Genomic DNA, 72,089 nt, shown 5'->3' with positions numbered 1-72,089 from the left:
CACAAAGTGAGCTTCTTGAAGATATAGTTTAGATGCTTTGGAGACAAAGATCTTGCTATAAAGCTCTGATCTCATCCCTACTGAACACCTTTGGGATGAATTGGAATGCTGACTGCACCCCAAGTCTCCTCACCTACATTAGTACCTGCCTTTTGTAATATCCTTGTGGTTGATACACACAATATACACAATATATACACTGAACACAAATATCCATAAACATAATCTAAAATCTAGTGGAACATCTTCCCAGAAGAGTGGAGGGAATTATGGGAGCAAATTGGGACTAAATGTGGAATGCAATGCTCAAAAATCACATACCGTACTTATGACCATGTGACCCAATACTTTTATAGTGTGTAGGAAATATAGTGTGTAAATATATATATATATATATATATATATATATATATATATATATATATATATATATATATATATATATATATATATATATATATATACACACATATTCGTACAGGGCTTTTAGAATGAATAAAGGATGGACGGAATAAAAACGAAAGTATTCTGAAGTAAGTAAAACAGTTATGTAGATCATATGTTTAGAAAATTATATATTGAATGTAAAACACACACACACACACACACACACACACACACACACACACACACACACACACACACACACACACACACACACACACACACACACACACACACACACACACAATTGCATACACATCTGTATTACCAAAACAGGGTCCAACAAATGTAGACTATTTAATAAATGTTTTCTATTCATTTTATTTTATTTAATCAATTCAATTTGTGCTAATTTAAATGATTACTAAAATTACAAATGAAATATTCACATTTGATCTTTTAAATTGTTAATGATCACAAATGTTACTAATAATAAACTGCGTTAATAAAAAAAAATGCATTTCTTTGCTTTTTATTGCCCTAACTGTAACGAAGTAAACAGTTACGTACCGGATCGTGAATTTTGTGTACCATTATACCCCTAATATATACAGTATATATAGCTCAACACAAATGGAAGAACGAGAAATCAATTGGAGATACTGAAATCTGTGTCCACTGTGTGAAGGATAAACTGGTCAAGCGCACATCTGCTCTAAGGTTAAACATAGTTTAAGTACATGCAGTTATAATTATATATGGCTCTGAGGCACTAAATAATATATATATTCTCACTAAATAATATATTTTCTCCTAAACTGTCTTCAGGGTCTCTGCTTTCAGCAACACTACTGCACGTATGTGACTTTCATGCATATAACTGTCTCAACTGTCTGCTTGAGATCAATATGTAGTCATGATTTAATACACATTTGTGAAACACCACTGCTATTAGGGAATACTGTTGCCCTGAAAGGGTGAACTTTGTGTGCTTGCGCATCACTTGCCCATATTATTATAAAATAATGTTATTCACTTCAGCTCTAAGGTTTGGCTGATCAATATATATATATATATATATATATATATATATATATATATATATATATATATATATATATATATATATATATATATATATATAGCAGTTGGAAGGAGTTTAACCATCTCTTATGTACTGTATATGAAAAAAAGGTTTCTTTAGAGATCCAGACAAATGTACCTCATTGCTGGGAATTCCATTCCTCGATTTTATGTCACGGCAATTTTTTTCTAACTGCAAAGCAACCTTCAGCCAAGTGAGAGTTAAAAGCAATTAAAGAATATTTTCTTCACCACTCGGCAAACTTTGCTTTAAAATGTCTTAAACCTGTGGTTGCCATTAAAACATTGCAAATGAAGTCTGAATGTGTTAGCAATAAACTCTGGTTATAATCCCTTGGTAATACAACTCATTTACACTGAAACCTGCACAAAAAAATGAAGCCCAGGATGAAAAGAAAGCGATAAACCAGAAGGTCACCATGATAAGATTTTCCCCATGTGCTAAGGGGTACTTAACATAACATAACATGCAGCCAAAGAAACACTGGCAACGTTTCTTTCTATTTTATAGCATTAGAGCATAAAAAAAATTATTTGAAATGGATAGTATGCTTAAAATGATTAGGTGGACAAAATCAAGTGAAAGCCTTTATAGTCGTTTAAAATGAGGGGAGGGTCGAAGCAGCCAGCTGCAGAACGAGTACTGAGGCTTTTATGCGAGGGGAATAATGTTCACTGCTCCATTTACATCATCTTCAATCCTGCCGATTACTTTGTGTTGCTGTGGCACTAATCCTGTCCCTCCACCTTTTTTTTTTTTTAAATCTTACAACAACATGGCCTTTGCAAAATAATAAATATGAGGGCCTGACTTCCTCCTGCTACACCAAAGACCACAGGCTCATTTCTAAAAGCACAGGGGTGAATAGAGGGTGCTGTTTGTGTTGAAGGCGTTCCCCTTATTGATTTTATATATCGTTCCGGTTTCAGCACAGCCAAGCAGGGTGGGGAAACCATAACAGATAAGTAGCGGCGGGTAAATATCATAGCAAGAGATCACATCAAAGTCCCGGTGTTTCTCCTCCACAACTTTAGGTGGACCAAGAAAAGGATAAACCAGGCACCAAGATCGAAGGGACTGAGGAAAAAAGTGCTGGGAAAGAAACGCTTGCCGTCTTCTGTTTCAACTGTCCACACAAACAGAGATGCCATCTCCCAGCCAGGAACTGTTTGGATAGCTTTTACATAATGCTTCAAAGCAGCCTCCTGCTTAAGATCAACTGTGAGAAAGGCATACTCAGATGAGCCTGATTAAAAGCAGGGACACATCACACTGCCCATTACTTCATCTGAAGATTTAGGCCTGTGAGGCAATAGATGTGTTTGCTGATAAGTGGAGTTTCAGCCAAGAGTGTGGTTTAAGTTAGCGAGACAAAACCAGACTGTCAGCAAGGCTGTCCCACATACACATACATCTAAAATACAAAGGCTGGAAAAAGAGAGAAATAAGGAGAACAGCTTAAAGCAGTGCTAAAACTTTCCTGAGGATTAAACCAGGACTGTAAGTCAAGAGTATGGAGACTTGGCAACTCATCAAGATTTAAAGATTTAAACCTTTGCAACAAACAAAGCCATTATGTTAACATAAAGATTATTAATTATATTTCAACATTCCTAATGACATGACAACATTCATACTAGCAACCTGCAGATCACATTGTGTATTGTTGCCTATTTTGGCCTAAGTTTTCCCTTGTACATCTTACACAAATTTGTATTTTATAACCTCCCGGTATAATTCCAAACACATTCTGTGGGCTATGAATAAAAGTTTCTGTCTGAAATTTTAAATACCCCTTTACAAGGCCAGTGGTGGTTCAGAAGGTTGGAGTTTCAAACTCCGGTGCTTTCACCATTAGACCTTTACCAAGGGCCGATCTAAAAAATGATTTAGGGGTGGCTGGGGGGGTGGCAATACTGTGGAATGATATACATATTATACAACTGGGTGCACATTTTTGCACAATTGGCCTATGAAAATTAAATAAAGACTGTTGTGCTGTTATTGACTGAACCTAAACCTGATAGCTGGATTGGAAAGAAATGTATTAAATGAGATAGTAAAGTATGCTTAACTTGCTTTGAAAATGCTTTGATTCATTAAAAGAGTTTTTCATTTGTTTGAGATCAGTGAACAGACTGGTTGCATTAAATGTGTTTGATTCACTAAAATAAAGCAGTTCATAAGAGTTGTTAGTTCAGACTACCCTTCAATAGAAAGACAAAAATGCTTGCCATTATTTACAGCTATATATTTTTTATGTCATTGCATTGAAGTGATGCTGCTGTAAATAGAGTAAACTAATTAGATTTATATTTTATAAAATTTTGATACCCAATTTTTCTTTAGGGTGGCAGTTGCTCAACCTTTTCTAATCACAGAGTTCAAACCTTCTTATTTTTAACTACTTGACAAAATGCTTGGAAGTCTCTATCAATAAATGCACCCTAATACTGGATCTCTAGGTCATGGACTAATGCTGGGCGAAAAATTGCAGCTCCAGTTGTGTCCCACCACATGAAAATCATGGACCTTCAAAGAAGCAGATGCCGACTCCACAAACCTCCCAAACCATCTAGAGACGTACCAGCGCCATTTGGATTTCACTTCATGTGGAGTTTGGACCTCTTCAAATTTTTAAAGGCATGGATAGGCTCCTGGTTCCACAAAGTCATCTGACTGTATAAGACTGCAGAAAGGAAATTACTCAATCTTACACACTCCAATGCTCATTTTAGTTCTTACTATCCAGTGTTCTGTATTGTTTTAAGATTTATAATTACACTTTTTATATCCCTTAAATGAGGATGGGTTCCCCTTTTTAGTCTGGTCCTCTCAAGGTTTCTGCCTCATTCATCTAAGGAAGTTTTTCCTTGCCACAGTCACCCCAGGCTGCTCATCAGAGATAAATACACATAATTCAATTTAATTCTTAAGTTCTGTAAAGCTGCTTTGAATGAATATTTTTAAATAAACTGAGAAAACACGCGCAGCCCCGCCCCACCTCAGCTACTCATTCCACATCTCTGTTATGCTGATCCCAGCATGCAGATCGCTCAACAGGAGTTCAAGACCAGCTTAAAAGCAGGTGAGAACTTGGCCAGCAGGATCCATGTCTGCTCTCTAGGACTGCTTTGTATGCACTGACTAGGACATGTTCAGGGAAGCTGCAACCAACGGCGATTTCATCAACTTGGAGGAGTATACGTCAACAGTGACCAGCTACATCGGCAAGTGCTTTGATGACGTGACCATCTCCAAGATCATCACCACACGCTCCAACCAGGAGCCGTGGATGACCGCTAAGGTGTGTGAGCTGCTAAAATCCAGAGATTCCAGAGCAGGGGACAAGACGGCAAACTGCGCACACGCCAAGAGAATCCACGGCCACTTCCAGGACAGCGGAGACACCCAGCGCATGTGGCAGGGCATGCAGGCGATCACAAACTACAAAACAACTTCACCTGCTTGTGACCATGCTTGTAACAGCGCATCTCCCTCCCAGATGCACTGAATGACCTCTACGCCTGGTTCAAGGAGCAGAACAAGATGGCATCGAGGAAGACCACCCCTCTTCCCAGTGACCAGGTGCTCTGTCTAACCACATCTAAAGTGAGGAAAACTCTATGCAGAGTTAACCCACGGAAGTCTGCTGGACCAGAGAACATTCCTGGCAGAGTGCTTAGGGAATGTGCAGAACAGCTAGCAGATGTCTTCACTGACATCTTCAACATCTCCCTGAGCAGCGCCGTTGTTCCTACTTGCCTCAAGACGACGACCATCGTCCCTGTGCCGAAGAAGTCTACAATCTTCTGCCTCAATGACTATCGTCCTGTCGCGCTCAACGGTTAACAGCATGGTGTGGAGCCAACAACCTGTCTCTGAACATTGACAAAACAAAAGAGATGGTTGTTGACTTTAGGAGAGCACAGAGTGACCGTTCTCCACTGATCGTTGATGAATCCTCCATGGAGATCGTCAAGATCACCAAATTCCTTGGTGTTCATCTGGCAGAGAACTTCACTTGGTCACTCAACACCAGCTCCATCACCAAGAAAGCCCAGCAGCGTCTCTACTTCCTGAGAAGGCTGAGGAATGGCCATTTTCCTCCCCCCATCCTGACCACGTTCTACAGAGGGACCATTGAGAGCATCTTGAGCAGCTGCATCACTGCCTGGTTTGGGAACTGCACCGTCTCAGATCGCAAGACCCTACAGAGGATAGTGAGGACAGCTGAGAAGATCATCGGAGTCTCTCTTCCCTCTATCACGGACATTTACACCGCACCCTGCATCTGCAAAGCCAACATCATTGTGGACGACCACACACACCCCTCACACACACCTTTCACCGTGTAAACAGTGTACATGCTGTTTTTTGCACATCTTTTTTACTGCTGCTATTGTTTTTTTTTGCACAAACCATTTTGTTTACATTTTGTTTATTACATGTAAACTCCTGTACTCAATTCTCTTTTACACACCGCACTTTGTAATAAACAGTAGCTTTACTATTTTCTGTTTTGTGTATTTGTCTTACACTGTCTTGTGTTGTCTTGCACTGTCTGTCTTGCACTGTTTGGACCAGGTTGCACATGATGCACTTTGTGGCAAGGACACTTACTAGTCCTTAGCTCTGTGTTTCCTGTTATGTAGTTTTATGTTGTAAATGTAGCACCAGGGTTCCTAGAGGAACGTTGTTTCATTGACTGTGTACTGCATCAGCTATATATAGTTAAAATGACAATTAATTCAATTCAATTCAATTCATTTTTATTTGTATTGCGCTTTTAACAATGAACATTGTCTCAAAGCAGCTTTACACAGATAATGCGGTGATTAAAAATGAATATGTTCTTTATGAGTAAGTTTGTCCCTGATGAGTGAGCCGGTGGCGACTGGCGACTGTGGCAAGGAAAAACTCCCCGAGATGGCATAAGGAAGAAACCTTGAGAGAAACCAGACTCAAGAGGGAACCCATCCTCATCTGGGTTACACCGAATGTCCATTTGTGGCGGGTATACAATGTTGCGGGGTACAGTGATGATGATCAAAAGCGAAGTGTATTTCTGAGTCAGTGTAGGAGACTGTTGACATCAACTACAGTCCAATCCAGGCAGGCCTGGATGAAGTGGGAAGATCCACGGGGGGGAGAGGGGCAGGAACAGTGGTCACTGGAGCCTCAGGAGCATGTTTAACTCGACCGAGAGAGAGAGAGAGAGAGAGAGAGAGAGAGAGAGAGAGAGAGAGAGAGAGAGAGAGAGAAGAGGGTGACAGGAAGAGAAGGATATGGATTATTAAGTGTACCTATTGTTGCATGAGAGTTAAAGTCACTGTGCAGTTTGGACTCCGGCAAGACTCGCTATGGCAGCATAACTAAAAGGGAGAACCAGAAGGCAACACAGACATGAGGGATCTCTGGGATAAGAGACGGCCCACCACACCACCATCAACAAACCTGAGTGAACACGTGAATGTGAGGGGACGACAGCGTACAAATTAAGGCTTCTTGAACTTAAAATGTGCGAATTTTGCACACAAGAAAAAGACTCGTCCAAAGTTTTACGTCATCAATTCATGAGCCGTTAAACCCACATTCTCTCACGAATGGTAGCTAACAGCAAACAAAAACAATCTTTAGCATTCATTTTGTTCCTAACACCTTGATAAAAAAGTTATACAAAATCTCCTTTTCCATCCATAAATTAAAACTCATTTCAACATTTTCCCCAAAGTAGTTTGAAGTTACGCTAATTGTGTCATCGGGTTCGGCACTACTAATGGTTCTTGGTTTGATGGTCATCGTAGGAGAGGTCACACTGCGAGAAAGTGTCGGAAATATTCGGAAACTGCCAGAATTATATTGGTTTTTATAAAAAATTATTGGAATGGCTGTCGGTGAACACGTCAAACCAGTGATCAAAGACTACAGATTTTAGCCAGATTATAGGAATCTATTTTGGAATTCCAAAATTTGCCTCAGACGAACAAATCATGGGCAAAATCACACAGTGTGCACCTGGTTTGAGAATACAATCAGTGTAGGTAATATAATTTGAAAAACACACAAAAAAATGCAAATTTAAGGAAATGGGAGGTCATTAGAAGATATCCTTTCGAGACTGATAGTGAATAGGCTCATAAGACTTTTAAGACATTAGTTTGTTTCACCACCATTGTGCCAGAACAGGAAAAAGTCACGATGCCTGGCCTTCTTGTGTCCTGAGAAACAAATAGTCAGTGTCACAATCCAGTGTACTGGATTTCTCTTTGTGCACTTCAAACTTTTGAAGTAAAAAGCCATTGAATCGAAATGCCGTTGAATAAAATTGTTGTGCAATGCGTGCGCTCACTGTCTGATGACTGTGTCTGTTGTGTTTTTTTTTCATTATAATAAATGACAATAAAAGAGAAGAGAGTTTTTTGCTGCGAAAGTGATTAATATTAGAGTCAAGTCATGGAATGTAGTATTTATTTATTTATTTATTTTTTCGTTATTGCTCTTTAATTTTAAATGTGTTCCTTCAAATTAAAACAATGACTTTGAGATTTATTTATATTATTAATTTATTTGAAATACATTTTCACTTTTACTTGAATAGATTTTTAGACTGCTAACTTTAGTTGTACTTAAGTAAGCTTCAATTAAAGTAACAGTACATTTACTTGAGTAAAATATTTTATTTATTTTTTTCCACCTCAAGCAAGGGCTAGCTGTACGTTCATCAAGATAGTAGGGCTGCTCATTAATGCTATTCAGGTTTTCATTGTTTCACATGATCATGATCGAGTTTGAATCCAACAAAAACAAGTCTGTCAATGCAATACAATGTCCAGTTGTTTCTGAAGAAAGAAACCTCCATTGTGTTCTTACACTGCTAAAAAATCCAACCTGCTTTGACCAGCTGCCAAAACACCAGTCAAGCTAGATCATTTGCCAGTTAGTAAGTTTTGGTAGATGGAAACATTTTTAGAATTACAACAGCAAATTAGTACTGTAGTATTGTGAAGTGATATTTAAGCTTATCGTAATCAACCACACAAGCTGGTTTAAATGTGCCCCAACTTTGTTGTTGTGTCATTAAAATGTTTTCTAAAACTTTAATCAGGATTTTTTACTATTTTTCCTGAAATGCAGTCTTTGTAACTAACCCAGAGGTTTAAGACTACCACACACACACATCCTGCACTGAAATAACCTTCCAGATGCAGATGAAAACACTAGTATAGGCCTAAACTTAAGCAGCTGGTGGTGCAGTCTATTAATACTCCCCACTGCATAAGGAGACATACGGTTTTCACCTCTGCCTGAGAGGAATAAGTGATGTGATGCCAAGTTAGTACAATCGGTGAGGCAAGAATGCCCGTCTACTACAGGTATTCACCATGTGTTTGTGTCCGTAAATAGTCTGATCCTGTTGAAAAAAAAAAATCACAAAGAAGAAAAACACTACTGTGTGAAAAGTGTTTATGCTTCTTTGTCAAGACCAGATCCTTTCCTCAAGGAAGCTTCAGCAGACCAGTTATGCCCAATTAACCAGAGGTCTGCGAGCAACAGCAGGTGTCCTCTTCATTTTTTTCTGGCGGGGAGAACATGCAGATGGAGCTCCTTCTTCTTTATTTCCATGTAATGTATTCCCCTTGCCACTCAGACATACCTCGCAGCTGTTTATTTGCTAAAACACATACCAGGTAGTGAAATTCCAAACAAGGGGCAAGACGTGTAAGCCTAAAGCAGCTACTCTGGTCAGCTCCTGCTCACTTGTGGTGGGACGAAGAAGAGACCGAAGGAAAGGTAACAAGGGAAGGAATTTCTTAGAAAAAGAAGGAATTTAAGGAACTTAGACTGGAAGCAGAATTTTGCTGCCTACAGGCCACATGTACCCTCAAACTGACACTGTATGGACAAATGTATTGGGTCACCTGACTTTTCCAGCCATATGTGATTCTTCCCCAAACTGTTACTACATAGTTGGAGGCTCATAAATGTATAGAATGTCTGCAGGTGTGGTGGCATAACATTTTCACTTTAACTGAACTAGGAGACCCAAACTTGTTGCAGAATGACAATATTCCTGTGCAAAGCCAGCCCCATTAAAATATATTATACATGGGTTGGAGTGACCCTCTGACCTTAGCCTTATTGAACACCTCTGGGATGAATTGAAATGCTGACTAATTCAGCCATCACCTTTATGAAAATCAAATTCCCCAACTTATAAAGTTGGGTGACCAGGTATTTTACATGTAAACAGAAATATAAATATTAGGGCTGTATTATGTTGTATGGCATCTAGTTTAATACGTTTACAGGTGCGGAGAACCACTTATGACTTTTCTGAGCAGGTTTGAATTTACATATCAATTTATTTTTATTTGTATAGCTCTTTTAACAATGAACATTGTCTCAAAGCAGCTTTACACAGATAATGTGGTGATAAAAATTAATAAGATGTTCTTTATAAGTGTAAGTTTGTCCCTGATGAGCGAGCCGGTGGCGACTGTGGCAAGGAAAAACTCCCCGAGATGGCATAAGGAAGAAACCTTGAGAGAAACCAGACTCAAGAAGGAACCCATCCTCATCTGGGTTGCACCGAATGTCCATTTGTTGCAGATAATGTGTGCAGTGATGGTTATCAGATGCAAACTGTAGTCCTGAGTCAGTGTAGCAGACTGTTGACATTAACTACAGTCTAAATCCATCCTCAAAGCTCCCGTTCTTACTCCGGAATTTCATGGAAGCACCCAAGGCGTTGATGAGAATATGTGAGTGTCCTTATTGTTGTATGAAAGTTAATGTCACTGTGCAGTTTGGACTCCAGCAAGGCTCGCTATGGCAGCATAACTAAAAGGGAGAACCAGAAGGTAACACAGACATGAGGGATCCCTGGGATAAGAGACGACCCACCACACCACCGTCAACAAACCCGAGTAAACGTGTGAGAGTGAGTGGACTACAGCATACAAATATCCCAGTTCACCAAACACTCTATATCCATGATCCCTCCAGATCTGCTCCTTTACTTAAGAAAAATCTATTGGTAAAAGTCTTGACTAAATAAATATGTTTTCAGGCTTGACTTGAACACTGAGACTGTCTGATTCCCGAACACTGATTGGATGGCTGTTCCATAACTGTGGGGTTTTAGAATAGAAAGATCTGCCCCCTGCTGTATTCTTCATTATTTGAGGTACCACCAAATAGCCTGCACCTTTTGATCTAAGTATTAGAATACCGCATAGCACAAAACCAAGAAGTGGTACAGAAAATTATTTTAACACTCCTACCCCCTTAGCTCATTGTCCCTAAAATTTAGTTTTCTTACTAAACACATTTACTCTCGATTATCTTAAACATAAAAACATGTACATTTTATTGAAGCAGAACTTGTGTTAAATATATTGTATTGAGAGTTTTGCCATTAAGATTCTATAGTTAACTGAAATAACAATTTTAAGGCACATCTCCAGTATCTAAAAAAAATAATCTGTTAGTAAAGCCCCTGTTGTTGCAGTTCAAAGGGTCTCGCAAGCTTCCACAGTCATTGGAGAAAAAAGGTATCTTCTAACAGCAGGAATGAAATTCAGTACATTCATATACTGTATATATATATATATATATATATATATATATATATATATATATATATATATATATATATATATATAAAGAAACTGAAATTTATGAGAACTATAACAGAGACCACAAATTGTATTTTTTTAAGTATTAAATCTTACTTTTAATTTGTTTTAGGCCACATGTTTTCCCCAATTGCGCAAATGGGCTTTAAAATGTTTTACATGGCTTTACATTTATAGAGTAATATCACATTATGGTATAAACATTTTAACATTTGCTGAAGCAGAGGATTCAAGAATAACCGCTGTCATTAATTATATGGCCTTGTAACCACGGGTTGATTGAATAACATTGTGGGTGTAGTAGGGGAATAAAGGTGAATCAGCTGGATATTATTATGGTGTAAATAATACACAGCCTGATGTAGCTCACAGCAGACAGAGCAAAAAAAAGTGGGAATAAAAAAGAAATCAATAAATCCAAAGAAAAACTGTAATGCTTTGGATTGGGATTGGATTGTGGTGTGCATCGTTTGTGGAAAAAAAGGGGTTCGATAGTTCACTGGAAAGCTGAACGTATACTGATGGAATGATTCAAGAAAAGAAAAACATGGTTTCAGATGTTGTGATTGGTATTATTCGCATGATATATGATGTAAATCATTTTTGTAGTTTATCACCAATGAGAAATGGGAAAAACCCAACAACATAGCAGCTGAAGCACTATTTTTCAGTTCCTCATTCCCGTATCTGTGTGCTTGAACATGTCAGATTGCTGGCTAGTTTGACTAGACCAGTTTTAATAGTTATAAACTGTCAGTTTCCCGGACACTGAGCACTTTTAGGGGCTTTCCTGAACCTTGCAGCATTTAAAGTGCTCTTTACAGTTCAATACCCTCTTTAAACAATTCACAGGATTTGAAGCATCAGGACACACACGTGGACATATAAATCCAGGCTATTTTTAAACTTTGGCTCACTACCCCAGAAGCCAACCCCCCCCCCCCCCCACCCCCAGGAGAAACTCACATAACTTTTCCAGCTGATAATTTTAACCGATGTTTACAGACTAATTGTTTCCCATTGTCTAATTAAAGAAAGCAGCCGCGTCAATGCTTAATCCAGTGATTTGTCCATCTTAAATCTCAGAGGAGATGCTTGAATTCTTCCTGACTGAGCCCTAAACCTAACCTGGCCCCATTAATTGGACGGAAAATATCTTGTAAAGAGCTGGAACATTTTGGCGCCTTAAAGTTTGTCTCTCTCGAACATGTGAGCTGGCAGCAGGAGACTGTTTCTCTGCAACATTCTGTGTTTTTTTTTGTTTTTTTTGTGGATTCATTTAACAACCAATCTAAATCAAATTAAGCATTTTCCTTACTTTATGCCTTATGAAAATCTCATTAGAAGCAGCAGAGAAGCGGCTTGGAATACATTGTATTAAAGCTAGGGAAAAGGACACGCAGCCATTTAAGACTTAAATGTAGCTATATAAACAGAAGAAGCAGGAGACTAACTCCAGTCATGGAGGCAAGCGAGCATAAAAAGGTATTAATTACGATCCGTGGACGGTTAGGAACGCTAAATCAAATACGTGCTATTTATCTCATAGCACATAAACATGTGGCTCCTTTAGACAGCTGTGGGGTCTCTGCTAAAATAATTACCACAGCCGCATTCCTAGTCATCTCGACAGAAATCCCGAAACATACCGTAGCAACACACAAAACCAGTGATTAATGTCTCGATTAATTCAAATTAATTACATTATGTTTTGTTCTTTATTTAAACGATTAGATAGTAGTGTATATACATTATTTTAGATTGATGATTTAAGAGTTTTATTGTTTTATGTACAGGAAACATCTGATATGTCATAAAATGAACTCTGTAAAGCAGCCTATTTTTTATGATTTTGAATACTTTATTGATCCCATAGGAAAATTGTTATTTCTTCGCATCCCCCAGCAAGGTTAAAAAGCTGGGTTCAGCCATGATACAGCACCCCTGGAGCAAAGAGGGTTAAGGGCCATGCAAAAGAGCCCCAAGGTCAGCAGACCGCCGACCTTCTGATTGGTAACCCAGAGCCTTAACCACTGAGCTACCACCTTTCCCATTTATGTCTTATGACATCAATATTAAAGGTCATAAAAGGAAAAGAAAAGAAGAAAAAAAAGGACATGAATGAACTTACATGAACTTCCAAAATGTAAAAAAAAACAACTCAAAATACGTGTGTGTGTGTGTGTGTGTGTGTGTGTGTGTGTGTGTGTGTGTGTGTGTGTGTGTGTGTGTGTGTGTGTGTTTGTGTGTAGGAAAGATGGGGTAGTGGAAAACTCTAAAGGATCAAAGAGTAATCTGTGTCTGCAGTGTAATCGAGGGGAGAGGTAGTGAATGGTTGTGTTTATAAACCTGATGGTCTGTGAATATAATATACTATATATGTATATAGAGTATCTATATCAATATTTATATCTATATTCATATATCTATATAATGTACTCTGAGTTTTCTTACCTCACTCAAGGTAGTTAGGGAGCACTAACGTTTACAGAGTAGGGATGTTTCAGATGTAAATGAGTTAATAGTTGCTAGATATTGGACTATAAGTCAAGATGGGCAACCTAAGCACCAGAATGAAGTAATCAAGAGACATCCATTGATTGGGCTGTTGGTATATGACTGATGGTAGACCTGATGCTAGATACTGGTAGCCCGGTCAATACTATTATAAAAGTTTTCTTTCAAGGGCATGTATTTGAGGATGAGAGTAATGTATTGTCTACATCAAGTACACACTGATATTGATACCACCATAGGTGGCCAACTTGATTCAAACTGGAGAAGAGAACTCCTGGAAGCTCATTCATTTGAGGTAGTCAAATGAGCTTCCCCAAATGAGCTTTGGGTCACAGGTACTGTAAGACTGCTGTGCATGTACTGTCTTGGTCTGCAGCTACAGTTATGTTTAAACTAGTGAAAGAAGGAAAAAGGGATGTTTTCATATGTTTAATAGAACCTGTATATACTCATTTATAAAAAGGTTTGGTTGAAGTTCCTATTTTGTTCCCTACTTTGGTTCCCTTTATACTTCCAGTAAGGCTGCTTAACCTGGCTCCACAAAAGATCCTGCTTGGGAGTTGGTGGTGTTGGTGATAAAAAAGCTCTACTGCAGATACATCCTAAGAAGTGAGGTTTCAGAGGATTTCTGCGGACAAACAGCACCCATGAACAGCCATTTCAGCTAAAAGCCATGCTGAATAATTATTTAAACATATTTGCCATTAAGGAGGAAGATTTGGGGTGTACTGATAAGGTTCATCAAGACATTTATTTAATTGATGACCAGACCAGTGAAAAGCCATACAGACAAATACCACCTTAGAGAGCACTTTGCTAGGTTGTTACCCAGGATCAATAAAGGTTTTGATGCCCTTAGGAGAGATCTTTTTTTTTTTTAGGTACCAGTAGGCTAAAATGGCTTTTACTACACTTTTTAGTATAAGACGTTTTCATTTGGAGTATGTAATGGACCTTTAACCTGCCAGCATCTCATGCAGGCTATCATGAGTGATCTGATATTTCAAGTATTGATAGTGCACTGATGATATTCTGCAGTTTTCACTGACCTCTGAGGAACATTTAGAAAGACTGGAGTTGGCCATTTAAAGCATGGCTAAGGCTGGTTTAAGAAGCTTCAGAAATATCATTTCCATTAGGAAACCCTCAATTTTCTTGGTCATTAGGTGTCAGCAGAGTTGATTGTTCTTGATAAGAGCAAGATTATGGCTGTCAGTGGGTAGAATGATTCCTGACATAGTCAAAGCGGGTTAAGTACCTTTCTAGGATTTTATAGCTAGGAAGTTCTATTGCATGACCTGGTGGACACTTGCTTGCATGTGGGTACAAAAAGAAAGCTGGATAGCAATCATTATAGAGATGGCTAGGAAGAGGGTCATAGCGAACATCAGTCTGAGGTTAAGCAATGCTGAAAGAAATGATCACATCTACAGGAGCATGAAAGGCTAATTAATTTGGCTCACGGTTTGAGGTAATGACAGATAATTTGTCACTTGCAAACTGCAAAGCTGTCAGTTGTTAGTTTTAAACTTTTAAAGTAAAGTACACTCCAGGGCAGAGTAATGCAACTGCTGATGTGCTGTCTAGGCAAGAGAGTTTGCAGGGGTGTCTGGCCCTGATCCTCATGCTGATTGGATTAAGTGTGTAGAGATTTGTAGTGTGTTGAGTAGAGGTACAGCTTTGGAACCTGAGCTTGCTTTGAAGAGAGTTGAATGCTGTAGGTTAAGGCAAGTGCATGCTTTGAAGGACAGTGAAGATGCGTTTGCCAACTCCCAAGGTAACACAAACATTTCCAGGCTATACCAAAGAAAAGTTGGGTGAGTTTCAGAAAAAAATGACCCTGTTATAAAAATCAGCATGTTTTGGTACAGCAGTAAAAGATTGGGCTATCTGGAAAGAAAGCCCTTAGTAAAGCCAGCAACACATCTGTTGAAGCAGTACAATCACATAAAATAACAGAAGGCTGCTCTCTGCAGAAACTTTATATTTGAGGGTCTCAGGAAGCTTGCAGAAACTTGCAGAATTGTTCAGGCTTTATGGTGCCTTGTACTTGTACTACACAACTTCATTTGTGCCTCAGGGAAATGCCCAATGTGAAATATACTGTATATCTTAGCACCTTACAACCTGTTGCACACTTTATCTCAGAATAAGAAATGTGTTGGACTGAATATTTGGCTGAACTAGCCCATGCATATAATGTGACTCCACATGCTGCTACTGGGTTCAGCCACATTTGTCCATTGATGCATTGTTGGGGAGTGAGGAGGTTTCAGAGGGCAAGCAGTATAGCAGTACAGATTTACTTTCCTTTCTTCTTTCCATCTGGGAAAACCTCTGTATGACCCTGGCCACTGTACTGTAACTCAGTTTTAGGGTGTTACTGATCTTCTTATAGCCTTGGCCATCTTTGTGGAGAGCAACAATTCTAATTCTTAAATCTTTAGAGAGTCTTTTTGCCATGAGGTGTCATGTTGAACATCCAGTGGTCAGTATGAAGGAATTGTACTCAAAGCACCAAATTGTAACTGCTTTTATACAAGATACACACATTTGTATGGTCCTGTCAAGCAGATAAAAACATAAACATGATGAATAGGACATGCGGCTTTGCCTGCTTTCACGCCGTACAGCTGTTATCACTTAGGGTGTATTCACTTTTGTTGCCAGATATTTAGACAATAAAAGTTGTATGTTTAGGTTTTTTAGAGGACAATAAATCTGTACAAGCTGCACATTGACTACTCTAAAATATATCCAAATTTCATTTAATAATTATTGTCCCTTGAGAAGATATACTGAAATAGTTGGTGAAAAGTGTATATATATGTGTGTGTGTGTGTGTGTGTGTGTGTGTGTGTGTGTGTGTGTGTGTGTGTGTGTGTGTGTGTGTGTGTTTGTGTGTGTATGTGTTTATGCAGGCATGTACTGTATCGATCCATTTATCAGTTTAGCATTTATTTTCTCAATAATCTTTCTCAGTCAGTCAGTCAGTCAGTCAGTCTGTCTGTCTGTCTGTCTGTCTGTCTGTCTGTCTGTCTGTCTGTCTGTCTGTCTGTCTATCTATCTATCTATCTATCTATCTATCTATCTATCTATCTATCTATCTATCTATCGTAATAAGTAATTATTGGCACAACAAATACTGTGATGCTTTGGGATTACAGTTAAATATTACATCCTTATACAATAGAGTGTAGTTGCTTCAGAATGCATTGTTCAAATAGCCGCTTGTCAGAGTAACCAGCCTCAAGCTAACGCTGCTTGAAAACCACAAGGCCAAACACACTTAGCTTCAGGCCACACCACAAAAGCCTGCTGTTCGCCTCTCCTGTAAGTGGCACGCACCCAACATGTTTAGAAAATAGGGGCAACATCCAAAACACACAGCCGGCCCCAGCGCTGAAATAAATCTCCATTTCCTTCGTCCTTTTATTTTCATTTTTTTCTGTATGTAATGAATTAGCAATTAAGTCAGCCACTAATGCCATCCAGTGCCTTGTGCACACTTCCTTTTTTATATAGAGTCCGATCTCAGCCAGCGATGTTTTACAAATGGGGAACAGGAAATGTCTGCTGTTAGCATTGCGTGTCATGCCACACGCTCCCCTTCACCGGGTGACTGTTGTTCCTGGGGTCGTCACGGGCGCGTCAGATTTAATGGGGCTGTCAGGAGAAGCTAAGGTGTGTTGCCAGTCAGTTTCCAAATAATTACCCTTTCCAACAGAGGGCTGATTGTGCTTTAGCTGTGTGGTCCAAACACTGAGCATAGCTTCTAGCCAAAATGTGCAGTTTTGATACAGGATGGATGTGTGGCTACTTGGACAGATGAAGTGTGTGTCTCACCTTCCAATCACAATGGCACTCTTCAGTGATCCCTGACAGATCACTAGAACGATGTCCTATATTTTTTTTTACTTTTTTTTTTTCTTTACTTACGATGAAAAGGGAGCTTTTGCTTTTGAAGCATAAACCTTAGAGTTTGGAATGCTGGCTTAAACAGCCTTGCTTCCTGTACCAGGCTTCCAGGAACACACACACATGCAAACTCATGCACATGCACGCACACACACAGATCGCATAACCCTGCACTAACCCCTACACACTCGGCTGTCCATTAGCGTTAGTTGTACTGCTTCAGAGGCTGTGAATGTGTGTGGTGTAGGACAGACATAAATCTCAACACCTCACTCAGGATATGTATCACTGGCGGCTTTTCATGGGAAACAGGCAGGACGGAAGAGGCCACTCAGTGCTGGATTACAGAGGAGACAGATCATTACTTTCCTACATTCCCATGGTCTTCTTCCAGATCAAAGCGCTGACTGCACTGATTCATCCCTCTGTATAGACTGGATTCTTATAAATCAGCAAACAGCATTGACTAACGGTTACATCAATGCATAGCTATGATGTTAGGAAATGCATTTGGGGGAAAAAAAGTCATGAGGATGAGCAATCAACTTTATACATTTTCAGTGCATTCATTCATTCATTCATTCATCCATCCATCCATTCATTCATTAATTTTTTTTCAATTTAAAGTTCTTATAAAGTTGGCATCAAGATATCTTAAACAGAAATTATACGCAATATACATAACATGCATTACATGCACCTTTTTTTTTTTTTTTTTTTTTTTTTATAGCCGTTCCTCTTTATACACTACAAGGCTAAAAGTTTGTGGACACCTGACCTGTCCTGATTTTCTTCAGATTTTTCTGACATCCCATTCCACATTTAGGCTCAATTTGCTGTTAGAATAACAGCAAATGCTAAGATGTTGCACTAGATTCTATAGTGTGCTTGTGGAGATTTGTGCTAAGGGGGCCTGGGTTATGTAGGGGCATCTTTATAACAATGCCCCTCTGCGCAAAGCCAGATACATGAAGATATGGTTTACATGGGTCAGAGTGGAAGATCTTTGGGATGAATTTAAACGCTGACTGCACCCGAAGATATAAATATATATATATATATATATATATATATATATATATATATATATATATATATATATATATATATATATATATATATTATAAATATATAAACATGCTTATGCTTACTATAAAATACATAATGGATATTCATGTTCACATCACACATCAGAATTAGGGGAAATCAGATCTCAGTGACATGTTGTGGATGTTGGTAGTTTATTTCAGAAACTACTAATCTACTGGGATTTTAATGAACAACAGTTTCAAAATTTTACACAGTAATCAACACCAGTTCGTTGACGAAAGAGTTCGGAGGAGAATTGCTGGACTGAGCTGATAGGAAGTCAATGAAAACTTGAATAATTACTCTTTAAAACCACGGTGAGCAGAAAAGCATCTCAGAATGCACACCGTGTTAAACCCTGAGGTGGAACGCTTACAGGAAGTGAGGGCCACATCAAAAAAGGAGAGAAAGACCTAACAGTATTTTTCGATGTGCCACTCACTGGAAGTTTTTTTTTTCGACAGCAGCAGCAACATTCTGTATAAACTCAAGTGAGATTCATCTTCATGATTTTATACATTGCCTTCCTGCTGCAGCTTCCAGGTCTGCAAAAAGCTGGTGTGGGTGCAGATTTTCATTTCATTTAAGTACCTGTTTTGGTTGAGCATGGCTTTTAGTAGACGCTCATGTCCACCATGACACCAGCCCTTGGTGAATAGGATTGGACCCTCCATAGCTAATCGATCATTGCATGCATATATAAAATGTAAATGATAGCTAGCTAGCTAGCTAGATATCTAGCTAGCTAGCTAGCTAGTTAGATAGATACTTAGCATGTGTTAATATGTCTGCGATGACAGTTAGCAAGCAAACGTGAAATTCTGCATGGAACGGGACAAATCTGCCACAGAGATGTTTGATATGACGTACGTTTGACATACGGTGATGCTGCAATGAGTCGTTCGGGGTGTTTTAAGTGGCAGGCGTGCTTCAAAAAAAGAAGAGCTCAACTTCATCGAGCTTAACTCCTGAAAATTCAAAGCCATTCGGCAACTCGTGTATGATGATCGTCGGAGAACAATCCACATGATCTCAGTTCCGGACCCACCCTACTCGCCAGATTTGGCTCCTGCGGCCCTATTCAGATGAAGATCCAGCTCAAAGGTCGCTGTTTTGACATCATTGCATAGATCCATTGCGAATAGCAGAATGTGCTTGACAAGCTTTGAAAGATAGATTTCCAGGACACACTCCAGAAGTGGCAGGAACGCTTGGAGCACTGTATTGCTGTGCAAGGAGACTATTTTGAAGGTCGTATCATGTAAACGTAGATAAATAAATTACTTTCTTGTAAAACAGAGCTAGTCTCAAAACTTTTAGATACAACCTTTTTATTATTGATAAAGTAAATGATAAACAGACAGATTAATGGATTGATATATGCCCGCATGCATATATACAAACATTGCATGAATATCCAGATGTCCAGAATGTCCAAATAAAGTGGACAGTGAGCGTACTTGTTAAAATTTACAGCGAAATTTGTAACAGTTGAATGTGTGCATGTACGTCAGGGTGAACACTAGTCTCTAAGTGTATGTACAATGGGCCAAGTGTAGTGGCAGACTTTATCCATGGGAGGGCAGTGTCCTAGGCCCAGCTTGGGGATGTCACCTCTGGAATTCTCTGTGCGATTTGTTCATTCAATTCTCAAACGAGAATGAGGAATCCAACTTCTGAAAGAGTGGTGATCTACAGTACTTTCTGTTGTAATATTTCCCCAGTACATAATTTTTAGCTTATGTTTAAAGTAATTATGAATATTTTCAAAGTCAAATGTTATGACAGTGCTTGAAGGCAGCACTCTCTTTAAATCTAAATTATTCCTCCAGACCACCCAGATGAAAGCCAAAAGCATATCTTTCAGATTAGATGTAATCCACAGAGGTACTATTCAATTTCAAAATATTAAGACACAACAGTGGCGAAAATGTAAAACTGTAAAATTCTGTTGAAAGTTTTTATTCTTTAATAGATTAAACAAACAATTGTTTTTTTTTGTTTGTTTTTTTTGCACATTGATCCTTAGATTGCGAGGTTACATCCAGTGGGAAACCTTCTCCAACAAGCTTCCCATGCCTTGGAACAGAGACAAATTGTATGCAAGGTGGGCAGCCGTAAGATTGCACGGCTTTAATATGTTCCATATTTTCAAACCAGGCTCAGCAGGACATGATGTGTGGGGTGTAGAGTGTGTGGAGGAAAGAAAAAAACACTCTGTACCCACATAACTCCTTCCTCGACCTTCCTGATCACAGTCTGCGCTCGGCTCGGCTGGGGGGAGACCCCTTATAGAGCAAAAGGAAAACTGGCAGACTTCAGCAGGCTTTAAACCTTTACCAGCCATTCCCCACATATCATTCCGAGTGCTAGAGGTTGGTATTAAATGTCCCAAGCTCCTTGGGGTCTGCATTTAATAGCAATGTCGGGAAGAAAAAAGTTTAATGCCTTTTTTAAAAAAAATTGAGTTATTTGTAGTGTGTGGTAAATCTGAGGTAATGCTTTTGGGTTGGTACGTAGGTTGTACCCATCATGTATGACCACACAGGATGGGTTGAAATACAATTAATTAATTTAGAGGGTACTAAAATGATGATAAAATCAATGCCCAATCTGAAATATTATTTAGGGATCCTGACCGCAAGTAGTGTCCAAAATCCAATATTTATTAACATGGAGCGCAAAAACAACAAAAAAGCGGTAATTCTTAAAAAAAAAAAAAGAAGCAAATTCTCATTACAATATTATTACATGTATGGAATTTGACAGACATTTTTATTCAGAGCGATTTACAGATTTCTCAGTTATACAGCTGAGCAAGTGAGGTTTAAAAGCTTTGCTCAAAGACCCAGCAGTGGCAGCTTGGTGATGCTGGGATTTGAAGCCATGTCCTTCCAATTAGAAGTGCAACATCTTACCCATTGTGTGAGCACTTTCTCCATTATATAACAAATTTAAGACCTATAAACCTGTTTCTGCACACATTTAATAATTTCAAGCTTAAAATCGTGAATGTTTCAGTCAAGAAATATGACCCTGAACTACATTTCACATAAGCCACTGCAATACATGACTACTACATATCACTAATCACTTACACATTTAATAGGACCCTTAGTGGCGATCACACTGGGACACACTAAATATGGGCTTCTGTCAACATCTATGTCATATATATGTTCGTATACGTACACACACACACACACACACACACACACACACACACACACACACACACACACACACACACACATTTTTATCATTATATTTTATACTTTAAACTTAAAGTATAGTAGATTATATTTTAATAATTGTATATTTTAATTTACTTTATTTTATATTATATTTCTATTTACATGTTGGACAGTTGTAATAAGCATTTTACTACATGTAATTTGTGTGAATTTGTATATGACAAATGAGAATTGTTTTATTGTTCTTAGAGCATCTGCACTCCCTGCTCTTTACATGCTAATTTATTTCTAGAAATAATCGTATGTGTCAAAATAAAATTACAGGAATAGATTAAGTGGATTTGATTAAGTTTGATTTGAGTTTACTGTGCTTTATATTTGTAAACATGTACATTACAGAACAGTAAAATTCTTTCTTTACATAACCCAGCGATGTAAGGGAGCTGGGGACAGAGCTCAGGGTAAGCAATGATACAGTGTCCTGGAGCACAAAGGCCTGGAGCAAATATATATATATATATTATTTTTTTTTTAATTATTATTATTATTATTATTATTTTTATTGTGTACTTTAATGTAATTTTTTTTTTTAACTTAGCCTTAGTCTCCAAATGTAGAATTAAAAAAATAATAATAATTAAGTCAAATCATTTTTTTAATAGCACATTAAACAATGGACATTGTCCCAAACCTATTAGTTTGTTCCTTATAATTGTAAGTTTGTCCCCAATGATAATGACCCAATGTTGACAGGGACAAGGAAAACCCCCTGATGAGGAAACCTGAGGAAACCTTGAGATCAAACGGTATCCAAAGGAAATTTGGGATGTACTGACTGTTCAATACATTGTTGATGTGAACTGTTCAGTGATAGGCACCTAAATGCAAAACCTTTCATGTGAATTGCAGTCCCAAGCCATTGTAGAAGACTGTTGTTATAAAAATTACAGTCTATATCCATCCTCAGAGTTCTAGAGTTGCTCAGTAATTTCATAGATCTTTAGGCTGTTGTGGCTTATTTATCATTTCAGAGATGTCTGTTGTGTCAAATCAACTCTGTAAGGACGTAATACTGTAAATAAATCTTTTGGCTGATGGTGTGTGTGGTGTCTCAGCTTTTTTAGCATGTCAATATGGAAACATGACTTCAAACATCCTGCTCCATCATGTGTTGTTTCTCTGTTCCTTCCTTCCCTACACACATTCTGTACATGCACATACATTGGCAGGCCATAGACTAAAATGCTCAAATCATTTTAAGGTCCAAAAACATATCCTATCATATCCTTTGTCTGGCATATAAATGGAGACCTGGTTCCTTGGAGAACGAGCTGCCTAAATTTTGTAATCTTGGCCGCAGACTGTACAGGTTTTGTGTACACTGCACAGTCATAGCAATTTCCTCTTGTAAATATTGTGTGTGTGTGTGTGTGTGTGTGTGTGTGTGTGTGTGTGTGTGTGTGTGTGTGAGAGAGAGAGAGAGAGAGAGAGAGAGAGAGAGAGAGAGAGAGAGAGAAAGAAAAAAACATTGCAGACAACAGAGCCTAAGGCTGTGCTTTAATTAAAATAGTGTGAGCAAGATGCTAGCTTTCATGTGGTGCATGCCTTAATCCAGATATGTCTTGGAACACATTCACACACACTGATTAAAGTGTGTAGCCTCGCAGTCTTGTTTGACTTTTATGAGAATCATTTCCTGTTGTAATTTGGGAATATGACACCTAACTTTGGTGAGATAAAATACATTTTTTTGGTTCTTTGAGCCAATATACAAATTACAATATTACAGACTGCGGTGAGACTGGAATGAATTGTCAAAACATTCTCACAACACTGGATTTGTTTCAAGCCAAAATGCAGCAGCGTTAATGTGAGAGTTGCTTTTAAAAGGCCTTGACACAGATGCAGTAAAGCATTCAAGATAAACACTGTGACATTTAAGACTAAAACACAGGAAAATAATTGGATGGAACACTGGGTTTAAATGTTTAAGCAACCATAATTCCAAATAGGTTGGGAAATATGTCAAATGTAAAAAAACAAAACAACACAATGCAATAAAAATGCGAATCTCATAAATTCACATTTTATGCACATTAGAAAATAGAAATACTTGGACAAGGACTCTTGACTAGGACATGTATATAAGTTTCACCTTTCACAGCACGCTTTGACTCATGTCTTCCTTGGATGTGGTTGCTCCTCATACTCAAGTTATGTTGTTCTTTTAACAGCAGTCCGTATATGTCTGGGAACTGAGGAGACCAGCTGCTATGTTTTAGGAGAGGAATTTTGTCTCCTCTTTGCTCTTAGATACAGGATTCTTTCTGCGCAACAGTCCTGGGTCTTCTTTGTCATATTTTCCATTTCATGGTGCGTCAATTGTTTTTAATTGGTGAAAGGTCTGGACAGCAGGCAGAGCATTTCAACACCTGATGTCCTCTACTATGGAGCCCCACTGTAGATGGGGCTAGATCAATAGATGCAATAGATGGTTTAGCATAGTATTGCTAAAATAAGGTTTTGCTGATAGTTGCTGGATAGATGTAGATTTTCCACTCCAAACCCAGTAAAGAATATGTTAATAGAACTGGTTTTGTTCACAGGGTTTTTGTCATGTTGGAATAGGTGCAGAGAAAATTTCATGTGACTGCATCCTAAGACATCCTATACATTTGTGTGTGTTTGTCAACTTTGTGAAACCAAATATGGTGGGAAAATTGAATTGCCCCAATACGTATCGCCATATAGTGCATGTTGTGGAGACTCAGTCCGTGTGCCAAAATGCATACTACAATGTTATTTTAAAGCCTGTGCTTAAGCATGCATCTTATTGAAAATGATGGAAGGATTGAAGTCATATAAAAAATGTTTTATGGAATTAGATACAGAATTAATACATTAGTAGAGTTGTTTAGTTTGTGACTACATCTTACTTATTTACTGCTGAGCTACAAGAGTTTACACAGCGGTTTTATATACATTGTGAAACTTAAGAATAACTGTTCCTTGAAACACAAACTCACACACTCAAACACATTCCAGATGAGAAATACTGTTAGACACTAAGCTCCACAGTGTACTTGCATTATTCCAGTTGCGTCCAAATACAATCAGTTTAGTTCAATTCAGTTTTATTTGTAGCTTAGTGCTTAAGGCTCTGGGTTACTGTTTTGTGGGCGGGGGTTCAAGACAAAATACAAATCAGATTAAAGTATATGGATTTCTCTTAATAGATTTTATTTTTTAAACTAAGTGGTAGCTCAGTGATTAAAGCTGTGGGTTACTGATCATCAGGTCAGGGATTCAAGTTCCAGTAGGGCCAAGCTGCCACTCCTGGGGTCCCCTGAGCAAGGCCCTTAACCCTCTGTGCTCCAGGGATGCTGTATCATTGCTGACCCTGTGCTCTGACCCCAGCTCCTAACATTTCTGGGATATGTGAAGTAAGGATTTCACTTGGCTGTAAAGTACACGTGACAAGTATAAAGCACCTTTCTTTTTTTATCATTGTTTATTGGCTACTGTAATTACACGGCTGAAAAAGTAGCTGCTCTCAGATCAGCTGGAAATCCTGCTGGATTTGCCTCCATTTCATACCTCATTTGCAATCTTGCGTTGCCTAATCATTTTTTTTTCAGAATGCTTTCTTACCCCAAGCCTAAAATATTTCTACTGAATTAACTCTGATTGCAAAACTTAGCAGCAATTAATACTAAATGTTGCTTGAAACAAATGCTGCAAATGTTAAAAGACCAGTCACCTTGTGTTTCCACTGTAACTTCTACTGACAGAAATTATTAATCCACAAAACACTTATCAGTCTCTCAGACATAATAATCACATACGGATTCAATAAAAAACCCCACCAGCGGTCTAATGTCTGGCAAATGCTGCATTCAAGGGAAAGCCTGGTTGTGAAAGAGTAGCTGGTCTCATGATGCCCTGCTGGATTTGCCACCATTCCATATTCTCTCAATTAAAATGTTTTAAGCTTGCATTGTTTGCTAAATAATTGTTTAATTTTTATTTTTTTCTTGCAATCCTAAAATATTTATATCGCATTAACTCTGGATTGCAAAACTTAGAAGCAATTAATAATAAATATTGGTTAAAACAAATGCTGGAAATGTTGAAAGCCTCTCATAGGACAAATTAGTTTGCATGCAATCTCAAATGCAAACTCAGCCTTTTTTTTTTTCATAGGCCCTTAGCCTTATTTATAGTCTCTGTACAATATGCAATACAAGCACTGACTACAAGTTGAAGTTTCGGAGCAAAAATAAAATAAAGGAAAAACGTCACAACACTTTGGTTGCACATTTCTAAACACGGTCTCTCCAGCGGGATGATTTTTTTTTCTGAATATTTTCTAAAGCTTTACTTCCGATCTGCCATCCGCTTTAAATGATGAATTACAGAGAGTGAGAGGGAGAGGACTGAGACTGGCCACAAGGTTCTCCACCGCAGACCAAAATGACAGAGGTCATAACATGCCTCCATGTCAGGAAATAAGACTTATGGTTTGGTCTGCCAGTATTGCTTTATAAACACAGTGTGCAGGGACTCACTCATGGTTAGTCTCCTCATAAAATCAGAAGTAAATTTGGAAAGCTTTACTTTGCTCGACGCTCTTTTTAGCGCACATCTCCTCAAATAGAATCCGTACTGTGGAATGTTGATACTTGAATTGAGTTGACAGAACCAAACTTTAGCGCTGACGTAAGTCTTCGGGCTGGTTTCGCCGGTCGCGGTGGATGACGAATCAGAAGATAAAGGCTATCTGTCGCCTTCACCAGTACAGAGGAACTCCACCACAACCACTGGCAGTGTGAATCAGCTCGGGCTAGTTTTCGAAGCTTTAAAAATAGCAGCACAGCAACTTAAATAACATCACAGCTACTTGAAACTGACCAGGAAACTCCTAAAATGAGATCCGGAGTTCTTCCGACGTCAGATGCTTGTGGTTGTGAAATAAGACAAACGTCACTTTTGCTTTGTTGATAATAGAAAAAAAATTAAGAAATTAGTCATCTTCCCCCTGTGATCGTCTTCTGAGTGATCAGGGCGTGTCCCATTACACATTCACCCACAAATCTCTCGGATGTGTGTAGGAGCATGCGCTCAGCAAATAAAGACATTGTGGATCAGGAATGCTGTGTCCTTTCACGATGGCTCAATGTAAGAGAAGTATGTGTGGAATTGAATGCCATCTTTGAATAAAATAATTATAAAAAAAAAAAATTGTGGTAGTTATCCTTTACCTAAATATCAGGATGCATCAAGTATCGTGATTTTGCAAGCTTTATATCTGAGTGCCTGTAGCTGCACTAATTAAAAATAGCCACACTTAATAACATTTATTTTTGCTGTTTATTTTGTCTCTGTCTCTTTCTTCAGCAGACACTGTGAAATCTACAAGAAATGAAGGCATGTAAACGCTTAAATTTCTCATGCTAATGTCTGCTGATATGCAAGTGAACATGTATGACTATAGACATCAATCAACATTGAACAAATTATGAAAAAAATCTAAAAGTAAATTAACATGTGTACCTCTCAGACCATGCAGATAAAGGAATTTATTTCCAGGCTGTATGTGGTTTCTCTGCATCCATGTTAGTTTTCCCACAATGCCATAGTCCCACTTTCAACTCGAACCAAACATGTGACCTGTTGCGCTTCAAAAGCAAATTCCGCTTAAAAAACCCTTTTAAGGAACCCTTAACTTTAAACACTTAACATGGGGTGCATTATAGACATTGATTGCTGAACATTACATTCTTACATTTAATCATACATGTTTTTAATAAATTAAATGAAGAAAATTTTACATGAATTTATAACAAATATTTAAATGCACATCTCAATAAAAAAGATGGCCTTTCACAGTACCGATTTGTGTAAGCTATGAATGTCAAACCAATGCTTTTGTGTTGCATGCCATGGAATCCTTATTCTGATGCTCTTTCCTCTCAATTCCATGCCCTAAATATCTTTCTGGCTAGCTTTCTTTAAATAAATAAATAAATAAATAAATAAATAAATAAATAAATAAATATAGTAAAGCATATTTTATATATTCTTTATATTGCCAGACATCTTTGAACAGATCCAAATAAAAAACATAAATACAAACAAAACAAAATCTGAATATTTTAACCTGTTTTATAAGATTAATAATAGCTTTAACTTAAAAGAAGGGAAGAAAGAATGACAAAAAGATAAGCAGACAGTTACTAGTATAACGATTAATGACAAATAGAGTGATATATGTAGGGGACAGAGGGACAAAGCAGGCTTATGTGTATTTTTTTTAGCTAGCTAAATTTTATTTAGCTAGCTAGCTTGATATCTATCTATCTATCTATCTATCTATCTATCTATCTATCTATCTATCTATCTATCTATCTATCTATCTATCTATCTATCTATCTATCTATCTATCTATCTATCTATCTATCTATCTATCTAGCTAGCTAGCTAGCTAGCTAGATTACCAAAAATGCAAGTTATATCATTTTGCACACTGACAACTGTTTACTAAGGAAAAAAGTGTACAGCACATTTTACTTAAAGACTCTGGCAGTAAAAAACGTGTAGAAGCTGTTGATAGATAAAGTGATAGACATAGCGATAGAGTGTGTTACAAGTAAATGAATAGAGCAAGAGTGACCGAAGAGGTTCTTCAGGCTGTGACATGCAGGTAGGTGTGTGTTTTTAACTTGAAGCTCGAACCATGAACAGTCCATGCCAGGCTCTGAACATTCCCTTAATGTACTGTAAGTGAATATGAGATTTTGGGATTTTATTGTCTGCTAGAAAATACAACCTTGATTAGTCTGACAAGTTTTAAAAACTGTGCTAAGATTAGTTTAAAAGCTCATGGAATTATAACAGTCCAATTATTTTTAATGGAAGTCAATATTTTGGTTACACAAGCTTCTCTAAAGGAAAATTCTGAGGGTATGTGCCAAGTTTTATAGATGTTGCTTGAAAGCTCTAGGATGAGTAACATTTATAAATTATGTGTCCTTTTTTTGTAGTAAGAATAATACTAACAATAAGCTTAAAAAGTAGAACAGACTATTAGCTTTGGCAAGGCGACATAATACATTTTACAATAAACAAATCAATTTATTCCGTAGTCAGCACTATTACTGCTGTTGTTCACTGTACATTACGTTTTGTTTTGCTATAATCCAGGCAAAGCCTGCTATTTAATGTGCAAATGTTCCTATCTGGATGAGAAAGAGCTAGATAGAAAAATATTCACACAATATTCACTTTTCATACTAAATATTTATTTTACTGAATATTTTTCTCGGATAACAAAAGCAAGCCTTTTAATCACCGGTGTATTGTTTTATGAACAAAGCAAATGTAATAATACACATACAGCTGAATAAAAAGTTAGTTTTCTACTTGGTTTCTTTTTCCCTTCAAGTCATTTTAATAGAAGAGTTCTGATTCATTCATAATTTGAATGTCAACACCTCGGAGCACTAAGACTCGACCAAAATGGATTATGCATTGCACAGCTGTGTGTTCATATGGTGGACGCATTAGCACCTTGTTAGAGTGGTCAGAGGGAGTTAAAGGCATGAGTAATTACTGTTACATGAATAAGTGTTGAACAATAGTGACTTTATTAATATTTCCAACATTTTATTTCCATACTTGAAATGTCAGAGTTTTAAAATTAGGCTTTTCCTTAACACTTACGGATCGTTTCTACAGTCTGATTTAAAAACGTTTTCAATGCATTAAACTTCACTGCATGAACACCTGACTTTAAGATTGCTTTTTAAACCACCCATTCCACTTCCAGTCCCTGTTTGCTCTACTTGCTCTATTCTTCTGGGAAGATTTTAGGGTGTGGTTTTAGGGGAAGAACTGCAAAAACTGTAAAAAATCAGGTCTCAATACTTGTTTCCATGTAGTATAGTTCTGTCACGAAGATTCGACATGGATTACAATAATAATAATAATATATTTTTCTCTCTATTTCCTTTAGTTTTTTTGGGGAAACAGTAACAAAGTGCGCTGGACACTAGACACCTTCCGTAAATGTCAAAGTAATGCCTTTAAACCAAAACCACATCACCACATTGTACATTTGTCCTCATTAAACAAGACATTAAAAAGGTTTATTATTAGTTTTTAATACTGTATAACATCCACCATCCAAAACCCTGTGTACGAGATGTAGAAACTGTGTAAAGGTTTAATATTAACCTAATGGTCATATTACAGAGGGCATTACTACGAGTCAGATGCTATCATACACACATATATTATAATACACACTTTCTGACCAATTAGATTTATTAAGGCAAAATAGTGTCTCCCTGTTGCTGCACTGTAGCCCAATTGTACAATTATGATGCATTCATTTATATGCTATTTTTATGAAGACACACAGACACACACTGTATTTCATGTACTGACTTATGCAAAGCCAAATGAACTCTTCACTTCATTGTGATTGGGGACATTTCTGAAGAGAGAATCTAGATTCCAAAATATTTTGGTATCCTCAGTGCCTGTAATAAAAACCTCAGATTTTGAGTGGTTTATAAGTTCTAAACTAAAGTTTATATTTGGTTGCCAGATGTCTGATTATTAAATGGATTGTGATTGCTCGATACTTTCACAATGATCGTAATGGACATGTTAATATTTCAGCCATTCAGCTTGTCATACAGTACGTTAAATTACTGCTTTACACAGTGTTGGACGAAGTACACAAACCAAGTTTTTGAGTTTAAAGTAGAGATATCCTGGGTAAAATATGACTCCAGTAAAAGTAAAACTGCTCCCTCTAAACTTGAGAAAAATAACAAAAGTATTTACCTCTAAATGTATTTAAGTATCCAAAGTATTAATCAACTCAGTTTATATAAAAAGACTCTAATGTTACTTTCAGCACACCAATCTATTGATAGAATTATATTAATAAATCAAACACTGATCTATTCAAATGATCATGAGCCCCAAACCTTCTTTTCAACTACTTAAAGAAAATTCTTCTCAAAATGTTCTGCTTGCTGTTAAACTGATGCTGAACTGTATGTCGGTGCTAAGTAGATACACTAAGTGGCAATCAAAACCAGTTCAATACAGGGCATGCTTTTTTATATAGTTCAAAAATAAAATAGAACGACTGATGTAGTTGAGTAAAAAGTAAGATATTTTACTTTGAAATTAAAAAGTTAACGTCTACCCAAATGGAAATACTTCAGTAAATTATGCAAAAAATCTACTCAAGTACAGTAACAAATTACATTTACTTACAATTATTCCACAAAGCAAGCTTTTATAAATCCGCATCATTGCATTAATCCATTTTAATCATGTCTAATCTTCAGATGAGTAATAATTTCTAGATTTTTGACTCAATGTCATGTTGACATCAGTACACTGAATCCATTGAATCCTTTTTGATGAGGTTTTCCTGTTATATAATTGACTGAATGACACACAATTGCCATAAGAAGATAGCCAGAGCACTTATGTGCCAAATATAACCTGAAAAACTCATATTCCAGTCTCTGAGGCAGCTCTTTAAGTAATAAATGAAACCTAATAACTTTTACAGCTCCAAGCTACAACTAAAAAGTCCAGTGTCACAAAAAGCTTAACTTTTGGCACAGGAAGATGATATCATACATCAAAGAGTTTATGAGCCAAAATATGTGGACTTTCACAGCAGCCCAGGGACTTCATCTATCATCACTGTGCAAAAAGGGTCCGGAATTTTTTTCTTATGCATAAAATGTTGGATTCTTATATGCACAATAAAAATAGGGCTCATGATTTTTGTGCACAGGTCACAGCAAGTGCATAATATATACAGGGCGTTTGTAGCCGCGATTTTAAGTACAGACACAGTAATATATAAACAAAACTAATATGTGGAAAATGTTATGAATGACAATGCCACTTCATTTTTTTTACCCGAAAATCTGTATTAGCAAAATCAATGCTGATATCAATACTGGTATTTTTGGAGTTCAGGTACATAGGGTCAACAGTGCAAAGTAATAGAGAGTGTGTTAGAAAAGTGAAGAAAAGAGTGCAGGCAGGGTGGAGTGGATGGAGAAGAGTGACAGGAGTGATTTGTGATAGAAGGGTATCTGTGAGAGTGAAAGGGAAAGTTTATAGGACTGTGGTGAGACCTGCGATGTTGTATGGTTTAGAGACAGTGGCATTGAGTAAAAGACAGGAGGTGGAGCTGGAGGTAGCAGAGCTGAAGATGTTGAGGTTTTCGTTGGGAGTGATGAGGATGGACAGGATTAGAAATGAGTTTATCAGAGGGACAGCGCATGTAGGACGTTTTGGAGACAAGGTGAGGGAGGCGAGATTGAGATGGTTTGGACATGTGCAAAGGAGGGACATGAGTTATATTGGTAGGAGAATGCTGAGGATGGAGCCACCAGGTAGGAGGAAAAAATGAAGACCAAGGAGGAGGTTCATGGATGTGGTGAGGGAAGACATGCAGGTAGTTGGTGTGAAAGAGGCAGATGTAGAGGATAGAAGGGTATGGAGAAGGATGATCTGCTGTGGCGACCCCTAATGGAAGCAGCCGAAAGAAGAAGAAGAAAAAGAAAAGATCAACATATAATGCAGTTCTTTACTAAATGTGTTTAATAGGATTGAGGTCAGAGATCAATACCAGGAGATCTTCCACTTCAATCCATGTGACCCATATCTCCATAAAACTGGCATTGTGCATGGGGTAATATTATGCTGTAACATGTATGGGTCTCCTAGATTAAGTGAAGGAAAAATGTAATGCTACCGCGTCTAAGGATGTCCTTTAAAATGTTGTGCCTCTGACTTTGTGGTAATAGTTTGGGGAAGAACCACATCTGGCTGAAAATAACAGGTGTCCCAATACTTTTTTCCTTATTGTGTATGACTGACTGACCTGAGGAAAAATGTTTCCTATTAATTTTAGATACATATTAAACAATTTTTTTTTAATCCCAGGTAGGATTCATAATTGAATTCAAAAGTATTGACCCTGATAATAGATCCACCTGTCCCTAGATGTTTTAAAGGAAATAATAATACAAAAAATAATAACAAAATAATAACAAAAAGCAAAGATATTGTTCAGTAAAATATTAATTGTAATTATTTGTCATTTTATACATTTAAAGTCAAATGTATGTGGAAACCTCAGAATCCGGTTTCTCTCTTCAATGAATCTGTAGCCAAAAACACCATGCCGAATTTAAATCCACAGGTTTTATGTGTCTCGTTTTCCTCTATGTGTTTTATCTCGTTTTTCTCTATGTGTTTTATCTCGTTTTTCTCTATGTGTTTTATCTCGTTTTCCTCTATGTGTTTTATCTCGTTTTCCTCTATGTGTTTTATCTCGTTTTTCTCTATGTGTTTTATTTGTATAGTGCTTTTAACAATGAACATTGTCTCAAAGCAACTTTACACAGATAATGCGGTGATTAAAAATGAATATGTTATTTATGAGTAAGTTTGTCCCTGATGAGTGAGCCGGTGGCGACTGGCGACTGTGGCAAGGAAAAACTCCCTGAGATGGCATAAGGAAGAAACCTTGAGAGGAACCAGACTCAAGAGGGAACCCATCCTCATCTGGGTTACACCGAATGTCCATTTGTGGCGGGTATACAATGTTGCGGGGTGCAGTGATGATGATCAAAAGCGAAGTGTATTTCTGAGTCAGTGTAGGAGACTGTTGACATCAACTACAGTCCAATCCAGGCAGGCCTGGATGAAGTGGGAAGATCCACGGGGGGGAGAGGGGCAGGAACAGTGGTCACTGGAGCCTCAGGAGCATGTTTAACTCGACCGAGAGAGAGAGAGAGAGAGAGAGAGAGAGAGAGAGAGAGAGAGAGAGAGAGAGAGAGAGAGAGAGAGAGAGAAGAGGGTGACAGGAAGAGAAGGATATGGATTATTAAGTGTACCTATTGTTGCATGAGAGTTAAAGTCACTGTGCAGTTTGGACTCCGGCAAGACTCGCTATGGCAGCATAACTAAAAGGGAGAACCAGAAGGCAACACAGACATGAGGGATCTCTGGGATAAGAGACGGCCCACTACACCACCATCAACAAACCTGAGTGAACACGTGAATGTGAGGGGACGACAGCGTACAAATATCCCAGTTCACCAAACACTCTATATCAATGTTCCCTCCAGATCTGAGCCTTTACCTGAGAAAAAATCTACTGATTAAAGGCTTGACTGAATAAATATGTTTTCGTTTTCCTCTATGTGTATCCAGTTTCCCTTTTATGTGTCTCGTTTTCCTCTCCAACTTGGGTTTCTAGTGAGACTCAGAATGTAGTCAATTTGTTAGTGAGTTTATATACATGTGTTTATAAACCGTTCTAAAAAAAAATGTATAGAGAAGAAATCAGTTATGACAATTGTGCCATATTTATTTGCCTTCCAATAGAAGACATATAAAGAAGATGAAAGAACAAACATTCATTTAACTGATTGTATTTTACTGGTAACACTGTGAGGTTTAGGGACTCAAGGAAGAATGAAGGGACAGTATTGTGGCCTTAAAGGCCTCATCATGAATTAAATACAAAAATGTTATTGTGGCAATAAAGTTATGATTAGTGTATATATATATATACAGTGAGGAAAATAAGTATTTGAACACCCTGCAATTTTGCAAGTTCTCCCACTTAGAAATCATGGAGGGGTCTGAAATTGTCATCGTAGGTGCATGTCCACTGTGAGAGACATAATCAAAAAAAAAATCCAGAAATCACAATATATGATTTTTAAACTATTTATTTGTATGATACAGCTGCAAATAAGTATTTGAACACCTGTCTATCAGCTAGAATTCTGACCCTCAAAGACCTGTTAGTCTGCCTTTAAAATGTCCATCTCCACTACATTTATTATCCTAAATTAGATTCACCTGTTTGAGGTCATTAGCTGCATAAAGACACCTGTCCACCCCATACAATCAGTAAGAATCCAACTACTAACATGGCCAAGACCAAAGAGCTGTCCAAAGACACTAGAGACAAAATTGTACACCTCCACAAGGCTGGAAAGGGCTACGGGAAAATTGCCAAGCAGCTTGATAAAAAAAGGTCCACTGTTGGAGCAATCATTAGAAAATGGAAGAAGCTAAACATGACTGTCAATCTCCCTCGGACTGGGTCTCCATGCAAGATCTCACCTCGTGGGGTCTCAATGATCCTAAGGAAGGTGAGAAATCAGCCCAGAACTACACGGGAGGAGCTGGTCAATGACCTGAAAAGAGCTGGGACCACCGTTTCCAAGGTTACTGTTGGTAATACACTAAGACGTCATGGTTTGAAATCATGCATGGCACGGAAGGTTCCCCTGCTTAAACCAGCACATGTCCAGGCACGTCTTAAGTTTGCCAATGACCATTTGGATGATCCAGAGGAGTCATGGGAGAAAGTCATGTGGTCAGATGAGACCAAAATAGAACTTTTGGGTCATAATTCCACTAAACGTGTTTGGAGGAAGAAGAATGATGAGTACCATCCCAAGAACACCATCCCTACTGTGAAGCATGGGGGTGGTAGCATCATGCTTTGGGGGTGTTTTTCTGCACATGGGACAGGGCGACTGCACTGTATTAAGGAGAGGATGACCGGGGCCACGTAGTGCGAGATTTTGGGAAACAACCTCCTTCCCTCAGTTAGAGCATTGAAGATGGGTCGAGTCTGGGTCTTCCAACATGACAATGACCCGAAGCACACAGCCATGATAACTAAGGAGTGGCTCTGTAAGAAGCATATCAAGGTTCTGGCATGGCCTAGCCAGTCTCCAGACCTAAACCCAATAGAGAATCTTTGGAGGGATCTTAAACTCCGTGTTTCTCAGCGACAGGCCAGAAACCTGACTGATCTAGAGAAGATCTGTGTGGAGGACTGGGCCAAAATCCCTCCTGCAGTGTGTGCAAACCTGGTGAAAAACTACAGGTAACGTTTGACCTCTGTAATTGCAAACAAAGGCTCCTGTACCAAATATTAACATTGACTTTCTCAGGTGTTCAAATACTTATTTGCAGCTGTATCATACAAATAAATAGTTAAAAAATCATATTGTGATTTCTGGATTTTTTTTTTTTTTAGATTATGTCTCTCACAGTGGACATGTGCCTACGATGACAATTTCAGACCCCTCCATGATTTCTAAATAAAAAGCATTTACTTCTTCAGCACACCGGCCAGCGTTCACTCTCTCCATGACCTGTCTCCGGTTTACTAGTGTTCGTTCCTTGGACTACTTTTGATAGATACTGACCACTGCAGGCCGGGAACAGCCCACAAGAGCTGCAGTTTTGGAGATGATCTGACCCAGTTGTCTAGCAATCACATTTTGGCCCTTGTCACACTCCTATAAATCCTTATGCTTGCCCATTTTTCCTGCTTCTAACACATCAACTTTTAGGATTTTCTTTTTTACTTGCTGTCTAAAATATCCCACCTATTAACAGTTCCTGAGGTATGATGGTACAGCTTATGATTTCTCATTCTTACGATGACGATAGCGATACGACAAAATTGTACAAATATTTTAAAGTATTGCACATACAGTGGCAGGCTGTCAGGGCCAGCAAAGCCTTCTGTGCTGGCCTAAACAGTATCAGAAGCACTGACCTACATTTACCACCTAAATTCTAATATTTGTTCCATGAAATTGTATTAATTTATTCCCAACAGTTTATTCTCTTTATTTTGTATCGTTTCTCTTGGCTGCACTGCTTCCAGTACGTGAATGTGGATGTTAGATTTTTTGTCCAATCAGATTCCAGCCTCTATGTGCTACCATGTCAATCTAATATGCCCAGAGCCTGCAAAGTCTGAACTGCTGGCTTTTTAACATATAGAATATTATGAACGTGTCTGTTTCTTTAACCAATCAGATTTCATATTTGCCAGAATAGCGTCAGCCTTTTTCCATCCTCTGATTAGTTGGTCAGAGGGAAACTGTTACAGCAAGTTCAACTGGCAATACACGTGTGTAGCTCTGCACACAATAATACATCTGAATTATGCCTACGGAGGAAGAGAAATTGATTTGGTCTCAGACATATTAAAAAACAATTTTCAAGAAAAGCTAGACATCGTGAGGTGGTCGGCCAACCCTGAAGCTAGCTAGTTTGTCTCAGCCCGGAAAGGGTTTGTTCACCACTTCCAGACCAGTGAATACGAGCGGTACCACTGGCTTACAGCCTCTGAGGAGTGGTGCAAATTATGAGTCTGTATCTCTGGTGAGTAGGTTGTATTTTATTTACATTTTTATGTTTTTCTCATGTTATTAGACAAATATTGATTCTGTCTCAACTGGGTTTCTTGCTTTAGTAAAATTGTATTCACCCTCTATATGTGAAATGTCTCTCTCTCTGTAATGCCACATGTTGTTATATTGCGTTTTTGTATAGTATTGATAGTTTCTATAATTGCGAAGTGATGGTGGTGGTATTAAGAGGTGGATTAAGTCGGTAAGTCCTTACTGAAGGCCCAGGTATCAAATGCACGTCCAGTTGCTGTTCGCATATATACATGCACTATATAGTTTATACTGTATATTACTGTAAATTACTTTGTTTTGCTAAATTATGTACTGTTATTTGATTAATAAATACAGTATACTAACCCACTGATCACCACTCCTGGGTAGGCTAGGCCATGTCTCAACTTAACAATATTTTCAGGTTGCAATGGGGTCATCAAAACTCATCTCCCTCATAAGTAGGGGACTACCTGTAATATGCATATATAATTCTTTTTACAACTAAATTCTTGACAAATATAAAATATGACTGCCAATAAAATAAAACTTTTTCAAGCTACAAATAAACGCAAAAATATCTTAAAATAGGCTTCATATTTTTACTTGTTAAGATATTATTTTCCCCATATTGGCCTTGAGCTTCATTGACTCCTCAAAAAAAAAAAAAAGAAAAAAAAAATGAAGAAAAAAAACAGCTTTAGTGGCAGTTTTAAGAGTCTCTAATAGAGAAATAATTCCCTCAATGTTCCAGTAAGGAAAGAGAAAATGTACCAAAACTGTCAGCAGTGAGCCATGAGCTGCGATTTATCATCTAAACACTCTAGCATGGTAAATGTGTTTACTAGTGAGCACCGCTCTGCAAGCCAGAAATCAGACATCATTAATAGAACATTTGCAGACACACAGCTTAACTTCACCATATGTACGTTAGAATAAGTTGCACACTGGTGTGTAATCATAATGGCTTGGAAAAGAATAAAATCGCCGTATTGTTTAAGCATGCTTTATTTTTATTTTGAAATGACTGTAGAGTTATTCATCAAGGGAGAGGCAGGGTAATTCTATCATCCATATAAGTACTGATTTTTGCAGCATTGAACGTTTGGACAGACAACGAGCCGAACGATCTTCTGCCATGTGTTTACAATCTAAATTGTGGGATGTAGCAGGAAAAAAAACAACCCAGCCCGAGTTGTGGCAGTGATCAGCTCTGGAATTCCCCATTACGTTTTGCCCACTACAACAAGACTACAGTGCGTCTTATTTAATGTCTTATTAACAATGTGCATAGTGACATACTGACAAAATGAGGTTTTTTTTTTATTATGGTTGTGATTGTTTAAAATTAGTTACATGCATGATTTTGATTATAATTAAATGTAATTAGGAAAAATAATCTATCTATCTATCTATCTATCTATCTATCTATCTATCTATCTATCTATCTATCTATCTATCTATCTATCTATCTATCTATCTATCTATCAACATTTTTAAACCAGGTGACATGATCAATACTTTTTCTTTTCATTACACACAGTTTTCAGCCCATCAACCTCTTTCCTGTTATTCCACAGTTTTTTTTAACCTACGAATGGTGTATCATTTCCTGGCTATCACACGACACAGACGTAGGCTAGCAAGCAAGGCAGAAGGCAACATAAAGTCTGGGGTTAACGTGGATGAGACAGAGGAAGTCAGCGATGTAAACATGACTGACAATAGAGACATTCCTGATCACCTGATCATCATCATCTTTTCTCTGCTTGTGTTCTATATGGTGGCTGTTCAGCCTGGACACATGCATTAGATAACAAAAAGGTCCATTTACCAACGTGACACTAAAAACGGTAGTAGTAATAACTACTTTTTACTTAAGTACATGTCAGAGCCGAAACTTTTTTCTTTAACTTGAGTGAAAAAGTATCTGTACTTCTAGGATGTGTGTACTTTTTCCTTCTCTGTAGCTGTGGTTCTTGTATGTGAGTTTTGCATGTTTTTCATAATGGGTTTCATTAATGTTCTATTGTTTCCTTTTACTGTCTACAATACATGGAGGTGGATTGGCTATGTTGAATTTCCCTGAGGTGTAAAATTAATGGGTTAAGGGTTAAGGACCTTGCTCATGGGCCCAGCAGTTGCAACTTGGTGATGTTGGGGTTTGACTTCTAACATCATAACCAGTTTCTCTTCCATGGTCCGCTAAAGTGGCATACTACCTGGATTACTTCTCCTGCTTCATACCCAGTGTTCAATGCGGTGAAGTATTTGAGTAAATGTATTTTGTTATTGTTTTACAATGCTGTACTGTGTACTGTGCAGTAGGAACGACAGACTGGTCCGAGGTGGGACTGCATCAAGGATCGGCTATAAGCCCTTTCCTGTTTGCAGTGGTGATAGACAGGTTGATGGACGAGGTCAGACAGGAGTCTCCCTAGACTATGATGTTTGCGATGATATTGTTATTTGTGGTGAAAGTAGGGAGCAGGTTGAGAAGAGCCTGTAGAGGTGGAGGTACACACTGGAGAGAAGGGGAATGAAAGTCAGTAGGAGAAAGACAGAGTACATGTGTGAATGAGAGGGAGAAAGGAGTGGTGAGTGGAGTGGTGTGGTTGCAGGGAGAAAAGGTGGTGAAGGTGGATAAGTTTAAATATTAAGTGAAGAAAAGAGTGCAGGCAGGGTGGAGTGGGTGGAGAAGAGTGAGAGCAGGAGTGATTTGTGATAGAAAGTATTTGCAAGAGTGAAAGGGAAAGTTTATAGGACTGTGGTGAGACCTGCGATGTTGTATGATTTAGAGACAGTGGCATTGATGAAAAAACAGGAGGTGGAGCTGGAGGTAGCAGAGCTGAAGATGCTGAGATTTTCATTGGTAGTTACAATGATGGAAAAAATTAGAATAGAGTTTATTAGAGGGACAACACATGTAGGACGTTCTGTAGAGAAAGTAAGAGAGGCCTGATTTAGATGGTTTGGACATGTGCAGAGGAGGGACATGGGATAGATCGGTAGAAGATGTAGAGGACAAAGATGTATTGAGACAGATGATCCACTGTGGCGACCCATAATAGGAGCAACAGAAAATACATTTGCAGAAATTTTGTACCATTTTTCTTAACAACATTGCTTCAATTCAAGGGTGTTTAAGCCTATTGTTCTTTAATCTCAGTAGGAGTTAAAACAACACCTTGATTTCTTTATTCTTGTGTGTCCTTGCGACCATTGTCCTGTTGCATCACCCTGAAAGAAGGGTGACCTTTCTTTTTCCCTGTGACAATTCCCTGTGCTGCATTTTAGGAAAGTGTCAACAAGGAAAATCATCATAAAAATGTATTAGTTCATTGGTACCTTTTGAGGCTTTTCATCCACACCTGAAGCTTTAAGGTCTTTACCATGAGCTGGGCTATACTGGGTTTTACTGCAATGCCACTCTTCTTTTTGATATTGTGCAATGCATTAAGAAAATAATGTCTTCTGAGTCACATCGTTCAGAGCTAAGCAGCTAGCTTTCTGCTATGCTCATTAAGATGCATGATGAATTATGTTCCTTGGCTTAATTTTTGGAAAGCTAAGGGACTTAATGTTAAGGCTTAATGCTAATATTAAAGAGGCTCAAAGATTTATGAAGAGCATGCAATAGGGATAAACAACAGTTTTTTTTATGTATGGAAATGACTGGACAAAAACACACAAGATGGCAAATGTGGCTATATGTGGAAACCTGACCCATATGTTATTTGTCTCCAAACTGTTTCCATAAATTTGGAAGCACACATGTCTTTAGAATAGAGTTGAGTATGCCTTTTCTTAAGCATGGATTTAAGGTGCACATGTCTCACATGAATGTAAGAACTGTTTCCTTCTGCTGGACACATCAATCACTAGTGCATCAGCACAGTTTATTCTCTAAAACACCATAAAGAATCTCAAGGTGATTGTACATTATGGGTGTGCCACACAATACATACACAAGAACACAACTACAGTGTATCTTATTTTAGTGCCTTATTAATAATATGCAAAGCAACATATCAAAAACAAATCAATGCATTTTTATTATGGACATTTTTATCATGGCCATTGTGTGGATGGTGACCTGGTCTGAAATGTCAAGCCATCAATAGTCAAAGTTGCAAAACACATCTAATAGTAAAATTTTTAAGCAAAATGTCAAATAAAATCTTTTTTTTTTTAAATACAAAAATAAAATACTTAAACATATGGAAATAAGGCACAGATCAAAAGATGCTGAACAATAAAACTGATTTATAGGGGCAGAAGGGCCTTAGTGAGAGAGGTGACCTAGGATATGATGGTCAATCTGACTGAGCTGCAGAGATCCTGTGAGGAGAAAGGACAAAGTTTCATAAAGACAGCATCACGTAATCGAATCACGGTTTAAGTTTTCCAACACAGTCAAAGAGTCCTTAAGGTGCATGTTCTTGGCCACCTCTCTTACTAAGACCCTTCTCCTCCAGTCTGCTCAATTTGGCAGGGCACTCCAAATTGAGCTCAGGTGCATCCTGTTTCCACTAATCATCCTTGAGACGTTTCTACAAATTGATTGGAGTCCACCTGTGGTAAATTCAGTTGAGTGGACAAGATTTGGAAAGACACAAACCTGTCTATAAAAGGTACAACAGTGAACAGTGCATGTAGAGCACAAACCAAGCCATGAATTACAAGTAATTGTTTGTAGACCTCTGAGACAAGATTGAGGAATAACCATCTCTACAGCACTTTACCAATCAGGTCTGTATGGTAGAGTGGCCAAACAGAAGCCACTGTTCAGTAAAAGGCACATGGCATTCTGCCTAGAGTTTTCCAAAAGGTGCCTGAGGGACTCTCAGACTCTCAGAGAAACGAAGATCAAACTCTTTAACCTAAATGCCAAGCATCATGCCTGGAGGAAACCAGGCAACACTCAACACCTGGCCAATACCATCCCTACAGTGAAGCATGGTGGTGGCAGCATCATGCTGTCGTGATGTTTTCAGGGGCAGAACCTGGGAGACTAGTCAGGATTGAAAGAAAGATGAATGCAGCAATGTACAGAGACATCCTTGATGAACACCTGCTTCAAAACATACTAGACTTCAGGCTCTGTCAATGTCCTTGAGTGGCCCAGCCAGAGCCAAGATTGAACATCTCTGGAGATGAAAATGGATGTGCACTAACAATCCCCATCCAACCTGATTGAGCATCATACTCAAAAAGACTTGAAGCTGTAATTGGAGTCAAAGTGAATACTTATATACGTGGTTTTTTCTTTTTGTCTTAAGAAATTTGCACAGATGAAAAAAATTGTCACATTGTCATTATGGGAAATTGTTTGTAGAATTTTAAGGAAAATAAGGAATTCATTTTGGAATAGCAAAACAGTAACAACAAAAAATGGAAAAAGTGAAGTGCTGTAAATACTTTCCTTGTGTATTTTATAATATACTAGCGAAAAGTACCCGTGCTTCGCTACGGAAGGCAGAACGCTAAGCAATATGGCAATAAGCAGTAAGCACTGAGCAGGACTGGATGATCAGAGATCAGAACGTAACGTCAACAAATAACGTACTACCCCTTTGTAGTACCGATACAGGGCAAACTACTTTGAAAATAATTTTTATCGTGCATCTAACATCTAATAAGAAACAATGTACTAAGTTTCATTAGGATCCGTAATGTTATTTCGAAGAATTTACAATGCGTGAGAAATCGCGTTTTTCGCGAGTTAGCCGCGATCCAGGGCGAATTTTTCAAAACCCTTTCTTAGTGAGCACCTAAGACCCAAGAGGAAGGTATGTTCCAAATTTCATTGCAATCCGTTCAGTGGTTTTTGAGATTTCGTGATGAGTGAGTGAGTCAGTCAGTGTTATTTGAGCTTTATATATATATATATATATATATATATATATATATATATATATATATATATATATATATATATATATATATATAAAAATCAGGTCTGTACAAACTGTGAGAGTTTATCCCCCTTCATGACCTCACGCTAACCACAGAGTGACAACTCCCGGAAAACTGCCAGCTTGTAGCAATAGCGAGCTTTCCCATGTTCCACGTTTATTTGCATAGCCGCGTGTGTTTATTGCATCCATGTGACCTCACTTGATGTGACAGAATTGTAAGTAATTGTAAATAGCAGATTCTGGTCAAGGTAAATATATTTAAATATAGCATTATCAAGGCATTTCAATTCTTTCTTCGCATATCTCAGCTTGGTGATACTACGGCTTGATATCCCCCCCACCCCCCCTCGTAACCAAGAGAATTATTTACTGAGCTACAATGGTACTAGAGGTGTATCACTTTTGTAACAAGTAGGACTATATTTGTTGCTCATTGACAACTAATTGTTTATGCTATATTAGCGATAATTAAAAAAGGCCATATTTATTTATTTAAAGACCACTTTTTAAACAGCACAAGTTGACCCAAAGGGTTTTACATATTAATCAAAATACATATGCTATAAGAAAGTTGAAGCACAATTGCCTTTTGCAGCTGGGAATAAAAATATCCCAAGGATAGGTTTCGCAACAAATGTGGTCTGGACCGAACCTCTGTCTTCAAATCGTTTCATTGATCTAGAAGATCTATGAAAATTCTTTTGTGCTTGCAGAAGAAGAATATCCACTTCCATAAAGACCAAGCTGTGAAATGTTCTGGATAAATACCAGTTAAAAAAAACCCACATTGAGACAATGAGATGAGACAACACCCTACCCTATAGCAGTCAGAACTTTGGATACACAACCTCTATTGCTCTTTCTGTGTGGATAACAAGACATCAGTGTGTGAAAAAGCATTTCTGGCCATGAGGTACTTTTCCTGTGTTTTCGCTCTGCATCAGAAAGGCCAGCAAGTCTGAGCAATTGGCATGAACATGTGTTTGCAGAATCTGTGTGTAGAAGCCGGGTCTGTCATGCAGCCGGCGCACAGTTATCTGTCAAAATGATTCCACTTGGGTTTCTGCTTTACCGCATGCCTACTTCTTTGCCGCCATGAAGGGGCGCTATGTTCAGATCCAAATTTAGTATGAATGTGCTATTTATTCCCCCCTTTTCCCAAATTTTTTTTTTCAAATCAGTGGGTGTGGATATTTTTCTTTTCTCCATGAGCCATCTTCTTTTGCATGGTTTTAGAAACTTAAGCCACTGCGAAACTCCTAGCGGCGAGCCAGGGGTTGAAGGGAACTTGGCTGCTCAGAACTCACAGCACATGGATTTGCACTCGAGGCAATGAATAAATCCATTTCTTCTAAATGGAAGGCGAATCAATAATGCGCACACCACACAGTTTCTACACCTCTCTTAATCGCTACAGCGACACCGCAAAAAATTATTTAAATATAGGAAATAAATGTATGATTTAAGAAGATTAAAAAGAGACTAAAAATAAGTCTAATTATCTGCCAATGCAGTAAGATAATCACACTTAGCAAGATTTCTTGAACATACACTATATTTCCAGAAGTATTGGTCACCTGACCTTTCCTGCTATATGTGGTTCTTTTCCAAACTGTTACCACTAAGCTGGAGGCACTCAATTGCTTAGGACGTCTTTAGATGTGCTATAATTTAATTTTGGATTCACTCAAACCCCAGACCAGTTCCAGCATGGCGATGCCCCTGTTCTTGAAGATCTGGTTTACATGCTTTGGAGAGTAGATCTTGAGTGGCCTGTTTTAGAGCTCTGATCTCATCCCTAGTGAACACCTTTGGGATGAATTAAAATGCTGACTACACCCCAGGTCTCCTCAACTACATCAGTACTAAAGTTCAATAATGGAGACTCATGGTGTTACACACTAATCAGTTAATTAACTCAAAACACATGCAAAAGTTTCCTGAGCTTTTAAACGGTGTCTCAGTCTGGTTCAGGCTACAAAATCATGGGTGGACTGTTGACTTGACATTTGTCCAAAAGACTATTATTGACATTACTTTTGGAAATATCCAGTTGCATCTCAATAAATTAGAATATCATTAAAAAGTGTATTTATTTTAGTAATTCAATACAAAAAGTGAAACTCGTATATTATATAGATTCATCACACACTTCTTCTTTCGGCTCCGTCTCCATACCCATACTTCTTGGCCTTTATCTTTTCCTCTTTCCTGGTGGCCCATCCTCAGTATTCTCCTCTGCACATTTCCAAACCATCTCAATCTTGCCTCCCTCACCTTGCTTCCAAAACGTCCTACATGCGCAGTCCCTCTGATAAACTTATTTATAATCATGTCCATCCTCGTCACTCCCAACGAAAACCTCTACATCTTCAGCTCTGCTACCTCCAGCTCCACCTCCTGTCTTTTACTCAATGCCACTGTCTCTAATCCATACAACATCGCAGGTCTCACCACAGTCCTATAAACTTTCTCTTTCACTCTTGCAGATACCCTTCAATCACAAATCATTCCTTCCACTCTTCTCCACCCACTCCACCCTGCCTGCACTCTTTTCTTTACTTCTCTAACACACTCTCCATTACTTTGCACTGTTGACCCCAGGTACCTGAACTCCTCCACCTTCTCCACCTCTTCTCCCTGCAACCGCACCACTCCACTGCCCTCCCTCTCATTCACACACATACTCTGTCTTACTCCTACTAACTTTCATTCCCCTTTTCTCCAGGCTCATCTCAACCTGCTCCTTAATCTTACTACAAATAATATCATCCACAAACATCATAGTCCATGGAGACTCCTGTCTGACCTCGACTGTCAACCTGTCCATCACCACTGCAAACAGAAAAGGGCTCAGAGCCGATCCTTGATGCAGTCCAACCTTCACCCTGAACCAGTCTGTCGTTTCTACTGCACACCCAAAATTCACTATCTCAGAAAATGTAAATATTGTTAAAAAGTTCAATAATGGAGACTCATGGTGTCACACTCCAATCAGTTAATTAACTCAAAATACATGCAAATGTTTCCTGAGCCTTTAAATGGTGTCTCAGTCTGGTTCAGGCTACACTATCATGTGGGAAGACTGCTGACTTGACAGTTGTCCAGAAGACTATCAGTGACACCCTGCTGTATCCAAGCACATTAATGGAAAGTTGAATAGAAGGAAATAATGTGGTAGAAAAAGGTGAAACTAAGCCCATTCAAGAATTTGGGATAGATTCACAAAGAGTAGACTGCAGCTGGAGTAAGTGCTTCAAGAGCCACCACGCATGTACATGTGCTTGATTGGACAGCAAACTTGGTCTACCTTAACCCCCTTTAAAATCAATTGGGTATTGTAAAGAGGAAGATATGAAACACCAGACTCAACAAAGTAAAAGAGCTGAAAGCCGCTATCAGAGCAACCTGGGCTTCCATAACATGTCAGCAGCGTCACAGACTGATCGCCTCCATGCCATGCTGCACTGTAATGGATGTTAGATTTTTTGTTCAATCAGATTTTAGCCTCTATGTGCTGCCATGTAAATCTAATCTGCTCAGGGCCTTCAAAGTCAGTACTGCTAGTCTCTTTACCTTAGTCTCTAATAGAAATAAATCTGTTTCTTTAACCAATCAGATTTCAAATTCGCCTCAAAGAGCCAGCTATCTGGCCCAGAATAGCATCAGCATTTTTTCCATCCTCTGATTGGTTGGTCAGAGGGAAACTGTTACAGCCAAGTTAAACTGGAAAAACATTTATGTAGCACCCTGCACACATTAATACATCAGAGTTAGATTTTTTACGCCAGGGAGAAAGAAAAAACAATCTGTCTTCAGACATACTTAAAAATCCATTAAAAATAAAAAACTAGACATCGTGAGGAGAGGTCGGCCAACCCTGAAGCTAGCTAGCTTCTCTTAGCCCAGGAAAGGGTTTATTCGCCACTTCCAGATCATTGAATATGAGTGGTACCACTGGCTTACAGCCTCTGAGTCTGCATCTCTGGTGAGTAGGTTGTATTTTATTTACATTATTTATGTTTTTGTCATGTTATTAGACAAATATTGATTCTAAACTGCTCCAGATGATGTAGGTGGCACAGTTGTAGTGTAGAGGTTTGGAGCTTGCTTTAGTAAAATCGTTTTCACCACCCATATGCAAAATGCCTCTCTCTCTCTGTAATGCCACAGGTTGTTATATTGTTTTTTGTATTGTATTTATGGTTTTTATAATTGCAACGTGGTCGAATTAAGAGGTGGATTAAATGCCCACTGAAGGCCCAGGTACCAAATGCACTTCCGCGCCACTGTAATTTATTGAGATGCACCTATAGTTTCTCTATGCTTTAGTAACACAATTTTACGTCAGAAAATAAGTATTAACACACTTATTCTAAGTATTTGATTTAGTCTAATTAACATAAAACTAACTTGTTAAATTCTTTTTTTTAAACAGTTTGCTTTTATTATAATTTTAGCATAATTATCATAATTTCTTTATCATAATCTGCTCTTGCTTTGGTATGGTATTCTCAAAGTAAGATCACTAAGATTTTTATGGCTAGAAATCAGGTTGACTAGATGAAGAGTTTTTGCAGTGTGTCTATAAACAATAAATATACAGTATATTCAGCACCTGTACAGCCAAGCAGGTTACAGGGTATTTTTGAGGGGTCGTAAAAAAATGGCGTTCGGATTTACCATCACAACCATAAAGCTGTACTTTGTCTTTGCCGTTCTGGCAAAATTTGAGAAAAAAAACCTTCAAACTCTTTGAGCTTTTTATGAGTATCTTCACCTGTAGGCACTTTTTTAAACAGCACCTGCATTCCACATTGTCATTTAGACTGTTCCTGTCCATTGCTTCCTCTGAAACAGCAGGAGGAAGGAAAGCCAGAGGTTGTTAAAGATTCCATATAAAAAAAGAGGGGCCACTGCTTTTAGAGGGGCTGTGTGTAAACAGACCACAGTTTTGCCTGGTGGTCTTCCAACACGAGAGGAAGTGTCTGAAGGTGATCTGATAACTCTTTAGATTTTGGTGTGGGGTGGAAGTAACAATAGGACCATTTGGTAGAAATGAAAAGACAAACATTTCTTGCTAGAAATGAAAGCCTGCATTGCTAATACCAATATATTGTACTCATTAAAGAAATAGCTCAGTAGATTAAATGGTGGATTTCTGAAAGAAGGTTGTGAGTTCAAATTCCCAAACAGATTCCACTACTGGGCACTACTGAGATCATTGTTAGCCACTCTAAATAAGGGTGTCTGCCAAATGCCGTCAATTTACTGTATATTACTGTTTCTTTTTTTTTTATAAGATTGTGATATTACCCATTTTGTACATCTTAATAGATAAGAAGCACCATCAAGTATTTATGCAAAAATAATAATAATAATAATAATTTCATAGCCATTTCTAGTACAAAGGCATGGACAGATGCAAATGCAGGAAACTAGGAAACTATTTAGTATGTAAAAAGCAAAGAAATGTAAATCGTAAAGAAGAATCAAGGTCAAAACCGGGAAAGCCTCAGGCAAACTGCAAACAAGAAACACTTGGCTGGGTTTTACAGTTGTTTTTGAAGTTGCTTTGGAGCGTTTCTCAGATCAGTAAGGAAGTTCTCAAATTTACTTGTTTAACCTCTACACCATGTAGTCTTGTGCACATCATAAAAACAATATCTTGTTTAAAAAAATTGCAAATGATTGGGTACTTTTATTTAATCGATTGCGTACAAGGGTCTGCTGTTTTCTACATTATCATATGTTTATGTTCATGTTGATCAAAATATATTATACTAGTTTTACCTGAATAGTTTTAACCCCCGAAACATTTCGGCATCAGTTCATTGCGAAAGTCAATGAATGCAAAATGGTTGTACCAGTCGTCAGCATCTGTCATCTAAAATTTCTATTAAACTATTTTTTTGTAAATGTGACTTAAATTGATTAATTGTGCAGATGAATCTTGAATGTCAGTAAAGAAGGAGAGTGTATGGCTTTAAGATCAACCTAAGATCAACTAGTTTCCTAAAACAGGTCAAAGGTGAATCTTCTCTTAAACTTTCAAATAGCGACAGAGCAAAACACAGAATTTAAATAATAATTGAAATTAAAAGATTAAAAGAATAAAAAATGAACAAGCAAGAAATAAACAGACACTTGTATAGTATAGTAAAAGTGCAAATCATGTCTGATCTCTTGCAATCAATTAAAATCAAAGAAATAAATGTGTGCTGTTGAAATTCATAGATGACATGCAGAAAAAATCCAGCCTTGTGCATTTTCAATAATTGCAATCCAAACCATATAGTTTATATCAGGAAATACTGATACTGATACAATACTGTGAACAATGACAATAGAACGTGACATTCTGATGGCAATGAGATGTTCATTGACACAAATATTTATTTTTGAGAGATGAACTAAGGATTTTGAGCAAAGTACAGGCGTTTGCAAGAAATGTAATGTGTTGTGCTGTTTGTACAAATTATATTGAGAAATGCACTTACTTAAACACAGAATTACAATTAAATGAATGCATCAACGCATTCGCAATTTGATTAAAGCAATGACAATTGTTTTATGATATGCACAAGTGACTTCATGACAATGATGTGGAGGTTGAACAAGTAGTTTTGAGAATTTCATTTTTAATCTTAAAAACGATTCATAGCAACTGAGAAAAACAGTAAAAATCGAGCATAAATCAAAGCAGCTAACAATATCAATACGACAGGCCTGGTATCATCAATAATTAAAACAATTGAGCATATACTTTGCAAATTTATGACTGAACTAGAGTCTCTATATATTGTGCATTTAACTAAGCACAGTTTCCTTTTATTCTGTAACTCTGTAAATATATTTTGTAGAATGGTGGAATTTAAGTCCATGTGTAAGTATTAGTCCAAATCACTTATTCAGTTATTCTACAGGAGTAATTTACCTAGTTTGTGTTAAACCTTATTATCATGTTGAGACTGTCATAACCTTATGAGAGACGTTCGTACCAAAGACAGTACAAAAACAGTATGACCTTTAACCATGTTTTTGTTCATGTAACAATATGTAACTCAATGGTCACATACCGTATTTTCTGGACTATAAGCCGCTACTTTTCCCCCTACGCTTTGAACCCCCGTGGCTTAAACAACGAAGCGGCTAATTAATGGATTTTTCACAAGCTTCAAGCCAAAAAACTGAGCCCCATAACATTAAAACAATGAAATTGCCGAATTGGTAATTGGTTCGGGTGAACCAGTGAAACTCTTTATATTAAATCAGATGCGCTCCCACTGAATCGGGCCGCACCACATCATAAATATGGATGAGGTTCCTCTGACGTTTGACCTGCCGCTCACTCGAATTGTCAACAGGAAATGCGAATCATTCGTCACTCTGAAAACAACCGGGCATGAAAACACACTTCACCTGTGTTCTGAGCTGCACGGCATCGGGAGAAAAGCTCCACCGATGGTGATTTTTAAACTCACGACGATGCCAAAAGAGATAAACTGTTGTGAAAGGAAGACAGTGAACAATGACTTTCTTGGTAGGCTAATATTTAGATACAAGCCGTGTAACAGTCACTGTCTTTTGTTAAAGCCTGTGTAAAGTTCAATAGTTTCAATGTAGGCCTGCGGCTTATAGACAGGTGCGGCTTATTTATGTTCAAAATAAAAATCTTTGTAAAATTCAGTGGGTGCGACTTATATTTGGGTACGCTTATTAGTCCGGAAATTACGGTAGTCATCACAGAGGTCTGTATTTGCAGTCTCTCTGTCAGTAAACTTCAGATATTTTTCATACATATCCTGGTGTCTGTGTAACTGATATTCCCGGTCTGTATTGATGAGACTGAACAAAAAAAAACTAACACCGTAGCAGCCATGTTTAAGGACCACGGGTTTGCTGAGTTTCGAGGCACCAGACTGCTGTGACCTAATTTTCCCCAAACTTTGGGGAAATCATGAGAAGAGGATTATCTCCATCGATTTCTAGACAACACTATCATTTTGGCAAAATGGATGGCCGATCAAAATGCTTGCTGACAACAAAGAAAATGTAGCAATGTGTTGTTGGTTAACATCTCCTTCTTTTTTATTCAGTTTGCTGGGCCATCCTCAAAACAGCTTGTACTACATAACAGGAGTCATAGTTTCCATTTTTCGAAGAGTCATTGGCTTGGCTTGTTTGTCTGTTTTTGCTAAGTTTAAAACATCTATGAACGTGTGCCAAGACATTAAGCAGTGTCCTGGTTTAAATAGTTTCTAATACGATTCAAGCTGCTTCTTATTTAAATTTACGAGATGAAATAAAAGGAAAGAAAGAGAGAGAGAGGCTCCCGCAAATTCAAAGCATCACATATTTCAAAAGGAGCTTCACCTCGGTTGCTAACCCAAAAAAAAAAAATAAATAATTCAATAATTTATTTGTTTGTTTGAAGGAGAGGAAGACGGTGGGAGAGGACGGTACACTCTTTATATTTACATACTCAATGATTTCACTTCTGAATAAGAGTTTGTACTTCACAGAAGGAGTCTTTTCATATCCGAGGTGTTTTGGTAGACGTCTTATATGATAAAGTAGGGAAGATCTGAGCAGACTGCTTGGAAAAACATCGAGACAGATGTGTAAAGGACAGTGAGGACAGAAGAAGCAGACAGACATTAAATAGAGAAAAAGAGGCTTTCCAGATGATTGCATTCAAACAAGCCAGTCGATGTAGATATAGTGTGTTAGTGTTACATGCTTTTAACTTGAAGTTAGCATATATACTGTAGTTATCATTTAGGGATAGTCCAGTGGTTAAGATGTTAAGATCCCACCACCATTAAGCTGCCACTACTGGATGTTTGAGCAAGGCCTTTAACCCTCAACTGCTTAGTTGTATAAATTATATATTTATAAGTCACTTTGCATAAGGGCGTCTGTCAAATGCTGTAAATGTGAATCTATACACCGAAGAGGAATACGACGTTCGGTCTCTTGCAATCATATCCTACATACAGTAATGTGAAAATTTGTGCTGTTGAATAATTATAGAAGTCAAACAGAAGAAATTCAGCCTGTGCATTTTCAATCATTGGAATCATTTTTATTTGACAAAAAAAATTACAAAAGGACTTGTTATTCTGATGGCAATGAGATGTTCATTAACACAAATACTTTCGAGAGATAGATTGTACTTAGGATTTTAAGAAAAGTACAGGCTTTTGCTCCAATGTGTTATGCTGTTTGTAATTATTGTTTTGAGAAATACATTTACTGCTTTCCGAATATCAAGAAGGATTCAAGGAATTCTCCAAAGCAACTTTGAAAAAGTGATTGACATTTGTTTGGGTGCATTCAACAGGGCGTGAATGTAGATACACACTTATTAGCTAAATAAATAAATAAATAAAAAGAGCTCCGGGGTTTTTTGGGTGCATTCCGGGCTGTGATTCGATATAAACTTACTAAGCCATGGTTACTGCAGACGTCACTGCCTTGATCAAACACTCAAAAGGGTGGTAGTGCTCTATAAAGCTGGCTCCAGAAGGGGTTCACTGCTTTATTTGCTGTCCCAATTTGTTTTGGGGCTGCTTTGCCATGTCTTCTGGTTGGCCTCAGCAGGACTGTTAACACACAACACATTTTACACGATGGCATTAAAAGCCGCACTCTTTAAAACCCCATGCTTATTTTTAGAATGTCTCTGTTCGAAGGAAGAGAGAGAAAAAAAAGGGACGGTGGCTTTGAATGCAGACTGGAGCGTAACGTCCCATAAGCCTCTCCCCGAAAAACCCCCTTCGACAGAGCAGCGCCAGCTCAAGCAGCATCTATAAAAGTTTAGACTTTCAATCATGAAGGTTCAGACACCCTGTTAGGAAGGAAAGGTTGTACATTTGAGACGCATTTTCAGTCTGTAACACTAATTTGCTGAAGTGCTCGAAATACTACTCACTGACTTTAACACTTTTTTATGAAAGCCAGACAAAGCAATAGGGAAAAGAAAAGTAAGTGCTAATACATTACAGAGTATATCTCATCTGCGCCTCCTTAACACAAATTCAAAACATAGGTATATATTTTACTGGTGCACAAAATGAACCGTGCATCAACATCACTGTGGTCAAAGAACAAAACCATTAAAACATGATTTTCACACAAAAACAAAAACATAATAATGAATATTTACTGCAAATCAGTGTGACTTCTGCTGTTGCCTTTCAGAGACCAGTTCAGAAATGCGCAGCTTCACCTTGGCAAGTGCCACTTTTAAATCATATGAGTCGGGTGTGTGTCTTGACCTCCGCCGAACCCCTGAGACTGACTCACCGAACCCCTGGGGTTTGATCGAACCCAGGTTAAGAACCACTGATCAAATTATATATACAGTGAGGAAAATAAGTATTTGAACACCCTGCTATTTTGCAAGTTCTCCCACTTAGAAATCATGGAGGGGTCTGAAACTATCATCGTAGAGAAATTGTCACTGTGAGAGACATAATCTAAAAAAATTAAATCCAGAAATCACAATATATGATTTTTTAACTATTTATTTGTATGATACAGCTGCAAATAAGTATTTGAACACCTGAGAAAGTCAATGTTAATATTTGGTACAGTAACCTTTGTTTGCTATTACAGAGGTCAAACGTTTCCTGTAGTTTTTCACCAGGTTTGCATACACTGCAGGAGGGATTTTGGCCCACTCCTCCACACAGATCTTCTCTAGATCAGTCAGGTTTCTGGCCTGTCGCTGAGAAACACGGAGTTTGAGCTCCCTCCAAAGATTCTCTATTGGGTTTAGGTCTGGAGACTGGCTAGGCCACGCCAGAACCTTGATATGCTTCTTACAGAACCACTTCTTGGTTATCCTGGCTGTGTGCTTTGAGTCATTGTCATGTTGAAAGACCCAGCCTCGACCCATCTTCAATGCTCTAACTGAGGGAAGGAGGTTGTTCCCCAAAATCTCGCAATACGTCGCCCCGGTCATCATCTCCTTAATACAGTGCAGTCGCCCTGTCCCATGTGCAAAAAAACACCCCCAAAGCATGATGCTACCACCTCCATGCTTCACAGTAGTTATGGTGTTCTTGGGAAGGTACTCATCATTCTTCTTCCTCCAAACACGTTTAGTGGAATTCTGACCCAAAAGTTCTATTTTGGTCTTATCTGACCACATGACTTTCTCCCATGACTCCTCTGGATCATCCAAATGGTCATTGGCAAACTTGAGATGTGCCTGGACATGTGCTGGTTTAAGCAGGGGAACCTTCCGTGCCATGCATGATTTCAAACCATGACGTCTTAGTGTATTACCAACAGTAACCTTGGAAACGGTGGTCCCAGCTCTTTTTAGGTCATTGACCAGCTCCTCCCGTGTAGTTCTGGGCTGATTTCTCACCTTCCTTAGGATCATTGAGACCCCACGAGGTGAGATCTTGCATGGAGCCCCAGTCGAGGGAGATTGACAGTCATGTTTAGCTTCTTCCATTTTCTAATGATTTCTCCAACAGTGGACCTTTTTTCACCAAGCTGCTTGGCAATTTCCCCGTAGCCCTTTCCAGCCTTGTGGAGGTGTACAATTTTGTCTCTAGTGTCTTTGAACAGCTCTTTGGTCTTGGCCATGTTAGTAGTTGGATTCTTACTGATAGTATGGGGTGGACAGGTGTCTTTATGCAGCTAACGACCTCAAACAGGTGCATCTAATTTAATATAATGAATTTAGTGGAGGTGGACATTTTAAAGGCAGACTAACAGGTCTTTAAGGGTCAGAATTTTAGCTGATAGACAGGTGTTCAAATACTTATTTGCAGCTGTATCATACAAATAAATAGTTTAAAAATCATATATTGTGATTTCTGGATTTTTTTTTTTTAGATTATGTCTCTCACAGTTGACATGCACCTACGATGACAATTTCAGACCCCTTTATGATTTCTAAGTGGGAGAACTTGCAAAATAGCAGAGTGTTCAAATACTTATTTTCCTCACTGTATATATATATATATATATATATATATATATATATATATATATATATATATATATATATATATATATATATATATATATATATATAATTTGATCTTATATTTCCCTCCACTCTTCTGGGAACTCTTCTGTTCCACTAGATTTTGGAGTGTGCTTAAGTACATTTTTTGTTTATCAGCAACAAGGGTGTTAGTGAAGTCAGGTACTGATGTAGGTGAGGAGGCCTGGGGTGCAGTCAGTGATCCAATTCATCCCAAAGGTGTTCAACAGGGTTGAGATCAGCACTCTATAGCGGGCCACTTAAGATCTGCCTATCCAATAATGCAAATTGAGATGCTGTGTCACAACGCTTTGGGAACATTTCTGTCCACACTCTGAATAACGTGTACAATCCACGTGTGGATTGTGTGGCTTGGAGATGCACTTTTTGTTCCATCAGGTTACTGGAAATACATAAGTAACCTAGAAACGTTCCCTTTCATTTCACTGGACACAGCTGGTTTTGCTTCTCCAAGTCAGGGGCTTGAAAAGGAGGGGGATAGAATACCTGCGGCATGACAGGTTGTGGAGCAACTGACCCTCTTCACTCTTCAGGATAAAGCCAAAAGAAAGGCAGTGTTAAATGACAAAAACCTAAGGGCCACCTCGGCCAATTGCTCAAAGGGGGGCTATGACAGAGCTTCCAGAACGACGGCCAAGTCCCACAAAGGCACTCTGGGTCACGTCTCGGGCCTCAGCCTCAGGGTGCCGTGCTGAAAACGTGTCACTAAAGGGTGTTTACCCAGCAACTACTCAGCAAGTGGAGCACAATAAGCTGTGGTAGTGGACACGTAATCGTTCAGGGTCGAGGGAGACAACCCTGAGGCAAACTGCTCCTGCAGAACTGAACCGACCGAGCAGTCCAACTGGGAGAGAGAACACTTGGAGGAAGGTTGAGTAAAAAAACGCCCCTCATCTATCTCCTGCAACAGGTCAGCCTGGCATGCCTGCAACACAGCTATGGTGTGGAGGCAACCCGCTGCCTGACATGCTGCCACGTAAGACTTGCCAACTGGAGCCGAAATCAATCGCAATGGCTTGGTGGGGAGAGCTGTGGCTTTAAGGGAGGATGCTGCACTCAGGGAGAGATAGCCAGCCAGCATCTCTTCAAGCCAGGGCATCGCCCCATAACCGCTCTCTTTCATCCCCAATACGTTCGCATACAGCGAGACATGTGGGGTGAAGAGGCGGCCCGCATATGGCTGTCCCGGGATCTGGACACCTCACCTCAGGCAGACCCTGGTGTGAAGGTAGGGCTGTAGGGTGCAGAAAGCATTCATCCATCTTACTAGGTGGGCGCTGCTTCTGCTTCTCATCTGGCCAAGCCAATTCCAGCTTGGACACAGCAAGAGTTACTACCTCCAGGAGCTCCTCATTCAGCACAGGCTGGGGGAGTCCGTGGGCTCACTAGTCTTCATACCTTCCCCCTCCTAGGAGGAAGAGAGGTGGTGCGCAGTGCTGTTTCTACTAAGGTTTCCACTGGCTCTCGACCCAGAGAGTGAGCGCTAGACCCGGCAGGTGAGGCGAGAAAAAAGGGCAAGCCTGTCTCCAAGCCCTCTGCCAGATCCGCTTTCTAGCCACATGACATCTGATGCCGCTTTGCCTCAGCAACAATGGGGCCAGAGCCACTAAGGTAAAGCAACCTTCTTCAAGAGCGCTCTCCAGGAGTGGAATATGTGCCGAATGCACTATGTGTGCGCAGAATATGTTCCCTCGGGAACCGACCTAACGTGCTCTGCTTTTTTTGGACATTTGCCACTTACCTGTAAGGGACAAACACACACAGAGCGCTTCCTGAAAAACAGAAACTTGTGTCGGCTTCACCGCATGCGCGTTTTGTAGCTTCCTGTTTGTGACGTCACTTTGTCTCTCCGTTGGCCGGATTACACATTTGATTTAGAGCGTGGACAATGCAGAAGCTTTCTTAAAGGGGTTGCGACACAGTTCGATTTCCTGAAATCCTAGGGAACGTTAACTTTTATGCCAATGATTTACCGATGCAAATCAGTTAATCTTACCAGCCTAATATTTACAGTCATTCTTATAAATGTACTTTGTACATTAGGTTCCAGTGGGAGAAATGCACTAATGATAATTAGGGAAAATGAGAGAATCAGGTTTTGGTATGCAAAAAACAAACAAAAGCAGTAAAGCAGCAGTGGCCATTTATTCTTATTCCTGGCACAGATTACTTTTTCCTCTGTTGGACTCAGAGAGGAAAGGATTAACAGATTATTAGTTGCAGGATGCAGTAAATTAAATTATTTGGACAGAAAAGGCAGCAAATATCTGACTTCTGAGAGGGACCGCACGGTCAGTCGTTATGTAATGGATCAGGAGGAGAGTTGTGTTTAGACTCTTGTAAAGACAGGTGAGAGAGAAAGAGAGTGAGAAAGAGAGTGAGAAAAACAGAGAGTGACCATTAATAACCCTGAGCAAAGAAAATGAGTGTTTTGTGTGTGCTATTTGAATTAGCCTAATAATTCCACTTGGCTAAGGATCTGAACATTTACAACGGCTCCTTTTCCGCTCATTCCACTGATGTCTTACTTGTTGAAAGAAGAGCTCCCGCTTAGTCTTTTTTAGAAAGCATTCCACTTCTCTTGCTCTCTGCAAGACATTTTAAAACAATTTAAGACCACAATGAGTCACAATAAAGGAAGCTTGTAGCTGCATTTAAAGGATCGATTTCACCACACAGGAGATGGTATTGTCGTTTAAAAACGCTGATCTGGTCACTGCAGCCTATTCTTTCAAATTTACTGTAGAGCTTTGCAAAGTCCGGCTGCATCATGTGCACTCACATCGCCAAACAGACACTCTGTTTGAATTTGAATTAGGGCGGATTCACTATTGCGATCCGCTTTTGAAGGCATTCGATCCTCACATTTTTCCGCACCACTCCTCAAACCCGAGTCCAAGACGTCGCTGTACCTGTTCCAATAGGTTGACAGATATACCATAATCCGGGTAAATTGACATGAGATGGAAATTGCATGGAATTTTATATCCCAAGTAAAATAAGAAAAATGGCAGAAAAGCAAGGATTCATAAATCATCTCCTCCCTGTTACAATAAATATGGCATCTAACTCACAGGAGGGAATTTATTATAGGAAACATCAGGAAAACTAATACCTGGACATAAAAAAAAAACTATTTAATCCTGAACTACTGCGCAAATGCTGTCAAATTCGAGTCTGCACAAAACAGTAAATGACCTGTGCACTTGGACCAGTTGTACATTTTTCTCTAAGGTTGAAGCATTAGATTATACACTGAGATTAGTCCAATCTAATTTGAGTCCTCAAAGTAATTGGTACTGCTGGCTGTAAGATAATTTCACACGGTAGCAATCGAAGGTGGGCTGTGGAAAAGACCCCAGTGACTATATGGATGGAAAATAAAATATTATCAAAATATCATTCAAAGAGACAAAATAAGAGCGAGATGATAAAAACACCGGTTTATATTCTGTCATCACAAAGTAACATACTCATGTGTTTCCAATTCTAAGACATCGTACAAAACCAGATGAATCTTTTTCAGCTGATGCTATGCTAGACCATTTTATTAGGATAATCACTGACCCATATGGCTAAAAGCAGTCCTGCCAAAAATATGCACATAAAAAGTAATATAATGAGTATATTATATCTAAAGTGTGTGTATCAACTGCGATCCTCAGCGCCATTGAGCTTTAGGGTCGCAGTGTTTTCCTGGCCGAACAGGACTGCAGTGGATAAGTGCTATGGTGGTGGTCTGTGCATTTATGTTAACATATCATGGTGCACAGACTCTACGGTTACTGAAAGTCATTGCTCTGCTCTTTGAAAGTATTTGATGATTAAGTGCAGGCCATTCTTTTTACCAAGAGAATTCTCAGTCATTGTTGTGACTGCAGTGTAAATTCCTCTGTAGGCTAACGCTAAGCTAGCTATAAAAGAACTGCAAGCAGCTATCAGCAAACAAAAGCCTGCACATGCTGAAGACGCTTTAATGGTTGCTGGAGACTTTAAACACTCCAACCTAAAATCTGTACTACCAAAATTTAATCATAATATCGCCTGCACCCCAATTGCCGACTCTTCTACTGCTCACAATCCACTGTCACTCTCCACAACAAATGTCTATTCAGCATTTAGCAGAGTGGACTTACGCAATGCAGCTGGTCCAGACGGCATGCCGGGACGTGTGCTCAGAGCATGCGCTTGACAGCTGGCACAGGCCTTAATGACATTTTTCAATCTGTCACTGGCCCAAGCCATGGTTCCAAAATGCCTGAAGACTACAACCATCATACCAGTGCCTGAGCATTCAGCTGCAGAATGCATGAATGATTTTCGCCCTGTTGCACTCACTGTTATGAAGTGCTTTGAGAAACTGGCAATGATTAACCTCACTGCGGGCACTGAGGTCGCCACTACCCCTTACAATGGACCCACACAAGTTTGCCTATCACCCGAAATGGTCAACAAAAGATGCAGTTTCCATGGCTCTTCATTCAGCCCTCACCCAAGTGGATAAAAACAACACCTACATCAGTGAACAGAATGTTGTTTATCGACTTTAGTTCTGTGTTTAATGCAGTCATTCCCACTGTACTGATCACTAAGCTCAGTGACCTGGGTATCTACACTTTCACATGCAGATGGATTCTGAACCTTCTCACCAACAGACCTCAGTCTTTTAGGTTGGGCAAACAGGTATCCTTAACCCTCATTCTGAACACCGGCATCCCACAGGGCTGTGTTCTGAGCCCACTACTCTATTCCATGTTCACCCATGACTGTGCCCCTCTGCATAACTCCAACATCTTCATCATATATGCAGATGACACCACAGTGGTCAGCCAGATGACGACAACGAATCGCCCTACATGAAAGAGATCCGAAGCCTGACAGCATGGTGTGCCACCAATAACCTGATGCCATTAAGACTAAAGAGCTTATCGTTTACTTTTGGAAATCTAACAGCCGGAGACACTCCCCATCAGTCTACATTAATGGAGGTAAAGAGGGTTTCCAGTTTTAAGTTTTTGGCAGTTCACATCTCTGAGGATCAGTCCTAGCACCACAACACTTCAGCTCTGGTTAGGAAGGCACAAGGATTGAGGATTCTAACATGTTTTTACCGCTGCATCATTGAGAGCATCCTGACCAGCTTCATCATTGTATAGTATGGAAGCTCCTCTATGTGTCAACGTAAAGCCCTGCAACGGGTGGTCAAAACTGCCCAACTCCTCACTGGCACCCAACTACCTTCCATTGAGCACCTTCACCACAGCAAGTATCTGCGCAGAGCTCACAACATCATCAAGGACTCTTCACATTCCAGTCAGATACTGTTTACCCTCCTTCCATCAATAAGAAGATATAGGAACATAAGCACCAGAACCAGCAGGTTCAGGGCCTTTTTCATCCACCGTTACCCTAATGAACTCTACACGACACCATTAGAGCACTGTATAAACACTGTATAAACAGTGTGTACAGTTCTGTACAGTTGTACATATAAAGTACATATTGCATATTGTAAATATATATATATATATATATATATATATATATACACCCCTCGCATTTTGTGTCTTACACAGATCTGCACTAATATTTCATATATATGTGTATATATTTTTAGTGTGCTTAGCTCTTGCACATTTTTTCTGCCTTAGCCTTTATAAATATTTACTTGTACTTTTTCAGGAGTGTCTGACCATTTCTCACTGCCATAGCCCTATAACTATTTACTTGTTGAACATTTGCAACAGTTCGGCACATTTTTCACAGCTATAGACTTTTTTTTTTATGGATTTGCTGTATACACACACACACACACACACACACACACACACACACACACACACACACACACACACATATATATATATATGTGTGTGTGTGTGTGTGTGTGTGTGTGTGTGTGTGTGTGTGTGTGTATGTGTATGTATATATATATATATATATATATATATATATATATATATATATATATATATATTACATGCTATACATATTCTTAAATATTTATTTAAACTTTTCAATTTGCACAATTGCTACTAGCTGCACTTCTGGTAAATGCTACATCTGAACACACAACTGTGTGACTGATCTGTACAACCGGACTCAACACACATACACTTCGCATACCCAGGTTTCAACACCATTTACACCTTTCATTGTCGAAATAATGTTTACATGCCGTTTGTTGTTTGTTGCTGATCTTCCGGGACTTGCTCTCTTTGCACAATATTCTCTCCAAATCCTTTGGTCACTGATCACTTTATTTTTGATTGCTGCTATTGCACAATTGTTTACATTTCTCTGTTTACATTTTTCTGCTACTGTGCACCTTATTTTGTTACGACAGGTTTTACTGGCAGAGCTATTGTTGTTTTTATTTTTATAATTTGTGTATTTTGTATTGTCCTGCACTGTCCTGTGTTGTCTCGCACTGTCTTGTGATGTCTTTGCACTGTTTGCACCAGTTGCACACATGCACTTTATGTGGCGAGGATCTTAGTTCCTGGCCCTGTGTTCTTCTGTTCTGTGACTGTTGTTTACTGTTGTTTTATGTTGTTTTATGTAGCACCTGGGTTCAGGAGGAACGTTGTCTCATTTCACTGTGTACTGCATCAGCTATACATGGTTGAATGACAATAAAAGCTTCTTGACTTGACTTGACTTGACTTGACTTGCTAAACTGCATTTCGTTGATGTCCGTCTGTCTGTCTGTCTATCTATCTATCTATCTATCTATCTATCTATCTATCTATCTATCTATCTATCTATCTATCTATCTATCTATCTATCTATCTATCTATCTATCTATCTATCTATCTACAGTGTGTGTGTGTATATATATATATATATATATATATATATATATATATATATATATATATATATATATATATATATATATATATATATATATATAATATTTATTTATTATTATAATTTTTTTTTCCATGTACCACCACCAGATAGATCTACCTGTTACTATGCAGTCACTTATCCTGTGAACTTGAAAAAAAAACCTGCACCAAAGCAATAGGAAATATTGAAACATCAACACATAAACCCCCCTGAAAGGTGGTAATAGCGTGAGATGGTCATAATATGCCTGTTCTTGTTCATCCACTTCTGGTGACACGGATCTTCCATTACTAGTTGAGCAGCTGCCAGATTCACCAATACAGGAGGAAATGAAAGGAGTTATTTCCTGAGTAGAAGCACAACTTCTCTTGTGTGTTTGGCAACGCTGTTCCATGACTCCACAGACACATAACGAATTCAGCCCTGCTACATCTATTAAATCTTAGAACAACAAACTAAGAAAATGGTAAAAATGCTTATTGACTGAGCCACACAGCATGGCAATAGTCATGGCAAATACGGCTTGTAAACTCTCACATTCTCGTTGACTGCCTAGAAAATACTACTACTACAACTGTAGTGGATTTCCGAGCATTTCATTTCTCCGCCATCGAGCCGGCCAGCAGGTCTGCACATTTGTGCTGCTGCTGTGGTTGATTGGTTTTTCCCTCCTCATACTGTGATCTTAGCTGAACCCACCTAATGCACATATTGAAGCTGGAGTTCGAGTTCCCTTCACTTCTCTCTATTTTCTGCTTAAAGCTATTTACTGCTGAGTCTGCTCCATTAGCCGGTGTACCAACACAACAACACCGGATTTCAAGTCACTTTCCATCTTCTAAACCCTCTTTTACCAAGCCAGGTCTGTCTCTCCCTCACTTCCCTCCACTATAATATGCACTATTATTGGTTTAGCTGCTAAGTTACCTGGCTTTCCTCTAATACAACACTTTGGGCATGGTTTTGAGTTTCCTTCCCCACAACAAATCCGTCATTTATGGAAATAGGTAAAATGTTCCACAATCTTGGAGCTGCAACATTAAAAAAACTGTCATCGTTAATCAAGTTCATGGAATGGTTAAAAGCGACTGATTCGACAATCTCGAAGCTCTGCCAGATGGAATTGCACGGGAGCACAGAAGATTGGAGGGGTTGCATGGTGCCAGGACATGTTTGTGTTTGATTGTATAATTGTAAAATGTAAAAATGTGTATTTAAAAGGTAGGTGTATAAATAGGAGGCCAGGACAGGGTTCGCTATTCCTGGTACAGGTGAGGAGCCAGCTAAAATTTAAACAGTGTACAGAATGTAATGTGTAGACAATAATCATTAATACAGATAGTCCACAACTTACGATGGACATGTGTTCCGAGGACCCCATTGTAGCTTGAAAATATCGTAAGTCAAGACATTGCCAAGCCTACCCAGGAGTCTTGATAAAGAAAGATGATCAGTATTGATCAGTGTTCTGTATTGTTGAAAGATTTATGATCAAACTCTTGATGTCTCCCAAATGAGGATGGGTTCCCCTTTTGAGTCTGGTTCCTCTCAAGGTTTCTTCCTCATTACATCTAAGGGAGTTTTTCCTTGCCACAGTCGCCATGGCTGCTCATCAGGGATAAATGCACACCATTCACCTTGACTGTTGATTTCTGTAAAGCTGCTTTGAGACAATGTCTGTTGTGAAAAGCGCTATACAAATAAACTTGACTTGACTTGACTTGAGTATGGGGTAGTACACTGTAATTTGTTAATAATTGTACAAATTACTGTATATAATTTAACAAAACAGCACTTTCCAGTACCGTAATGTATAGACTTTACAGTGTGTAGACCGATCAGGCATAATATTATGACCGTATAACATAATAACAGGTGAAGTGAATAACACTGATTATCTTTATCATTGTACCTGTTAGTGGGTGGGATATTATTAGGCAGCAAGTAAACTTTTTGTCCTGTAAGTCGATGTTAGAAGCATGAAAATGGGCGAACGTAAAGGATTTAAGCGAGTTTGACAAACTGTGATGGCTAGACGACTGGGTCAGAGCATCTCCAAAACTGCAGCACTTGTAGGATGTTCCTGGTCTGCAGTGTCAGTATCTATTAAAAGTGGTCCAAGGAAGAAACAGTGGCTCATTAATGCACATGGGGAGTAAAGGTTGGTCCGTGTGGTCAGATCCAACAGACAGGTTACTGTAGTTTAAATTGGTGATGAAGTTAATGCTGTTAATGCTTGACGGGGGTCAGGAATGTTTTGGCAGCAAAAAGGGGGACCAACTCAATATTAGGGAGGTGGTCATAATGTTATGCCTGATCGGTGGCCACAAAGTTATGCGGGGACGAGGACTGGTTTGTGGGGTGGAGCATAGGCTGCTACGTAAAAAACTTTTTTGTACAATTTTATTATAGCGCTATCGTCAACTTAAGATCGAAAAATCATAAGCCGAACCATCGTAACTTGGGTACTACCTGTACAATAGCGCAGGAAGACACAAAAGCATGAATTTCATCATTCATTCATTTTCTCCCGCTTATCCGTAATTCGGGTCGCGGGGGCAGCAGTCTAAGCAGGCCCCCGCCTTCGACTGCTGCTGAATCCTCACAGCACCGTCCCCTTACGGTCCCTCCTGCAGGTGGTGAGCCCACGGGAAGGCGGCCCCACGTCACGGACCTTAATATTTCCCTTGTAAGGGACCCCCGAAGCATAGAGGGTTAAGGGCCTTGCTCAAGGGCCCAAGAGCGGCAGCTTGGCGACACCGGGGGTTGAACCCCAGACCTTCCGATCGGCAACCCAGCGCCTTAACCGCTGGAGCCACCACTCCCCCAAGCATGAATTTATTTTGTTATTAAAATGTATTTATTATTTGCATTTTAAGATTGAGCCAAATTGATGAATTATCAGTCTTTTTTTATATGCATTTAACATGTAATATTCATGCGATAAGAGAACGAGAAGCTACAGGACTCTTTTTCCTCATGTGTGTGCAGGAACGAAAAATTGCCACCCATGTAAATGGATCCATCAGTTGATACACAAAATAATAACAGTCTATTAACAAGCTATATTTCCATACAAATGTACAGATCAAAGCTACAAAAGAATTTGAGGGAAGAGGTGATTCTTCTATAAGAACAATTATTAACCTGTGATTGGCCACTGATTTATACAGGTAGCAGAGCTTTTTTCATAATAGCACCACATCCAAATTTAGCTCTAGGAGTGCTTGCCAAAACTCGTAACTGTGACGAGAAAGACATGGATTTCATTTCTGTTTGAAAATACTTCTACTTTTAATCAGAAATGCATGTAAATATTACATATACTAAAGATAACATTAGTCAGGTGCGCATAGGATTAGCAAAAACCTTAGAGGTAAAGACAGGCTGATTTAATTTGGGATCAAATTAGATTAGACTATTGTATATTATTCCAGAGGTTGAAAAAAGTACTGGGAAGCTGTATTAGTATAGCTGTAGCTAACTTAATTAAAATACATGTATTCGTATACTCATGTATCTTTAGTCTGAGGTTTCCAATTGATGATAACTTCTATGAGAGAGTCAGAGAGCAAACTGCATGGGGATCACTGGTGTCTCAGGAGTATCATGTGTAGTTCAACATAAAGTGAGAGAGAGAGAGACAGAGAGAGAGCATAAGCCTTCAGACTCTATATATCCTTCATTTACCAATATATTCATTTTCTGCCATTAGATTTATTTTGTTTAGGGTCAAAGTGGATCTCAACACGACACTCATGATTATGAAAACATAGTAGCAAGCAGCAATGATCAGTTTTTTTGTTGCTGTCGAACCACATAATTTGCAGCAGTAAAAGCTAAACACAGCCACACTTCACTCAACTCATGCAGCAACTGGCAACCCTGCACACTCCTTCATTTATATCTTTCAGACTTGTTAACCTGAAGTAATTCTGTAGTCCTGCATAAAGTAGTACTGAAGCCTGAACGTTGTGATGGTACACTGCACAATTATGGAGGATTCAGGAAAAGATGCCCTTGTTTTTCCACTGTAGTTTAAAAGAAATGTTGGTGGAAAAAGATCGTCTCTGCTTTGGGGCTTTCCATATTCGAATATCTCTATCCTCCATTTATAGTCTAACACTGAAGTCCAAACTACATGACCCTGATATTCCATGGATTCAGAGTAAAGTGATAGACTGGTCCCTTTTATTCTATGGCTGGTGTATCTTCCCCTATGAGCAAGTCTTTTGAGACCCTGTTAATCTCCTCATGTCAAAACAGCCAATTGTGGTATCGACATCTAACAGAGATCTTTCACAAAAACAAATTCAGCAAGGTACTGTATTCCCCCTCATAGACTGCACCCTTATGCTGTCAAATTGCAGTTTTTGTGAATGAATTGTGTGAACTACACACAAATGAACCTCAATAGTTTGTTCTGACTTGAACTGAACTGACCAGAACGGGACAATTTTACATTTTAAAAGTACTAGTTTGCTAGTTTTAAATAACTTTCTTAAAAATTGTGTTATACAGAGGGTTAAAGAGTACATGAAAATCATACTTGAGTAAAAGTATAGATAACGTACTGCAAAACGTACTCTATTTACTCCAAGTTAAATATCACCAAATTCCAATATGACAAGTAAAAGCCTTTTTTTAATTAAACAGTACTTGTGTCGTATTAAACGTAGGGTCAAAGATGTACTAGTACTCAGCATCAAGACATGTAAAAATCAAAAAACAGTTTTTCCTGAAATACCAATTAAATTGTAGACACTGTATTAACCAAAATCAACAGCCTTTTCAACATGCCTGAATGAAACAAAGATCAAACAAGTCAGACAAAGAAGTAAAGCAATCTTCAATTAACAAATAAAATTATATCATAAAATTATATCATGTCACAAAAATGTATTTGTTATCACCTTTATTAATTTATGAATCTACTTTGAGACAATGTTCATTGTTTAAGTGCTATACAAATAAAAATTAATGTATTTAGTTTAAATAAATTGGATCAATTTTAATAGATTGGATCAATTTTAATAGAATTGGGGGAGGGGTCTTCATTCTGAGCTAAAAAATTGTAGGTGACTAATTCATTTCACAGGACACATACTACTAATAATCTTTCAGCATGAACTATACAGCTGTATCAGCTATGAACATGCAGATGTGTGAATTTCTGTCTTCCACATTTACAAACAAGGGCATTGTACAAATAAAACCTTTAGACCAATGATTCACATTTTCCACAGTGGGTACTCTGTAGAGGATCTCCAATCCTGTGCAAAGTGAATGGGACTTGCACACGCCTCATCAAATACACAGCCTCTTCTTAAAGACTTCTTCATTCCAGCCACTCTGTTCCCCATCAGTGCAGTCCAGAGTTCACAACAAGACCCGTGTCTCCTGGGGGCTTTTGCATCAGCAATCACCTTGCAAATTTCTGGCCCCTCGAATTTTACTGTGTGGTGGAGTAATTCAAACCATTCCTTAGGAACTAGGCTAAACTTAATAACTTATGGCCGTACGGTAACATCGACTAAACATTTACTACCCTTCGTTTTGCACCCTGGACCTCTACCACTACGGCTACATGTTATGCAATTAATTTTCCTAAAAAACTCTTAGATGACGTACCATATTATAGACTTGGTGCATTAAGGACGTTCATGTCCAAAATACAGTAGTTGATATTTACTGTACAAATGCTATTGATCATGTAAAACAATGTTAAGAGTAATCTGCAAAAATTATACAGTTTATTTTGCTACAGTATGTATTATCTTCAAACTAGACAGTTTTTCATAAGGTGTGGACATGGGAGTATTTATGGGCTAAAGCACATATTTATATGACCACCAATTTAGCCATTTTTATATTCTTTGGTTTGGCTGCGGGTCTCCAACTGCTTACATACTGAAGGCCAATGTTGCAGCCAGCTGTTCCTGACTAGTGCCTCACAAAACTTTTGAACAATGCTGTGTCCAGCTTTGGATGCTCGATCAGACGTTGATGGTTCATCTGCTTTTATTAGTTAACTTGAAAGCAACCAGGGCCAACTGGAAGTGGCTATAAAGCATTTTCTTTTTGCCAGAACATCTCTTTCTCTCAGTCTTTGGTCCAATAAGTGTGGCTCTAGGTGCGAAAAATTGAAAGCAGAAGAGACAAAGGATTCAGATACCGTCCACAACGAAAGGCGGTGTTTAAAATAGCTCGAATAGTAAATAAATGGAGGCTGAGTTAATGTGAAATTGGTCAGGGTGCACATGTGAAGCTGGCTTCTCTGTACCTTTCATCTGCCAGAGAGAAACATTACGGGAGACCATGTTTTGACTGAGAGCACCCAGAGTCTAAATTCTCCTGTACACTTGGATGGCCCATGTAGATTGACTGGTTGAGGGATTATTTATTTAAAAATATAAATAGAACGACAGGTTGAGGTTTTTTTTTCCATTGTCCCCAGTGAAAGCACAAAAATAACTAAATGTACTGTATGCACTTAATGGGGTCCATTTGTCTTCAACTAGCAAACTAGTACTTTTTGCAGTTCACTTTCAAATATGCCAACAGAATGGTTGTTAGAATGTATTTAGAACCAGTGGTGGAAAGTAAGGAAGCAAATCCAATTCATTGCGTTTACTACATTGTTCCTTTTATTTAGTGGATAAAAACTTCAAGCAATCAGCAAGCCACCAATCAGGGTCGAGCGCACGCGTTGTTTTGAACTTGTTTAGATTGCGGATTGGTGGTATCAATCCGCACTATATTAACACTAACATAGAGTTCAGCATCAGTTCAACAGCAAGCAGAACATTTTGAGTGGGATAAACGATGAAACAAACTCCTGACTCGAACACTCGTGGCCTTATTTACACATTTTTTTTTAAAGAGTAGAAAAGAAGGTTCATGATAAATGTAAATCAGTGTTTGACTCATTAATATCATTCTATCAATAGATCAGTGTGCTGAGAGTAACATTAGATTCCAAGGCATATGAAAATACAGGAGAAAGTAATTGCTAAAGCTTACAATAATACAATACAAGACAATAAATCATATCTTTTTATGTCAGTAATATATTGTTCATTAATATGCGAGATTATTAGCACTAAGGTTGAGAAAAAATATATATATTTGAGCCAGGCCAAAGAAAACCTGCAATGGTTAGGGTAATTATTCTGCAAATGAATAAGAGCAGTGTAGGCATTTGCACAGAGTTCAAACATAGCCTTTTGGAGAAAAGGGTGGCGAGCCGCCTTGGCATAGATCAGCATGACGTGACATGTCAAATAAATGTCTACATAGGACTTCGTCCACCTTACAAAAATGTACTTTTCAATTAAGTATGTCTCTCTCTCTCTCTCTCTCTCTTCTCTCTCTCTCTCTCTCTCTCTCTCTCTCTCTCTCTCTCTCTCTCTCTCTCACTCTTTTTCTGTTTCTTTCACACACACACAGCTAAGGAAAGCTTAGTGCTGTACTCTGTCTTGTGCTTTTTGGCTATTAAAAGGGTACAAGTGTTATACACAGTAAGTGTGTGGGCCCTTAAAAGTGAGTTTGGGTAGCCAGACAGCTATGAAATCATTCCGACTGACAGGGAACTCTGACTGGAAACAAATAAGAACAGTAGGATCCATAAGAAGAACAGAGCGGGTCCGGAACTCAACTAAAATATATAAAGTTAATGATGTCATATTTGTCTCTGCTATACCTATGACTGGAAGAATTTTTTTTTTTTTTTACTCAAAGTGCATCCTGAATTCCATTTGCATCGAATTTCGCCAGGTACTTTCAGATCTCATCTATCTTCTAATTATCGATGTCAACACTTCTTTTCCAACGTCTCCTAAATAATGTGGTTTAATCATGTGGTTTGTGAGTTATCATCAGCCCAAATGGTTGGCAGGTTTCATCTGGACCAATCGCTCGATCAGGACGAGCAGCAACACGAGCGGAAAAGCCACATCTGCATGGTCGTGCGGTAAGAACAAGCCCACATTCAATACTTATAGAATCACCGTGCTAAAGAAAACAACATTAGGGATTTCATTAGAGTGGTGTAGGGTGTAGGAGTACGCACATGGGAGGATGTGCACACATGGTCAGTTAAGCACTCCACATTGTTAGACCCTTAGGGTACATTGAGATGGGCACAGTAGTGACTGTGGTTGAGTGTGTGTGGCCAGTGGAAAGTTTGGTTAACCAGGGGTGGTGTTGGATGATGTTTACATCACTCAGAGAACCACAGAGGGGCTGGAGCTGCTGAGCCGTGGGCGAATTAATAGCTTTCTTTGTATTTCTTAATGTACCTTGTTATGAATACGTTCAGAAGACATGAATCTCTTTCTAGGCCGCTACAGACTAATCGTGGCTGATTGAAAGCAAAATAATTGGTGGAATTAAGCACGACAATCCTTTACTTAAGATCTAAAGCTGAGCTTGAAAAACAAAAATCCAATTAATCATGCTGTCAGCAAGAGCAAGCCTTTCAAATGCACTGTTTATTCCACGTGTTCTCTTCGTGTTGACAAAATACAGTGTTGACTAGAAGCCAATTGAATGTTATGTGTATTTTGTCATTATTTTTTATAGCCCATGAATCTGATTCACATATGAAATGCAGCACAATACTATACCTTAGACAGATGTCGTAATTTAGTATTTATAAATCTAAACAAATTATTTATTCATAATTAAGGGAAGATTTCACTCAAAAGGAAGCAGTTGTCGTTAAGGTGAATAAAGTTCTCAGGGACGTTACTTAACCCTCTGTGATCCAGGGGTGCTGTGTCATGTCTGACCCTCCGCTCTGACCCCAGCTTCCTAACATCGCTGGGATATATGCGAAGAAAGAATGTGCTATGTGCATGCGACAAAAATAAAGCACCTTTCTTTCTTTCTTTCTTTCTTTCTTTCTTTCTTTCTTTCTTTCTTTCTTTCTTTCTTTCTTTCTTTCTTTCTTTCTTTTTCTTTCTTTCTTTCTTTAAAGAAAGCAAAGACCTTTTTAACGCTCCTGTAAATTCAATAGTTTGACAATATGCAGATGGAAAGGTCATAGAACCACAACGAACCATCCGTATCCACACAAGATTTCATAATGTGTTTTCAAACAACAACAAAAAAGTAATGTAACAAGAGAAGCCAAACAAACACCCAAAAAGGGTTGCAGGAAAACCTGAAAGTAGCAGGAATGCCAGTGTAAACTGTCCAGTAATAATCTCTGTTCCTACATCTCACACAGATCTATTCGAAAAAGCGGCACAGACATGTACAACATAATCTTTATCAAGTCAAGTTTATTTCTATAGCACTTTTCACAACACACATTGTCTCAAAGCAGCTTGACAGAATTCAAGAGTTGTCACCTTTAAGGTCTTTATCACCTCTTAGGCACTAATTTAGCTTATCATGAAGTAGAAAAAGGTGTGAGTTTGATCAGAAGTATACCATACACATATTGAAGCATGGTGATGGGAGCATCATGCAAAGGTACCTGGAGCATTAGACGTTGTTGAAGAAATCCCAAATGGAGCAATTTGTCTTGGGTCAAATTAGCGAAGATTGCAATCTTATTTAATCATTAAATCTGGCGAGAAGGTGAACATTTCAATAAGATCTCAAACAAAGAGCCAAACTAACTCAAGACTGGTTTCTATATAAAAAAGAAGGTGAAAATGCTTGAATTAACCGAGCTTATCTCCTTAGATTATTCATGGAGGATTTAAAAATTTCAAGTCCATCAGAGGGACCCTTGTAAACCCTGTAATGCGAAATGAACCAAAAATGCTGTAAACACACATAGCCACAGAAAAAAAAAAACATTACTTACCACAGACGTCTCAAAACTATAATCGGCAGCAGCAGCTTTGCAAGAAACTGTTATTGTTGGTTGAACTTGAAATAAATTAAATAACAAAGCAAAAAAACTGAATTTAATTTAATCTTGGAAGGACATTGGCAGTGCTGTATGTCTCTCTATAACATTTTTCCCCCCCACATAATAAATACTGTTGCATTGACCGTAAAAATATTTCAACTAGTGATAGTCAAAAAAACAGTTATTCTTTTGAGTATTATGATATACTGCTTTGGTTGTTCTCACAGCCCAACACAGGCCCCCAAACCTCAACCCCAAAACCCACACAGAGCGATCAGCCAG

Source organism: Silurus aristotelis (genome assembly GCF_946808225.1).
Source record: "Silurus aristotelis genome assembly, chromosome: 7".
NCBI lineage: Eukaryota > Metazoa > Chordata > Actinopteri > Siluriformes > Siluridae > Silurus > Silurus aristotelis.
The sequence above is the reverse complement of the archived record's forward strand: the minus strand, read 5'-3'. Positions refer to the sequence as shown.